This window comes from Coloeus monedula, assembly GCF_965178545.1.
Source record: "Coloeus monedula genome assembly, chromosome: W".
Taxonomy (NCBI): domain Eukaryota; kingdom Metazoa; phylum Chordata; class Aves; order Passeriformes; family Corvidae; genus Coloeus; species Coloeus monedula.
This window is the reverse complement of record NC_138821.1, coordinates 15,148,418-15,220,506: the sequence shown is the minus strand read 5'-3', so window position 1 is coordinate 15,220,506 and position 72,089 is coordinate 15,148,418. Positions and strand designations below refer to the sequence as shown.

The 72,089-nt window shown below is 43.1% G+C and overlaps 1 protein-coding gene across 1 annotated transcript; it reads left to right on the top strand.

Moving 5' to 3' along the window:
* Positions 1 to 24,888: 24,888 nt before the first annotated feature.
* On the top strand, positions 24,889 to 68,683 carry LOC309584660 (polyadenylate-binding protein-interacting protein 1-like). The gene is made up of 11 exons (XM_082300823.1): positions 24,889 to 25,203; positions 27,869 to 28,038; positions 33,508 to 33,696; positions 37,156 to 37,268; positions 38,500 to 38,611; positions 39,889 to 40,014; positions 62,974 to 63,080; positions 63,454 to 63,571; positions 63,699 to 63,753; positions 64,311 to 64,404; positions 68,379 to 68,683. Exons 1-11 carry the CDS (start codon positions 24,975 to 24,977, stop codon positions 68,470 to 68,472), a joined length of 1,407 nt encoding a protein of 468 aa, XP_082156949.1. The 5' UTR covers positions 24,889 to 24,974; the 3' UTR covers positions 68,473 to 68,683.
* The last annotated feature ends 3,406 nt before the right edge of the window (positions 68,684 to 72,089 follow it).

The window sequence follows — 72,089 nt, the reverse complement described above, 5'->3', positions numbered from 1 at the left end:
AGAGAAAGACTAGCCCAGAGAAAAAGAGAAAGAGAAGCCCAACAAGGATGGTTCGAGTCGTGGTTTAACCAGTCTCCATGGCTGACCACCCTTGTTTCCACTCTAATAGGCCCCCTCACTATGTTACTCCTAACGCTGATTTTCGGGCCTTGCATACTAAACAAAGTGGTGTCATTTGTTAAAAGCCGGCTAGAAAAGGTTAACATTCTGTTTGTTGACCGCCAGCAATTGCTCTAGAGCGCATTTATTTTCTGAATGTTATATCACTTTTTATAACTTGTTATGTAGGTTTTTACTAGTTCTTGAAATTTTATACCATTTATACTTTGCATGTTTTTTAATCAGTCATGGGGGGAGGAATGTGGATAATTTAGGACAGAGGGGGGGGAAATGTAGGAGATTAGGGACAGGCGTTCGGAAGATATCGCGTTGTGCGGGACAGGTAAAGCCCCTCCCCTCTACAGGTAATACTTGACCAGAAGGAAGTGACGCGGTAAACCCAGGTTAACCCTGTGTAACCCATGAATAAATGCCATTTGCCATCTACCAAATTGGTGTATGCGAGCTGATGGCCCGAACGACCTGAGGTGGTCGTCGTACCGTTCCTGAACCAGGTCGCTACGCCTCCTTAGAGGCAACAATTGGGGAATTTGGCATATACAGGAACTGGTGAGTGACCCAGTGTTTTCCCAATTTAAATTTTAAAGGTTGGGGAAAAGGCCTTGTTTCACTTACTCCTGTAGCTCCAATCACATCGACAGTGTCTTGACTCAGTTTACCTTTTAAAGTATTTAACACAGAATATGTTATTAACTCAACAACCACCCATTTCTGGTATCGCTTCAGCTTTTCCATCTGTTCTGGGACATTGGGATCCCAGCCAGGGTTTGCTAGGGGATAGATGTCATTAACTGACCCTTGGAGACTCCCAATTGCAATTTGAGTTTCTATAGCAGATATAGCAGCCTTGATGACCATTTCTCTCTCTGTTTTATCCAATAATTCATCTAGCATAACATTTAGATCACCCCAATCTGGGTTTTGGGATTTTATGGCCATTTCTACACGCATAGCTACTTTCTCTGGGTTGTCCCTGTACTTCCCAATTGAGTTTTTCCACTGCTGTAATTCGCCGAGGGAAAACAGTGTCTTTATATAAATGACTCCTTGATTTCCCACAGCCTGTCTCAGAGATGCTTCTAATGCAAGTTCTTCCTCTCCCCCTTTATCTATTTTGGACCTTATGTGTTTAGCAATGGGGCTGACTGCTTTCATAGCTTCTCGGGCTATCCTTACCCTTCTTCTACCACCCTCCCCGTGAGAACCATCTGTATCGGTGTCTTGGGGTGACCTTATGATGTGTATCCTGTATCGCTGCCTATGCCCAGAAATTAATTTTTGTGCCTTTCTATGCCTCTAAACTGAGCTTGAGAGGGGGAAGGAAAAAACTGAGCAAAACTTTTTCAAAGCAGTTTGCAGCTTGTTCAAGGTCACACACAGATAGCAATTTGTTTCCCAGCTGCGGCAAGGGAGGGAGGAAGCATCCGGCTTGCTGTGCCCAGGACAGGTTTTTTTTTTTTTTTTTGGCCAGTGGTTCAGCTGCTTTGTTCTCCGGAGAGAGACTGAGAGTTGAATTTTTCCTTCCCTGGAATTTCGGATTTTCTCCCTTTTCTACTGGACTGCTTGATTGCTGTAACATCAGAGCACATCGGGAGGACTTTCCACTGGGCACAAAGGGCCTGGCCCTGGGCCAAGCGCCAGTGTCGAGGAGACCAAAGGGAGGACTCTAACGCTTTCCCAGGTTTTTCCTCCACAGCGAAAGATTTTATTATTTAGCATTATTTTCCTTTCCCGTGTGTTTGTTAAATAAATAGTTTTATCTTCACTTTCCTTCGAGGAAAATTTATTTTTTGCTGAACCTGGTGGGGGAGGGGTGGTTGTGCCTTCCCTCAGAGGATATATTTCTAAATTTGGCCAAACCGGAACAATCGGAATCATCCCATTCGCTTTTAATTGTAATTGATTCATTGGTTTTAAAGATTGTTCCAGCCGAAAGTTGATCAGGAACTGTCTCGCTTTTTGCGGCAGTGGAGGGGTAGGGAGGCAGGGGCTGCAAGCAGCTTCTCCCGTCCCTAGCTCTGCAAGAGCCGCCTGGGTCGGGGCCATCCTGTCTGCCCTCAGCTTTAACATTGGCCGCACCGCAGGGTGGGGAGAGCGAGCGGCTCCTCCTGTCTCTGGCTCAGAAACTTGCAGTTCTCTGTATTGGGGAATGGCACCGCAATTGCCCGTGTCCATTTCTGCCTTCACTTCCGTGTTCGGGGTACTCGGGGAAAGGTGGCCAGCCCGCCCCTTCCCCTCCCCCTTCCCCTCCCCCTTCCCCTTCTCTGCCTTTGGAAAAGCCAGGGGGCGGTGGCATACCTGCCCCTTCTCCGCCTCTGGGGCGGTCAGGGGGTGGTGGCATACCCGCATCTCTCCCACCTCCGTGCCCGCCCTCCGCCCCTGACGAGGCTGCAGGAGGGGAGGCCCTGCGCCGCACCGCTGGCTTGGAGCTGGCCGCTCGCTCCCTCCCCCGCCCCCGCTCGGACAGCGGCGGCGGCGGCGGCGGCAGAGGCAGCGGAGCCACTTCCCCTCCACCTCCCATCCCCGACCCCGCCTGTGCGGGCTGCCCCGGCGGTTGAACAGGGTGGGGAGACTCCCCCCCACCCCCATCGCGCAAAGCTGGGCCCATCATATCTAGATCTGTCATATCGATTTCTCTGTCTGTATTAGTATACGAGCTAGCTTGTTGCGGCTTTTTCTTTCCCTTTCTCCTGTTCAATGTCATTTTCATATTACTTTTGTCTACTACATATGCTTCTTTCCTGTTCAGATACATAGTAAAAAGTTCTGCATATCTTAGTTCATCAAACCTACGTAATGATCTCAATTCTACCATCAGGTCAGTAATGATGTTACTTTCCAAACTCCCATAGCGAGGCCAATTTCCTTGACTTAATTTTAAAGTTGGCCAAACCCTTGTGGACAGTCTGATCAATTCTCAGGTGTCCAAAGTAGTTTTTCACCCTGTCAGCTATCTCCAGTGTTTTATTATCAATTCCAATGGGCTGTTAGGAGGGATTTTTTCATTTTCATCTGGAAAAACACCACCCATGTTTGCTCACAGACAGAAAAACTCTGCCAGAGGGAAGGTCTTAACTCTGGAATTCAGCCTGCAATCTGGCCTCGGAATTCCGACTTCCCAGGCAGTTTATCTAGGTTACTACTCAAACACTTCAAAACAGCACTTTAAAATACTAAAAAGCAACTAGTTTCAGCAAGCAGTAAATGCGCGTGCGCGCGAAAATCTGGTCTCAACGGGATTCGAACCCACAACTTCCCGAGGTCCCAACCAACCAACCAACCTCTGAGCCACTCCTGCAGCTGTGTAAGGTGCAGCCTCTGGGCTCCTGTGGACTTCACGGAGGGCGTCCCCTCCTTTCCACAGTTCGCAGGGGAAAAGTTTAAGGTTTCCCCTTTCGTGAGCTTCTCTTCCCCCAACCTTTCCAACCCCCTCGGAGATTTCCTTCCCTAGTGCTAGCACAATCTCGGTAATATCGTTCCCCTTTTCACTCACCTCTTCCTGTGCTTCTGCCTTTCTGTGTTGGGTCCTAAAGTCCCGGTCACAGTCTTAGATTGTGCCTCCGGCCCCTCTGTAATTTGCCGGCAAAGAGAGGGGCAACGCAAGATGTGTTCCAACCCAAGACTGCGAGTTTCAAGGTCTTTAGGGTCCCTTCGTGGTTGCCAGCAACTGATGCCTTTTCCTGGTCTTAAAATCAAGAGTCATACACAGTTAGAAGGGGAAAAGGTGTTGGGGAGGATGAAAGTTTGGTAAGAAAGTTTCACAGGTATGTAGGCTTGGCAGAAAGATCTCTGAATGTAGAAACTGGGGATGAGGTAGAAATGAAAGCAAGTTATGATAGAGAGTAAAAGATGTTTGGCTGAAACACTGATCGCTGAGTAACTGAGAAGGCAAAGGTTGGAGATGAGTTGGAAGGAGATTTTTAGGAATAGGACAAAGGTATGTGACTACAAACAAAGACATGTTTTTCACCAAGTAAATAAGTCTCAAGAAGAGCATAAGTAAATAGAAAACATGTCTTTACCAAAAAGAGAGATATGGCAGGCAAACAAGAAACGTTGATATAGGAAGAAGAAAAGAGGTCTGAGAATTTTCCATTGTAAGCTTAAATTGTAACTTACTCTTGTGACTGGATAATAATGACTATAATATGGTAATGGTAGTAGTTATGATAGGCTATAGGCAAATGTAAAGGTATTGTGTATGGTGCTTATTGGTTGTTATGTATTAAGATACTCTGCAAAGAAAAGTATAAAATGCTTTGTAACTTGAACAGAAGGTGGCTTCAGGTATGCCTACAGCTGGAGCTGGCAGCTGTAGGGCTGGCTCTGGGTACCCACTCCCTGAAATGCTGTAACTTCGCCTATGCAATAAACAGCTTTCAAGAGAGCCGCCTGAAGTCCAGACATCCTTCGTGAAACTTTCTCCTATAAATTGGCGCCCAGCGTTATAGAGGGGCAAAAAGGGATTTTTCCTCATATAGGAGACTTCTCGGTGAACGTGTAGTCAGTCGCTGAAACGAAGTGACCCGAGTAGCTGCAAACGAGACGCTTGAAATGAAAGCGTGTGCAGCTGCTAACGAGAGGAGACGCCTGAAACAAAGGCGTGTGGAGGCTGGACGGACACTGCGATGGGTCAGCGCCTGGACCGGACCTCAACGAGAGAAACCTGCCGCGACGGGTCGACAAAGGTGAGTACCGAGTAATCGAGTCATGGGTCAGCATGTGTCTGCCCAACAGAAGGATGTCTATCAGCACCTAAAACCTCTAATTAAGTCCAGTCCAACTAAATTGGCAAAAAAAGAACTGAAAGATCTCATAGCATGGACCGTGACCCATGTCCCAATTGCTGACTCTAAAGCAGTCTACACCAGAGACTTTTGGGACTCAGTGGGAATCAAATTATTTAATGCCATATCACGCCGGGACAAGAGAACCGCAAAACTCATCCCGGCTTGTACAGCGTTAGTGGAAATACTCGCTGAGCGCCCCCCACCGCCGCGCAGCTCCGCCCCGCCCCCTCGCCCGCCGCCTCTTCCCCTGCCGCCGCCGAATTCTGCCGCGCTGGAGCCACGGAGCCAGTCCCCCGCGGCCCCGCCGCCTCCTCGCCCGCCACCACGGAGATCGGCTGTGCCATCGCCGCCCCCGCCGGGCACCATCCCCGCGCCGCAGACACCCCCGCCGGGGTCCTCCTCCACCGTGCAGCTGTATCCCACCACCACGCAGCCGTATCTCTCCGCGCAGCTCAGCCTCGCCTCACAAGCCGCAAACAGGGGGGGAACGGGGGGGGGGGGAAATGATGTAGCTCCAGTGGCAGGGGAGACGGAGAGCCGCTCTGCCGGAGCTGATGCTTTAAATCTAACACAAGGAAACCCTGAAAAACAGCCAGATTTGTTTGCAATGAGCCCCAGAGTCTCGCCAGCGAGCGGCGGGGATCTTGCAACCCAGAAAGAGAAAACGAGTTCTGAGAGTTTGTCAGCGCTACTTTCTGAATTAAAAAATCCTCCAAAGTGCTCAGATTATTCTCAATTAACAGATTGGCATGAAATAAGACGCCAAATCTGTAAAGATGAAAGTCTTAGTCTATTAGCTAAGCCTGTGATAGCTAGCCAACAGCCTAGCAGTCCTAAAACGTGGGCTCCCATCCCCACTCTCGAAATTAAAGAGCTAAGAAGGGCTGTAAGATATAGTGGTATTTGCTCACCGTATCTTAAACAACTGCTAAAAAGTACCCTAAAAAGAACACATCAAACTTTAAAACGCATTTTAGATCAACAGAAAGGGGGAGAAGCCCAGGCTACACCTCAAAGAAGGTTGAATAAAGCCTTGTATGTTTATAATTTCTTGAACAGCTCTGCAGAAGAGCCTGACCCCCCCATTTACAGACATTTCTTGAACAAAAAAGCAAAATTGAAAGAACACCCCCCAGTTTTAATTAAGAATTCAGAATCAGGAAAAAATAGGAGCACCATATAATCTTATAACATGGGGAAAAGGGTTTGCATGTGTTTCTACAGGTGAAGGAATCAAGTGGATTCCAGCAAAGAACGTGAAGCCGTACCACGCATCAAAGCCTGTTGTCGGTTCCACTTCAGCCAGTGACCCCGCGAGTGGAAGCCAAGAAGCAGGCACCCAAATGTGAACTATGCAGAACCACTGAGGGAAGATCGTCTGCCAGATACGGCTCAAGAAAAGAATGGAGTTTTATTATTATTTGTGCAGATGCATGTTGCTTTTACCCTTTTGTTTTTGTTTTTGCAGTGAAGCTTTACCTGTAAATCAACCAAAGACAAATGTTTGGGTTACTTTAGCCAAGTCCGCAGGCTCCGACACCATCTGTTTATCCAACACGAGCCCTGACAAACCTTTCTTGTTTAGTTGAGTGCCTTTCCCAGAAGGTTTTGGTAATGTTACTTTTGATAAATACTGTCCATATGATGATCAAATTTCTCCAACTCCCAGCCTGAGACACCAAACTTATATTGATAATTTTAAAGTTGATAAATCTGACTTCAAGAATTAGAAATTTTAGGCACAATAAAGAAGTAAGTGCCACTTCTATGATCAGTGACTTGCTGACAGATGAAGAGGCTGTCAAACATGCCACTTTACAAAACAGAGCTGCCCTTGACTGTCTTTTACTAGTACATGGGCATGGCTGTGAAAATTGTGAAAGATTGTGTTGTATGAACTTATCTGATCATTCTGCTTCTATTCATAAGCAGTTGCAAAACTTAAGAGATTTAGCTAACCAAATTACAACAGATGAACCATCTTGGCTAGACAGTTTGTTTGATGGTTGGAGCTTTGCACCTTGGCTGAAGGAACTTTATAAAATAAGCTTAATTATTTTAGTAGTGATAATTGTGGTTATAGTAGTAGTACCCTGTGTACTTCAATGCATGCAGAAAGTAATGAATAAGACAATTCCTAGTGTTTTAATAGTTCAACATAAAGGGGGAGATAGGGAGGATGAAAGTTTGGTAAGAAAGTTTCACAGGTATGTAGGCTTGGCAGAAAGATCTCTGAATGTAGAAACTGGGGATGAGGTAGAAATGAAAGCAAGTTATGATAGAGAGTAAAAGATGTTTGGCTGAAACACTGATCGCTGAGTAACTGAGAAGGCAAAGGTTGGAGATGAGTTGGAAGGAGATTTTTAGGAATAGGACAAAGGTATGTGACTACAAACAAAGACATGTTTTTCACCAAGTAAATAAGTCTCAAGAAGAGCATAAGTAAATAGAAAACATGTCTTTACCAAAAAGAGAGATATGGCAGGCAAACAAGAAACGTCGATGTAGGAAGAAGAAAAGAGGTCTGAGAATTTTCCATTGTAAGCTTAAATTGTAACTTACTCTTGTGACTGGATAATAATGACTATAATATGGTAATGGTAGTAGTTATGATAGGCTATAGGCAAATGTAAAGGTATTGTGTATGGTGCTTATTGGTTGTTATGTATTAAGATACTCTGCAAAGAAAAGTATAAAATGCTTTGTAACTTGAACAGAAGGTGGCTTCAGGTATGCCTACAGCTGGAGCTGGCAGCTGTAGGGCTGGCTCTGGGTACCCACTCCCTGAAATGCTGTAACTTTGCCTATGCAATAAACAGCTTGCAAGAGAGCCGTCTGAAGTCCAGACATCCTTCATGAAACTTTCTCCTATAAAAAGGGATTTTACCTTGGTATTTAAGGATCCTTAGGTGCACACGTCCAGGTCATATGCATCAAAATGCACCCTGCCGAATTATGCCCCAAAAGACCGGGTATAACATTATAGGTTTTACTAATTAGCATATCTATCAAAGATTCCCCAATGAGAGGCTCAAGTGAGGCCCCCTCCCCAAGGAGCCTTCCCCTGGATGGTCCTATCTTAGTTTACAGAATGTGTTCTAGAGAGGATCTTGGGGGCTGAGGCACACTGATCCCTAACTACGAAGCTTATAAAATGTTTAGTCTCTCAGCTTGACAAACAAGTCCAAGAGAATGTAGGCAAAAAGCACTAGGAATACAGAAGTTATAAAAAAGGTATAACAGAGGTATAAAAGAAAAGGCAAAAAATCTTCATGGCATCATAGTAACACATAAATCTAACAACCTGGCTGCCTGGCCTCCTGAGGCTGCTAAAGTGAATTCTAAAAAATGTTGATTGAGACTATGGGACCCTGTTGGACACTCCTTACCTCCTTTTCTTCCAAAAATAGTTGCATTATTCCCTGGCCACCAAGCTATTGGATCTTCAAGAATACCACCTCCTTGTCACCTACATCTCTCCTCATCCAAATAGTGGGTGATATTTGCCTTTGCTATCACATTAGTCAGATTATCATATTGAATCACCACTGACAGATTTATAGGGATAATTCCCCAAGGAATACGTTCCCCTGCTGTATCGGGGATAGGGAGGCAGGTTATAATGCTGGACAGATTGCACTTCTTACCAAACCCTTGGATTAAAGCCAATATTAAATTTTCTTCAACACCCCCACCTAAAGATAAAAAGATTCCCATAAACATTAGTCTATACATTTTGCTGGTCCCTTACAGATGTCTTCAAAATTTTCAGCCACAGGGGTCCAGTGTTTTCCACTGTCTAGTCTGAGTTGGGAGCCCTCTTAATTCAAGTGCAATGTATCCAGGAGTTAATTCCTTTCACCTTCACTGCCCTTCTTGTAGTCAACAGAACTAGATAAAGTCCTTTCCACTGCTCCTTAAGTGGTTCATATTTTCAGGCCTTGATGTATATGTGATCCCCAGGCTGAAAGGAACAAACTGGGGTGTCTAGGGCAAGATGTTCTGAGAAAATGATAAACCTTTTTAGTTCATTCAAGGATTTCCCTACTGAAATTAAATATTGTTCTATTTCCTGACACAGATCCGTGCCGTAAATCAAATCTCTCCTGATGGGAGAGAATTTTAAAAGTCCTTGCCAGGAGTTAGTTCGAGAGACAGACAGAGACTTTCAGCCTTCATTACTGCTGCTAGATAGTTGTTTATTAAGTCTTATCAGAGAAACAGAGTCACTAGCATGGCCCAGACGCAGCACAGAGCAGAGAATGCAGGAGAAAGCATAATTATCAAGATTTACACAGCCTTTTAAAGATAATTTAACCAATGGTTACTAAAAATGTATATTATTTTCACTTTCCTACCAATTATTCAGTAACACAGCCAGGAACTGCGGAATTTTTTGTCCAATCATCCCAAATTACTTTTACTGCAGAATATGGAGTAGTAGAAGAAGAAGAAGGTTTGGAGAACGACAACAATCCTCCATTTTGATGTTTTTTGCTCTTATCTATTTACTACAAAGAGAAGCCCAAAACTTCTAAATTTTTCACCCTGTGACAATCTTACATAGTAGTCTATTACAGCTGGTGATGGGGTCCGTGGCTGCGACCCAGGAAGATATGACCGGTCCGGGGAGATGGTCCCAAAAGGAATCACCTGCCCGAGGTCTGGTATCTTCCTCTCAGCTGCTGGCAGAGGAGCCCTTGGAGAAGCTATCAGCTCTTTAGTGATTATCAGCTCGTGATTTCAGCTCAGCTCTGCAGGGCTGCCTCTAGGCCAAACCAGACCGGAGAGAGAGACGAGAAGACCCGTATGGCTGGTTCCGCACGAAGGTAGCTTTATTGGTGGTTCCCTCCGGCGAAGGGAAGGCCAGTGACGAGCTCTCCTCCACAGAGGCGAACTGGTCTTCTTTTATAGGGATACAGGGGATCAGCAAGGGGACCAATGGGTTACAGAGGGTCTGGGATAGACCAATGGGTTACAGAAAGATCTGCATAGGGTCTCCCAAAGGATTGTGGGTCTACTTTTCCTCACCATGACTCAAAAGTCCTTTCCTTTCTAGGGAGTCCTGCTGGGCGATTGCGAAATCTCTTATCTCAGCAGACATCCCTCCAGGGCAGTGGCTGGGCATATCCCACAGTAGTCTATCACCTAATTCACACCATTGTATTTTCTAGTTCTTGTCTGATCGTTGGCAATTTTTTCCATGGACGAAGGTCAAAACAGTGTTGTTCAGGGGAGTAAAAACCCTTCAAATCAGGCAGAGAAATATTCTCGGTACTCTGGGTTCCTACAATTTCCTGATTCCAAATTTGTTCCTCGGACCCAGGGAAGGTTGTAACAGAATACGATCTCCCAAACATCAACTCATACGGGCTCACCTTCAGGTTAGTTTGGGGCTGTACTCTAATTCGTAACAAGGCTAGTGGTAAAACCTGTGGCCATTTCAAGAAAGTTTCCTGACACATTTTGCTAATTGGTCTCTTTAAAGTTTGATTCATTTGCTCAAGCCTTTCGCTAGATAGTGGTCTCCATGCAGTATGTAAATCCCGACTTATACCAAACTGTGTCCTAAGTTGCTGTAACACTTCAGATATAAAACGGGGTCCCCTATCAGATAACATTCCTATAGGCACTCCAAACCTGAGTATGATCTCTTTGAGGAGTTCCTTGGTGACTTCCCTGGCCTTGTTGGTGCAGCAGGGAAAAGCTTCTGGCCACCCAGAAAAGGTATTACTAATACTAGGAGATACCTGTATCCTTGTTGGCGTGGTAGCTCAGAAAAACCAATTTGCCAGTATTCCCCAGGAGTGTTTCCTCTTTTAGTAATCCCCATAGGCAGTCTTTTTGAATTCAAAGGATTATTTTTAAGACATATCAGGCATTTTTCTGTAATAGACCTGACAATTTTTGTCATACGAACACCGAGTATCTGAGTCCATAGACTTGTCATCATAGCGTCGATTCCCCAGTGGGTTTGCTGGTGTTTCTCGTTTACAATTTGTAACATCAGTTGTGGTGGAACTATGACCTGGTTATTGGGAGTTCTCGGCCATCCACCGTTTTTATTCTGGGCTTTTAGATAAGTAGCTAATTTTAAATCTGCTTGACTATATCCAGGGCTACCTTCTGGAAGTGAAATAGCTTTCTCAGGTATTAATGCTAGGATGCCTTATTGTGCAACCTCTCGCGCAGCTTTATCTACAAGTCTATTTCCTACATGAATTTGGGAATCCCCACACTGGTGTACCTTGCACTGTAGTACGGCCACTTTGGGCAGTTGGATAGCATCAAGAAGGGACAATATTTCTTGTTTATATTTAGTGGGAGATTCTTGTGCTGTTAATAGGCCTCTTTCCTTCCATATATCTCCATGGGCATGAACAATGCTAAAAGCATATTTCGAGTTGATCCATGTTTACTCCTTTTCCTGCTGCCAATTCCAGGTCTCTTCATAGTGCTATGAGCTCTGCCTTTTGTGCTGAGGTGGCCACAGGCAGCAGTGCAGCTTCTATTATTTTGGTTGACATGACTATGGCATAGCTGGCTCTTCGTTTTCTATCTTGCACCAATCTACTTCCATCTGTAAAGAACTCTGTCTCTGGATCTTCAATGGGTGTGTTTTGTAGGCCTGGTCGCCTTGCATAAACTTGCTCAATTGTCTGTAAGCAATCATGGGTTAGTTGTTCACCCCCTTGCATCGGGGTTTTCAGGAATTAGGCTGGATTTACCACTGTGGTTACTTTCAACTCCACATCTTCTTGCTCCATTAAAATAGTCTGATATTTCAGCATACAACTCTGGGAAAGCCAATGCCCCCCTTTTTGGCCTAATACAGTAGTTAGGGCATGCAAGGTGTGTACTGCTATCTTTTGTCCCAAAGTCAATTTCCTGGCCTCTTGGATGAGAATCGTTGCTGCTATGTCTCCCAGGCATCTGGGCCATCCCTGGCTGACATTGTCAGGTTGTTTTGAAAAGTACCCCACAGGCCTCTTGAAGTCTCCTACCTTTGTGCCAGAACTCCGAGGGCAAGGTGCTGTCATTCGTGCACAAAAAGCTCAAAGGGCTTTGTTAAGTCTGGAAGTCCTAAGGCAGGTGCAGACATCAGGGCCAGCTTTAAGTTACAGAACACATGTTCACACTCAGGAGTCCAAATCAAAGGTTGTTGCAGGGCCTCCTTTAAAAGCTCATACAGTGGTTTGACCAAAAGTCCATAATTTGAGACCCACAATCTGCACGATCCAGCCATACCTAAGAACATTCTTAAATCTCAGTCAGTTGTAGGTTGGGGTACCTGGCAGATGGCTTCTTTTCTGTCCGTTCCCAACATCCGCTGTCCTGGTACTATTTCAAATCCTTGGTAGGTAACTTGCTGCTTCATGGTCTGAGCTTTTTCCCAAGACAATTTGTAGCCTCCTTGGCCTAGGAAATTTAGAAGACTGATAGTTAATTCCATACACTTTTCATTAGTTTCAGTTGCTAGTTAGATGTCATCAATGTACTGCAGGACCAACCCTTAGGGGTTCTCCTTTTTCCAGACCTCTAATTCTTTTGCCAGTTGTAGCGGGTTGAGTTCGAAACCGGGCAGAAACACCAATTAAATGTAGTGGTTTTGGTTCAAAATATTCATTACTTACTTGTTTTCCTTCTGTGAGATAAGAATTAGGAGAAAAGCAAAGCAGGCACAAACCTTAAACAGTTGCAGTACAATGAAAGAGTTTTATTACTAATAGAATTAAAAGTAAAGAGACAATAACAAAACAAAATTAAAGCAAATCCCCCCCCCCCCCCCCCCTCCAGCCAGCACTTCTCTCCTTTTACCTAGCTCACACAAGGGATAACAAAACATGGGATGTTAGTCAGTGTTCCAGTTCTTGAAAAGTCTCTCTCTTATGCTTAAGGGAAAAAAGGGTTTTTCCTTCAGTTGCACGTGGTTCCCAAACTGCCACCAACAGCAGATCCGCCCGGAAACAAACAATCTGCTGTGTGTAAAACATCTCTCCCATGAAAAATCTCACAGTTCCTTCACACTGCAAAACATGGGCCATCACATGGGGTTATTCATCTTTTTAAGGATAAGTTCTTTTGGCCTGCACACAAAGGCTCTTCTTCGCCACAAGTCTCTAACAGCCTCTTGCTACTATAAAGCCTGGCATCGGCATTCTTCACAATCTTCACAGGCACACGAAGATACTCCATCCCCCCATGTTCTTCAAATGGATTAAAGAGACAAACAGTTTGTGGTATTACAATTTCTTACCACGGCATGCAAGAAGGTTTCTTTTAAGCTGCCCGCCAGAATCGCGGCCCCGCCCTCTTTTCTCCCAGTCGCCATTTCCAGCTCCGTCCCATGTGACTCACTTCTCTTTCTCTCTGACTGACACCGCCATGCTGAAGAGTGTTCTTGTTCAGCCTTTACGGTGGGGAAAGCCTCGCTCCCTTTGTGCTGCTGGCTGCGTGGTGTCTTCTTCAGTTCAGCACGAAGTGTGCTGGCTGCAGACAGGAGGCTCTGCCGGCTCCCGTTGACTCCGCCGGCCCCGCGTGGAGAGGAGAGGGACCCGCCGGTCCCCAGAAGCCGCGCTGGATGGGTTTAGCTGTGAGCAGTCCGTGGCTGGTTTTAGCTGCCTGCGGCTCTGGGACAGTCCCCCCCAGCCACCCAGGGTCCGTGCCACAGCGTTGGGAAAGGGAGAAGGGGGCAGTGGCCCCGGCCCGGCCCGGCGGGGCCGGGAGGCTCCGGAGCCCCCACCTCCCAGCAGGCGAGCTCCGACAAAAGGGGAAGTCCCGCCTTTCTGTGCGGTTTAAATATGTAAATTGTGAGAAGCGTAATTGGTCTCAAAGACTGTCCATCAACTCAGGGTCAACCCAATACACCAGTTTATAGGAGAAAGTTTCATGAAGGATGTCTGGACTTCAGACGGCTCTCTTGAAAGCTGTTTATTGCATAGGCGAAGTAACAGCATTTCAGGGAGTGGGTACCCAGAGCCAGCCCTACAGCTGTCAGCTCCAGCTTGTAGGCATACCTGAAGCCGCCTTCTGTTCAAGTTACAAAGCATTTTATACTTTTCTTTGCAGAGTATCTTAATACATAACAACCAATAAGCACCATACACAATACCTTTACATTTGCCTATAGCCTATCATAGCTACTACCATCACCATATTATAGTCATTATTATCCAGTCACAAGAGTAAGTAAGTAAGTTACAATTTAAGCTTACAATGGAAAATTCTCAGACCTCTCTTTTCTTCCTACATCAACATTTCTTGTATGCCTGCGATATCTCTCTTTTTGGTAAAAACATGTTTTCTATTTACTTATGCTCTTCTTGAGACTTATTTACTTGGTGAAAAACATGTCTTTGTTTGTAGTCACATACCTTTGTCCTGTTCATAAAAATCTCCTTCCAACTCATCTCCAACCTTTGCCTTCTCAGTTATTCAGTGGTCAGTGTTTCAGCAAAACATCTTTTACTCTCTATCAAAACTTGCTTTCATTTCTCTCATCCTCAGTTTCTACATTCAGAGATCTTTCTGCCAAGCCTACATACCTGTGAAACTTTCTTACCAAACTTTCATCCTCCCCAACACCAGTTGGTTCCCAAAAATCGTTGGACTATTTCTTAATCCTTGCGGTAACACAGTCCAGGTAAGCTGAGTCTTCTGGCCAGTTTTAGGATCTTCCCATTCAAAGGCAAAAATGCCCTGACTTTGCTTATCGAGAGGTATGCAAAAGAAGGCATCCTTCAGATCTATTACTGTAAACCATTGGTGATATTCTGTAAGGGCTCTTAACAGGGTATAAGGATTGGCTACAACAGGGTGGATATCCTGAACTATTTGATTGATCACTCGTAGGTCTTGTACCAGCCTGTATTTATTCATCCCAGGCTTTTTAACTGGCAAAATAGGAGTGGTATATTCTGACTCACATTTTATCAATAATCCAAATTCCCTGAAATTTTTTATTAGACTCTTGATTCCCCTTCTAGCTTCTAATTTTAAAGGATATTGTTTCTGCCTTACTGGCTTTGATCCAGGTTTTAGGGTAATGCTTACAGGCTGAGATTGTTGGGAATGGCCTGGAGTTCCACTGGCCCAAACCAAGGCTGTTACTGCATTTTCTACTGCTTCCAGTATTCCTCCAGAAGTGTCTGGTTCTGGTGTTCCCTGGAACGTAAAAGTCCTTGCCTCGATGGCTTTAGTCTTGGATACCAATAAATGTATTTCTCCATCTTTAAATATAATCTGAGTCTCCAATTTACCTAACAGGTCACTTCCCAAAAGAGGAACCAGACACTGACATATAAAAGTTGGTGTGTTAACTTTGTTGGCTTAAATTTACAATCTTGCCTACAACTTTTCCACACAAATGGCTTTCTTGTGGAAAATCACATATGCACAGTGTGGTATTGTGAAGGATGCAGGATGTTTTGTCCACTAAATATCAAGTAGCAGGAAACCAGCTGCCTATACCCAGATAAGAGCCAGAGACAAATATGTGCTTGCCTAATCCCTATCTGTACTTGCTTAATCAGCTTTTAGTTCCAGGACTTTGAGCATAATGACCATACAAGGAAGGGGCAACCAAAAGACACCAGAGGATGACTACTAACCTTCATTCTGCGACCACCAGGAGGAAAAAAAAAGACCCCCTAGCAACAAGTCACACATGCGCAGAATACCATGAAAAAGACACGTTAACAGGAAAAGAGACTGTATAAGAAGGAACTGGAACTGGCGAAAAGTGCGGCAGTTGGTGGAGCGGAGACTCCCCTGCCGCCCAGCGCTGTACTTGCTTTTGCCTTGCTTGCTTGCTGTTAATAAATAAAATTGTAATTAGCAGATTGAGTCCCGGAATTCATTACAAATTGGTGCCGTGACTCGGATGCAACTTGTACGGCGGGGTAACGGCTCTACCGGGGAGGCGCCCCGCCCATCTGTCGGCAGCCCTGGTGGTCCCGATCCCTACCTCAGTTGCACCGACGAACCTAAATTCAAGGCATTAGGCAAAGGAAGCCGGCAGACCCTGTAAATTTTGTGCACAAAGGTCTGGACGAAGACGCAGGACGCGTGAGTATCTGTGCGGAAGGATCCGTTCGGTCTGGGTCGGGTATCCTGGAGTGCTGCGAGTGTGTGCATGAGAGGGGAACCGGCAGCTCGGATTCTCCAAGCGAGTGTGGACCCTCAGTAGTGCGGTTCTCATTGCCCGCGAGGGCGTGAGCCACGAACCAGGGAAGCGAGTGAATCTGCATCACAGACGCGCTTGAGGGCACTCCAGAAGATGGGACAGGGGAAAAGCAAGCCCTCCGTACCCATAAAACTTCCCCCGGTGCCTAGAGATAGCCCACTGGGGTTTATGTTAGATAATTGGAGACATTACCCTAGCACAGGGGGTAAGGATAAAGCTAAAATGATTCATTATTGTATAGAAATATGGGGCGGGAAGGAAATTTCCCAGGGTGTTTTCTGGCCTATATTTGGATCATCTGAAGGATGCGTAAAACAGAAACTTAACACCTGGGTGAATACAAAAACTCCTTTTAGTCAGGAAGAGAGTGATTATGCTGGCGTTTGGGCAGCAACACCTGAGGATGAAGTCCTCCTGTTTCCCCTTAAGGAAGGAAAGCGAAAGAAAGATAAGAATAAGGAAGAAGACATCCCTTTGATCCCTCCCCCCTATGTACTCCCTCAGGATCCCCAACCCCCAAATGCGCCTCTAAGGGAGCCCCAGGGGGTGGGAGATAACCCCGAGCCCCAAGAGGAAGAACAGGGACCTATGACTAGGGGCCGGGCCAGACAACATAACTTATACCCATTAAGGGAAATGCCCATGGGAGGCCCGGGTCCTCAACCCGCAATAGGATTCATCTCAGTACCCCTTAGTTCTAGTGATGTACGGTAATTCAAGAAGGAGATGGGGAACCTCCTGGAAGATCCACTGGGGGTGGCAGAAAGGTTAGACCAGTTTTTGGGGCCCAGTATATACACTTGGGGTGAATTACAGGCCGTATTAAATATTCTTTTTACGGCCGAAGAAAAGAATATGATTAGGAGGGCAGGAATGCGAATATGGGACGCACAACATGCGCAAGGACCATTAGCAGATACTAAGTGGCCTCTGCAGGATCCCAATTGGAATCACCAGCAGCAGGCAGACCGAGGTCACATGCAGGATCTGAGAATAATCATAATACAAGGAATTAGAGAAGCAGTGCCTAGGGGGCAGAATATTAACAAAGCATTCAATGAAAAAAAAAAAAAAGGAAGAGACACCCACAGAGTGGTTAGAGCGCCTGAGAAAGAATCTGCAGATGTACTCAGGTTTAGACCCCGAAACACAACTAGGACAGGCATTGTTAAAGACACAGTTTGTGGCTAAATCATGGGAAGACATTAGGAAAAAGCTGGAAAAGCTAGAAAATTGGCAAGATAGAGGTTTAGATGAATTGTTGAGAGAAGCACAAAAAGTGTATGTTAGAAGGGATGAAGAGAATCACAGGAAGCAAGTAAAAATGATGGTGGCGGCAGTTAGGGAGACAAGAGGAAACGATCCTCCCCCTCCTCGCAGACCGCGTCAAATGCCCCAGAGAAATGGGGGAGGGGACACACGAGTAGAGAAAAGGGATGTAAATGTGTGTTTTTATTGTGGAAATAGAGGGCACTTTAAGAAAAACTGCAGAAAAAGGCTGAAGGATGAGAGGATGTTTAAAGAAGATTAGAGGGGTCAGGGGCTCTATTTGCTGGGGGCACGGAAACATCAGGAGCCCTTGATAAAAATTAAGATAGGTCCTCAGCAGCAGGAATTTGAGTTTTTGGTGGACACTGGAGCGGAACGGTCCACAATACAAGTATTGCCCGCCGGGTGCAAAATTTCCCGGGATACTGCCCAAGTGGTTGGGGCAAAAGGGGAACCCTTTGAGGTCCCCATTATAAAGAATGTATTAGTAGAAACAGGATCTAAAATGGGAATAGGGAGCCTCTTATTAGTTCCAGAAGCTGATTATAATTTGTTAGGAAGGGACTTAATTATAGAGATAGGCATTAATGTAGAAGTAGTGAATAAAGAATTAAAAGTTAGACTTTGTCCCTTGAGAGTGGAGGATGAAGAGAAGATTAATCCAGAAGTATGGTACACCCCAGAGAGTGTGGGAAGACTCGAAATACCTCCCTTCTCGGTAACCATTAAAGATCCTGAGGTGCCGATAAGGGTCAAACAATACCCCATTTCTCCAGAGGGAAAAAGGGGATTAAAACCCGAAGTTGACAGGCTACTGAGTAAAGGTCTTTTAAAACCTTGTATGTCCCCTTTTAACACCCCTATCTTGCCAGTAAGAAAGGCAGATGGGTCATACAGACTAGTTCACGATCTAAGGGAAATAAATAAAAGAACAGTAGCGCGCTTCCCAGTAGTGGCCAACCCTTATACCTTATTGAGCAGATTAGGTCCCGAAAATTGGTATTATAGTGTAATTGATCTTAAAGATGCATTTTGGGCATGCCCCCTAGACGAAAAAAGTAGGGACTATTTTGCCTTTGAGTGGGAAGACCCAGTAACACATAGGAGACAGCAATTAAGATGGACAGTGCTCCCCCAGGGATTTACAGAGTCTCCGAACTTATTTGGACAAGCCTTAGAGCAAATCCTGCAAGAATATCAGACTAGAGAAGGCGTGGTCCTCATTCAGTATGTAGATGACCTTTTAATTGCAGGAGGAGCAGAGGACAAAGTACGAGCAGAAAGCATCAGACTATTGAATTTTCTCAGTGTTAAAGGACTAAAAGTATCTAAGGCAAAATTACAATTTGTGGAAGAGGAAGTGAGATATTTAGGCCATTATCTGAGTAAAGGAGAAAAGAAAATAGACCCTGAGAGAGTAAAAGGGATTCTGTCCATACCACCCCCTAAGAACAAAAGACAAGTGAGGCAGTTACTGGGTCTAGTGGGGTATTGTAGACAGTGGATTGAGAACTATAGTAACAAGGTTAAGTTCTTATATGATAAGTTAAGCCAAGAGGGTTTAATAAAGTGGAGCGAGGAGGATGACCAACATCTAAGAGTACTGCAGCATGATCTAGTCAATGCCCCTGTCCTGAGCCTACCAGATTTAAAAAGACCTTTCTATCTATTTATAAATGCTGACAATGGAATGGCCCATGGAGTACTAACCCAAGAATGGGCTGGAAAAAAGAAACCTGTGGGGTACTTATCAAAATTGTTAGATCCTGTCAGTAAAGGGTGGCCCACATGCCTGCAGGCAATAGTAGCTTGTGCTCTCCTGGTAGAAGAGGCTAACAAGATTACCCTCAATGGAGAACTAAGGGTATTATCCCCTCATAATATTAGGGGAATTCTACAACAAAAAGCAGACAAATGGATAACCGATGCCAGACTCTTAAAGTATGAAGGGATCCTATTAGACTCCCCGAAATTAACCCTGGAGGTAACAACGCTACAAAATCCTGCTCAGTTTTTGTATGGAGAGCCCGATGAAGCTAAATTGGCCCATGATTGCCTGTTAACCATAGAAGAGCAAACTAAAATAAGACCAGATCTTGAAGAGGAAGAATTAGAAGAAGGGGATAGATTGTTTGTAGATGGATCATCTCGAGTAATCAATGGAAAAAGAGTATCCGGTTATGCAATAATAGGAGGGGAAGAGTTTAAGGTGATAGAATCAGGACCATTGAATAGATCCTGGTCCGCACAAGCCTGTGAGCTTTATGCCGTGTTACGAGCACTGCAATTATTAAAAAATAAGTTAGGAACAATATACACTGATTCTAAGTATGCCTATGGGGCTGTGCACACTTTTGGGAAAATATGGGAAGAACGGGGACTAATAAATTCCCAAGGAAAGGACTTAGTCCATCAAGATCTAATAAAACAAGTGTTACAGGCTTTGAGGGGGCCAAGAAGAATCGCTGTTGTACATCTAAAAGGACACCAGAGAGGGCTGGACTTCAAAAGCGGGGAAATAATGCAGCAGATCAGGAAGCAAAAAGGGCCGCACTATTAGCATTACGACCTACTCCCAAAGAGGATCCAGCAGCTGAGAGAAGGAAGTGCCATACTTGCGGGGGAAATCTACAGGACCCTCCTTGCTATGCTTGTTGGGACAATTGGGATATGGATGCTATAGAATGCGCCTGTGAGACACCAGGGGCTAAGCATTGTCTTTTCCACAGTAAAATTTGGCAGATTTATAGTTTTACAGCCCAAGAGAAAGAAAAGATGCAGAAAATGGGATTGAGGGAAAATTCGAAGGGGGAATGGAGACTCCCAGAAGATGACAGGATCGTACTACCAAAATCATTAGCCATGGAAATTATGAAGAGAATGCATAGCAAAACACATTGGGGAGCACAGGCATTGGTAGACCAGTTTGCCATTAAGTATATGTGTATCGGAGCAAATGAGCTAGCAAAACAAATAGTGAGGGGATGTGTTATTTGCCTAAAGGTAAATAAGACGAACCTAAGGAAATCCCTAATGGGGGGACGGCCTACAGCATATAGGCCATTCGCCAACATTCAGTTAGACTTCACTGAGTTGCCAAAAACCAGAAGATATAAGTACCTACTGGTAATAGTGGACCATTTAACCCATTATGTAGAGGCATTCCCGACTGCAAGAGCAACGGCGCAAGTTGTAATTAAAACCTTGTTAGAACATATTATCCCAAGATACGGGATAATAGAAACCATTGATTCAGACAGAGGACCACATTTTGTGTCAAGAGTGATCAAAGAAATCATGACAGTAATGGGGATAAAATGGGACTACCACACTCCCTGGCACCCCCAAAGCTCGGGGAGAGTGGAAAGAATGAATGGGGAAATCAAGAAGCAACTGACAAAACTTATGATGGAAACCAAATTGTCATGGGTAAAGTGTCTACCTCTAGCATTATTGAACATTCGAACCCAACCTAGGTCAGACATGGGAATATCTCCTTTCGAAATGTTGTACGGAATGCCCTATAATATGGAAGAGCCTCAAGACCACCCAAGCCTAAGAGATCAGAATATAAATATGTATATCACAAGTTTAATGAAGTATAGAGAGAATCTGTGGAAAAAGGGAATGCTAGCCCAGAGACCCCCATTAGACCTGAAACTACACCGGGTACAACCAGGAGATTGGGTGATGATAAAATCCTGGAAGGAAGCAACCCTACTCCCTCTGTGGGAAGGTCCTTATCTTGTATTACTTACCACAGAGACTGCAGTTAGAACAGCAGAAAAAGGATGGACGCATGCTAGCAGAATCAAAGGACCGGTGACGGGCCCGACCCCCGAGTGGCAGGTGACCAGCCGCCCCGGAGACCTGACATTAAAGATTCAGAAGAAAAATCATTCATGAGCAAACATCGGGTAGAATATGCACCAGAACCATATTATATTGAGGAAGGACTAATTCTAGCGCGGATGTTAAAATAAAGTGTGGGGACCCCAAGTGTCACTGTTATCCGTTTATATGCTACATCTGTAAAGTATGCGGGGACAAGTAGTGGAGTCACTGTAGGCGAAGGGTTCCCCCTAGAGGGGTTTGTATTCCTTGCTGGATGCTCCAGCGGGACTTAACTGATTAGATCCTAAAGTATAAAGTGATGCATGAAGGATTAATAAAAAAGGAATCTAAAGAATAGTGGAAGATCCTTGCATACGGGATTGAGCCAAAATATTATTGCTATCATCCTAATGAGCCAATCCCCTTTATAGTTGAAATTATTCATTGCACCTGTCGTACCCACCTGAAGGGAATCCGGTGTGATACACCTCAGGTTAAGAACTGTAACTGGGACTCCTATGTTAAGAGGCAAAAAGAGCGACAGAATTGCCCCCAGGGGTCTCCTGAAGAATACTCTTGCTGCCGAGAAGATGGTACCCCTCGTGGCTCGAAGCAACCGAGTCGACAAGCGAGGCAGAAGAGTAGAAGGCTGTGGAGGAAAGAACCCCCAGAATGGGATAATAAAACTACGCTCATGGAAATGCCTCAAAAGTAAGATTAAGAGCGAGGATCCCTGGAGGGAGGGCAGGTCGCAGTGTGTAAATTGGAGGAATCCTCAAACATACTTTTGTACTCCCCACGCCTTTAGTGATGCTCGTTGCTTGACCCGGCATATTACCCTTCTTGTGCTTACATTGTATTTAAATGAAGCTAGCGCAACAGAATCCCTATCACACCAACCATTTAAATGGTCATTAATACGGTGGGAGGATCAGAAGGTTATACAAACAGTAACTACGCCAAGTAACCCAAGCTTTAGTTGTCAACTCTGTGATCTTATACAAGTAAAACCATGCCTGAACAAAAAAGGATTTTATTTCTGCTCAGCATCTAACCCAGGGAAAACCTATTGTAACTGGCCTGGACACTACTACTGTGCATACTGGGGCTGTGAAACAGTCGCCTTTGGGTTTTCCCCTGGAGGAGGAAAAGACAAATATATCAAGGTCGGGTGGAGGCCCAGCGGGTGTCAGCCCCCAGAGGTAGGGTCAGACACAGGAATAAAGCAGGGTGGAAATTGTCACGGAATTCAGATAAATGTGACCAATAAAATGGATTCCGGATGGGCAACAGGAAAAACCTGGGGAGCCAGATTATGGGAATCCGGTACAGATCGAGGTGGGCACTTTCTAATAAAAAGGGAAGAGATACCACCGAGTGCTGAAGCCATAGGCCCCAACGTAGTTATTAACCCCCCTATAAAAATTCAGTCCCAGGGTAATCGAGCGGCAGAGGAAGACCACACTGCTCAAACACCGACTATTTATAATCAAACTGAATCAGACCAAAAAGAATTGAGGGAATACAGCACCTTATGGAAAGTAATGCAAGCCAGCTTTGGCATTTTAAATAAGACCAGCCCAGAACTGACAGAAGGATGTTGGCTATGCTATAATATCAGGCCTCCCTTTTATGAGGCTGTCGGAATAATGGGTAAACCACAAAGACTCAACGAGAGCAACCCAAAACAGTGCTCTTGGAAAAAGAACAAAGTGAGTGAGCAGGGGATAACACTCTCCCAGGTATCAGGACAAGGACGATGTGTAGGTACTGTTCCCGAAAAGAAAAAACATTTATGCAACATCACAGTGAAAAATCCAAAGCAGAGACAGCCAGCAGCATGGTTAATCCCGGCCGCCAATACCAGATGGGTCTGCCAAAGCATAGGAATAACTCCTTGTTTGTCCCTTGAAGTTTTTAATCATACTCATGACTATTGTGTTCAGGTAACCATCATACCTAGAATCACTTACCACCCTAAAGACTATGTTTTCAAGCAACATATCACCCCTGAACACCACTTGATGAAGAGAGAACCTTTCACCGCCCTAACCATAGCAACCCTCTTAACAGTAGGAGGAGTGGGAGCTGGAACAGGAATAACCTCACTAATTAACCAGCAAAAAGAGTTTAAAGCACTAAGGATCTCTGTAGATGAAGATTTAAGAAAAATAGAGCAAGCAATTGACGGATTAGTCAAGTCAGTCAGGTCACTGTCAGAAGTGGTCCTACAAAATCGCAGGGGACTAGACTTACTGTTTTTACAACAAGGGGGTCTTTGCGTAGCACTCAAAGAAGAGTGCTGCTACTATGCCGATCACACCGGGGTGGTAATAATCACCATGAACGAATTAAGAAAACAGCTAGAACAAAGGAAACGAGACAGGGAAACACACCAAAGCTGGTATGAAAACTGGTTTAATCATTCCCCCTGGCTGACTATATTGCTTTCAACCATTGCAGGACCATTAATTTTGTTAGTGCTTGGACTCACCTTTGGACCATGTATATTTAATAAACTAATTTCTATAATAAGAAGCCGCTTAGAAGCGGCACACATTATGCTTGTTAGAGCTAAGTATAAACGAATACTTGAAGAAGAAAACTTAGAAACATTAGAACTGGCTAAACAAGAATTACAAAGATTCAGTGAACAAAAATGAATAAAGAAGAGAAATGGGGGATTGTGAAGGATGCAAGATGTTTTGTCCACTAAATATCAAGTAGCAGGAAACCAGCTGCCTATACCCAGATAAGAGCCAGAGACAAATATGTGCTTGCCTAATCCCTATCTGTACTTGCTTAATCAGCTTTTAGTTCCAGGACCTTGAGCATAATGACCATACAAGGAAGGGGCAACCAAAAGACACCAGAGGATGACTACTAACCTTCATTCTGCGACCACCAGGAGGAAAAAAAAAGACCCCCTAGCAACAAGTCACACATGCGCAGAATACCATGAAAAAGACACGTTAACAGGAAAAGAGACTGTATAAGAAGGAACTGGAACTGGCGAAAAGTGCGGCAGTTGGTGGAGCGGAGACTCCCCTGCCGCCCAGCGCTGTATTTGCTTTTGCCTTGCTTGCTTGCTGTTAATAAATAAAATTGTAATTAGCAGATTGAGTCTCGGAATTCATTACAGTATGATGCTTTTTTAAAGCAGACACCTGTAGCTACAGGTTTCCTAGCATGTGCAGCTGCAATCTTAGTCCTGTTATGGTCACAGTATGCCATTAGTTCCTGTAGAAAACAATTACAAGAAAATATTGTCTTTTTGAAAATACCATTTCCAATATTTTGTGATTTTTGAGGGAGGTGTAACTGAAATACATCCCGAGGCCTCAGAACCAGTACTGACACAAACAAACCCCAAACTTGTTTGTAGTTGGAAGTCGAGCCCGTGTTGGGGGAGAAGAGGGGGAAGCTGACTCATCAATTCTGAACAGCCGAGCTGATGGGGACAACTCTCACAAACACCACGCCTGACCCACACCTACGGGCGACAATGGCGCCGGGTGGGCCGGAGTCTCGGCCGCCTGGCGGGCCGTGGTCCTCCCCCTCCCGGTGGCGGGTGGTGCTAGGCCTCGGTGCCACCGAGGTTGCTATGGCGACGGGTGTTGAGAGGTCGCGAGGGGGCGCTGTGAGCCGGCCTGGGTCGCGACCATCGTGGCGGTGTGTGTGGGGGTGAAACTGAAAGTGAAGTGCTCGGGCCGCAGCGAAGCGAGATTGAGTCGCTGGCTCCTTCCCATGAGCGCCTGAGCCACCCCGACCCGAATATGTCGGATAGTTTCGACCGAGCTCCAGGTGCTGGCCGGGGCCAGGGTCGAGGAGGCGCTGCTCTCAGCGGCGCGGACGCGTCGGAGAGCTGTGGTGGGGCCTGTCTTGGGGGTAGTGGTTCCCACAGTTCAGTCTCGGCCGAAAAGCAGGATAAAACGGGAGGCCTCTTGCTGCAGCAGGAACCGTTGCGACCTCCGAAGACAGCGCCGCTGAGCACCGGAAACGCAGGTACTGGCCGCCGTGCAGCGGCCCCTTTCCCGCCCTTCCAGAAGCCCCCGGTGCCGAAGGTATCGAGGAGTGGCCCCCTAAAGTCCGCTGTGCTCCCCTTCTTTGTGCACAGTGCCCTGCTCCTGCTTCGCTTGCTGCTCCGGCACCCCCCATCCCCATTCCCGTCGTCGTCCCACTGAGAGTGGAGCCCTGGGGCTTCCCCCACACACCTTCCTTCGGCCTAGCCACGGGGACACGTACTTTCTCCCACCCCACGCACCTAGGGGCTTAGAGGCCACCGCATGGAGATGAGCCGCGTAGGGGCCTGGCAACTGCACTTTTCCTTAGATGAGCAGTCATGTTTCTGGGCTATGACCTGTGCCCAAGTAAAGGTATGATGTACCGTTGCAGCCTGTTTGCAACGTTTCTCTGTCCCTCCCTCCCTTTCTGTGCCCACACATCTGTATGTATGTGTTTTAGCCATTTGTTCATCTGGCTGCAGATGTTCTCATTCTTCCTCTTACAGAAGAATTCTCTAACTCTGGACTAAAGGTTTGACAAAAAAATAAACCCAACCCAACAGTAGCATAAAGCATTATTTGTTGGTTACCTTTTTCAGGCAGATCAAGATTATGTTTTCAATAAATTTAGGAGCTAATCTATAAACATGGATTTGGAAAATGTGGTTTAAAAAACACCGTTTCACTGGTTTATTTTTTAAAATTGTGTACAAAAATGATAGTTAAGTGTCTTTAAGGATTATGTTAAAAAAGTGATTTCTTCCATTTATTGACCTTTAAAGTCTTGCCTTTACATATAAAATCTATTAGAAAAACCCAAAAGCAGCAAGAATATCCTAAGAAAATTTACTAGTTTCTCAGGTTAGGTCTTAGAAAACATGTTTTCATGGGGAAAAAGAGGGCTCTTTCACCCTTTTTTTGGTCACCTTCACATGAACATTGATTGTGTTCACTTTCTGTCATGTAGAAACGTGCCTAGAGTTTGCTCTAGTGAAAGCTTTATCCATATTAAATATATATATATTTGAAGTATAGGATGATAGAATGGTTTGGGTTGGAAGGGACCTTAAAGACCATTTAGTTCCACCCTCCTGTCATGGGCTGGGACACCTTCCACTAGACCAGGTTGCTCCAAGCCCCATCCAACCTGGCCTTGAACACTTCCAGGGATGGGGCAGCCACAGCTTTTCTGGGCAACCTGTGCCAGGGCCTCACCACCCTCACAGGAAAGAATTTATTCCTGATAGCCAATCTAAACCTACTCTTTTAGTTTGAAGCCATTCCCCCTTATCCTATCACTCCATGACCTTGTAAAAACTCACCCCCTGGCTTTTTTGTAGGCCCCCACCAGGTACTAAAAGGCCACCATAAGGTCTCCCCAGAGCCTTCTGTTCTCCAGACTGAACAATCCCAACTCTCTCAACCCATCTCCATAGCAGAGGTGCTTCTGCCCTCTGATCATCTTCATGGCCCTCCTCTGGACTTGCTCCAGCAGGTCCACATCTTTGTTGTATTGGAGACCCCAGAACTGGATGCAATACTCCAGGCGTGGTCTCACAAGAGCAGCACAGAGGGGCAGAATCACCTCCCTCGCCCTGCTGGTCACACCTTTTTTGATACAGCCCAGGACAGGGTTGGCTTTCTGGGCTGCAAGTGCACATTACCAGCTCATGTTGAGCTTTTTGTCAACCAACACCCCCAAGTCTTTCTCCCCAGGGCTGCTCTCAACCCATTCTCTGCCCAGTCTGTACTTGTGCTTGGGATTGCCCCGACCCAGGTGCAGGACCTTGCACTTGGCCTTGTTGACCTTCATGAGGTTCCCACAAGCCCATCTCTCAAGCCTCTCCAGGTCCCTCTGGATGGCATCCTTTCCCTCCAGCATGTTGACTGCACCACGCAGCTCTGTGTCATCAGCAAACTTACTGAGGGTGCCCTTGATGCCACTGTCCATATCACCAACAAAGATGTTAAACAACCCTGATCCCAATACCGACCCTTGGGGAATGTCACTTGTCACCAGTCTCCACTTGGACAATGAGCCATTGACCACAACTCTTTGAGTGTGACTATCCAGCCAGTTCTTTATCCACCAAGTGGTCCATCTGTCAAATCTATGTCTGCAGTTTAGAGACAAGGATTTTGTGTGGGACAGTGTCAAATGCTTTGCACAAATCCAGGTAGATGATACCAGCTGCTCTTCCCTCATCCACCCAGATGGCTGTAACCCCCATCGTAGAAAGCCACCAAATTTGTCAGGTAGGACATACCTATAGAAGCTTTTCTTGTTGCCTTTGACATCCCTGGCCAATTTTAATTCTCTCAGGGCTTTTGCTCTCCTAACCTGATCCCTGGCTGCTTGGACAATGTCCTCCTCTCAGGCTACCTGTCCCTTCTTCTACCCTCTGTAGGCTTCCTTTTTGTGTTTGAGTTTGTCCAGGAGCTCCTTGTTCATCCATGCAGGTGTCTTCTGGTATTTTTGCTTGACTTCCTCTTTATTGGGATGCATCCCTCCTGAGCTTGGAGGAAAGTATATTTATATTATAAGTAAAAGTATATTTAAAGTCCAAAAAGTGATGTATTGTGTGTGTACTCTGTGCGAATACATACTAATTTAGTGGTTTCTAAGAAAAACCATTAACAAAAAACATTTATTAAAAACTTTTCAGAACACCTGCAACAGGCAAGAATTCCATCTGGATCACAAGAAAAAGTTTCAGTTCCTGATTCTGGACCGGAAATGGCTGAATCTCAGGTGGCTGTGGCTCCTTTAGTAACATCAAAGTTGTCTGTTAAAGCACCTGAGTTTTATCCGTCAGGATATAACCAGAACTTTGCAGTGAGTGTTTGTCTTCTCTTCTTAGTATATGCCAATTTACTTATATTCAATTTAACAATGTTTCTTGTGCTCTTGTGTATCAGATAACTTGAATGCTGCATTTGCTGAAGAGATTTCAAAAATTTGGATGATAACCTCCAGACACAGTCAGAATGTTGGGATAAGTGAATGTTATACTGAGAGCCTTTAGTATTTTGCTTGAAGTTTGCTCCAGATAACTACATTCCTTATTGATTACACCCAACATCAGCGTAAGCCGTCTTTTTCACAACTGCCTCTGTTATAGTTACATCTGCACTGCATTTTCATTAAAAACTTAGCTGCACTTTTATTCAGATTGCATGGGTTTTTGAAGCAAGTGTGGGAGAAAGCTTGAACTTTAGCTTTTCTAAGCATAGCCTTTACCTTTCCTAAATTTACTGTGCCATGGGTATGATTTGCCATGACTGCCTAACTTTATGTACCATCATATGTCTTTTAATTCCTTCAGGGATATTGTATCACCAGAGGGCAAAAAAGTAGGTTTGGGCTCATTCCTAGCAGCATACCTAATATGAAATACATTTGCAGCCAGGCTAAGGGTAATCTCCGATCTGTATTGTACATTCATCACATAATAAAAGTTGGTACTTATTTTCTACTCTCCTTGTCTTCCATATTGTTGCTACAGTAATTCTACTCTAGGGAAGATCTATGTGAATTCTTGGAATATCTTTTTGTTATGCAGGCAGATAAACTGGTACTGGTATAAGTAGGTGGGAACTATTGCTTTTACAAATACAATCAAATGATAATAAACAATTATACTGAAACAAATATATTTTGAATACCTTAGGGGAAAATACTTGATTTGAATACTAAACATGGTGGTTTGGAATTTTGAAGGGTTTTTCTCTCACCAGTAAAATCAATGTTATCTGGATGTTACCAGCTTTGGCAGCTTACTGGATAAAATCACCATCCTGAATAATAAAAGCCCATAGTCATATACAACCATTGACAAATGCCAGTACAAACATGCTTCTGTGAATGGATAATCTAGGAGGAAAAAATACTACTTTGCCCCAGTACATGTTACATGGTTTCTATGAATAAAGAAAAAATGCCATTTGGGATGGCATGAGTGTGCATATGTATAATTACAAAGTTTTGAGTCCAGCAATGTTGCTTTTCAGCTGCTTTGCAAAAACACACAGGCATGTTGTAGGAATGTTATGAATACAAGTGACTCATCTGTTAACAAAAATAAGTCTTAAAATGGTAGCAAAACCTAGAACATTTATTTGGAAGTATGTTGTAGGAACCCATATCTAATCAGAGTATACTAGGGATAGAATAGTGATGTTTCAGACTTGTTAGTCCTTCACTATTACCAAGTTTGGGGATTTTTTTGTTTGTTAGTTTTTGTTGTTGTTTTTTTGAGGTTTGTTTTTGGTTTTTTTTTTACTTTAATGGCTGAATTAATTTTATAAACTGGGTCTACCTGCAATAAAAATAAGGAATTTAGCACACTTTACTATTACACAGATTTTTCACCATGGGTTTTAAAATTTGAAACAAAGCAATTTTGAGAAACTTTAGTTTTTCTTACTTACAAGTTATACTTAGCTTTCATTTATAATGTTCCCTGAAATTTTTAGATCTGAAAACTCATGTTGTTTTTTGCTATTTATTAAACATTTATTATTTTAGAAATAATGTGTTGGTTGATTCCTTGTTTGATTGTACATTACTGTAATTACTATGTGTGTCATTATAACATTTGATTGTTAGATTATTTAATCTCCAGTTAGTTCTGATACTCAGAATTATTAGCTACCTGTGAAGATACTTTAAGGGCTACAGCATCCAAGGCATACTAGATTTTTCAGAAAAATTTTACCAGGACTTTGGGGAGGAAAGATCTCTGTGGGATTCTCTCTTTGCATACAGCTGTCCATCCCATTGGAAATTGTGAGTATCTGCAGTAGAACTGGTAACTAGATTTGGGTTTGGATTGCCAGTAGGAAATGTCAGACTTGTTCTCTGACATGGGTATATGAGAATAATATGACTGTTACTCTATCAGAAGGGCATAATGATCTCAATTCATAGTTTTAGAAGTGAGATTTGTATTATCTTAGGTGGAATTTCCCCTCCACTTCCTTTTTTTTTTCTTCAACTAATTTCCAAAAGGAGGCTAAGCAGCCTCACTGGTGGAGTTTATACTTTTAGTCATACATTAAGGTGCCAACTAAATCACCTATTCATGTCATATGAGGTATGTACCTGCAACAGTCTTTATACCTAATTTTGCAATAACTATTGTATACTTGCTGAGTAGGTATAATCTGAAGATAAAAAACCAAAACTTGTTCCTAAGAAGTCTCAAGAAATCAAATCAATAATAAATTATTGATGACTAAGTTCCTAAGTGGAAATGTTATGAATACTTTTCAGGTATAGGAAAGTGGTAATTAGCACATGTACTGAAACAGAGCCAGAGAGCAAATTTGGCTCGTGGATCTTTTCCATAGACTTTCTGGTTTTATCTTTATGTAACTTGGAGGAATTTCAGTACCTACTTAGCCTTTTCATTATGTCTTTAAACTCATGAACTGATTCTTAGTAGAAGAGAAGCAAATCTATTATCTTAAAGTTAGTGACTCTTTTATTTGTTGTGAATAATCCAGGATCCCATCTGATAGCTATCAAACATAAAGGAGAAGGATTAGAAGTGTTGGCTTGACTGAGAAATCATTTAGATTATTAGAAAATTTCTAGTCAACTTTCATGACTTTGAATTGTAAATTTATAATGAGTGTGTGAACTTATAGCCTCCTGTTAGCTAGCTGCTGCTTAAAAATAACCAAGAGGAATTTCTTTTACTTTCCCTTAGTTGATACAGTACATGGTTCTATCTCCTTTGTTAAAGGTTAAAATCTGCCAGTGAGAAACATGAGTGGTTTATGTCTAGAAGTTACTGGACTAAATCTAATTAGTTTTTAAAGTATTGAGTGTTCCAAATTTAGCAATATACAGCATATAATAAAGTTTAAATTATTATTTTTTCCTCTCCCATTTGTTCTGTTCCCTGGCATAGTTAATAAAACCTAGACTGCCTTTGAAGTTGCATAATTAGTATAGGTAGATGAATGTGGTGCTGAGTTTAGCCTCTGTGGTTAGCCTTTTAATTACAAAATGGGAAGGATTTTCAGCAATGTGTATCTGTCTTTCTCCACGGTTCATATCCAGAGCTTTTATCTTTCACAGATCCATGTTGTTTTGCAGTAGAGGAGAGAATGAGGTATTTTGAAGACAGAAAGTAAAGGATATCCCCTTGTTAAGGGAGGGATGGTGGGGAGAGGGAGAATGTAATTATAAACCTTATCAGTGTATTTATGTCCACAAAGTAAAGAAAAAGTGGTTATCATTTTTAGCTTGATTTTTCATTAGAGTAGATATATTTAAATCTTTTTCACATTAAATAGTAGATCAGCTGAGAATTCTGATATCTTGTATGTTACCCTTATGTCTTGAATCACTAATTATGTCAGCTCTTTAGCAGTCCCTCTTCAGGTTCCTGCTTGCTCTTCTGAGATCTCATGAGATACTTTTCACAATCTTTTGTACAGTATGAAAAGGTGAATTATTGGTACTATGTTATTACTAGTTACATCACAAAGTATATTGCTTCCTATTCTATTCCTCTCATATACTAGCATTGTAATTATCCAGGACAGCATTGACTTTAGAGACTGTTACATGCATTCATTTCTGAATGGACAAAATTAGTGGGTTGCTCCTGGTTGAATGCCAGGCACCCACCAAAGCCTCTCTCTCCCTCCCCTCCGCAGCTGGACAGGGGAGAGAAAATATAACAAGTGTTCATGAGTTGAGGTAAGGATCAGGAGGTGATCACTCACCAAATACTGTCATGAGCAAAACAGGCTTGAATTAGAGATATGAATTTCATTTATTACTAACAAAAATCAGAGCAGGATAATGAGAAGTAAAATAAGACCTTAAAAACACCTTCCCCCCCTTTCCCAGCTCTACCTTCTCTCCCCCCAGCGACACAGGGAGACGGGAATGGGGGTTATGGTCAGTTCATCACCCATTGTTCCTGCCACTGCTCTAGGAGAGGAGTCAGAGTCTTTCTCTTGCTCCAGCGTGGAGTTCCTCCCATGGGAGACAGTTCTCCATGAACTTCTCCAATGTGAGTCCACCCCACAGGCAACAGCTCTCCCAAACTGCTCCACCGTGGGTCACTCTTACACAGGGTCAGTCCTTCAAGGACAGGCTGCTCCAGTGTGGGTCCCCCAGAGGGTCACAAGTCCTACCAGGAAACCTACTCCAGTGTGGGCTCCTCTCTCCATGGGTCTGTAAGTCCCTTCCAGCACAAGCATCTCACAGGATCACAGCCTCCTCTCAGGCATCCCCTGCTTCGGCATGGGCTCTTCCAGGAGCTGCAGATGGATCTCCGCATCCCTGTGGCCCTCTCTGGGCTGCAGGGGCACAGCTGCCTCACCATGGTCTTCACCACGGGCTGCAGGGGAATCTCAGCTCCAGTGCCTGGAGCACCTCCTGCCCCTCCTGCACTGACCTTGGTGTCTGCAGAGTTGTTCCTCTCACATATCACTCTGCTCTGCTCTGGCCCCAATTACATTTGCGCAATAACTTTTTTTTCTTCTTAACTATGTTATCCCTGAGGCATCACTGCCATCTCTGACTGACCCAGCCTTGGCCAGTGGTGGGTCCGTCGTGAAGCTGGCTGGCGTTGGCTCTGCCAGACATGGGGGAAGCTTCCAGCAGCTTCTCACAGAAGCTACCCCTACAGTTCCCCCCGCTACCAAAACCTGGCCACACAAACCAAATAGAGCGGCTTTCTGTTCCATCAGCAAGAGCATAAACATTGATAAAGTATGCATTATTTCCTGGCTATATTTTATACATGGGAACATTACACTGTATTGTATTTCTGGAATTTCTCCCCCTCCTGCATATTTTGGAGCATTTTGCACTCTAGGTCAGCTCAAAATATTTTGTTTCCAATTTTCAATTATTTTTTCTTCTACAGTTCATATAGCTGTAGCACAGTTTGTATGTGCATCAGGAAAGGCTGTTGAGCCTCAGTTTGGTAATTTTATTCTTAGCAGGTATACTTATGTGTTAGTTTGTTAGTTAATCTTACAGTCAATTTGGCAAACTAATTTCTTTTTAATCTGTCTTTTGATGTGTTTTGCTGGGAGACCTTAATCTCTATAAAAACATGTTACCTAGTTCTCGACTACTAGAGTTTTTTGATGCAGAGGTCTATATTTGCTAAAATGTTTAAGTGAAATGTGTAATAAAGATCACTATCAAGTATGCAGAGCATCAGAATTTACTCAAGACTAAGGGCTATATGGTTATTTCTGGAGATAGTAACTGTGACAACTTTATTTAAGGTTCCTTTTAAATAGCTGGTATATTCTTTCACTGCTATAGGATTCTTCCTTTGAAGATGGATATGATGGCTATCTGACTCTGGCAGAATATGTACAAGACTTTCTAAATCACCTCGCCGAGCAACCAGGTTGTTTTGAAACTGAAATAGAGCAGTTTGCCGAAACAGTGAATGGCTGCGTCACTGCAGATGAAACTTTGCAAGAACTTGTTGAACTCGTATATCAACAGGTAGCCTGTGTATTCTGTCTTAACATGGATGTTATGCCTCTGTTACCTAGTGTGCAAGATATGCATACTAGTATTATTTGTTATATGATTGTGCCTATGTAGTATTTTAAAGGTTTGAATTTTTCTTTTTAGACTGAAATGTATAGGGAAAGATTTTTCTCAATAAACTGTAATGATAGCTCAAGTGAGGTATACTTGGCTGGTTGATAAATTTCCCTAACTTATTCTGTTTCCTTTGTTGTGTATTTGAATCTTTCAGGTCACATACTAGAGTTGAAATTACATCAGTTCATTAAAGAAGTTATATTTTAATTGCTGGATTTACATAGCAGAGACTCTCAGTTGTACATTTTTATTCTATCCTACAAAAAATATTGTTCATAATAGATATTTTTTTGTTCTTTTGTATTTAAAAAAATTATACCTACTTTGGGAAATGCTCTTTTTACTGACAGGCTTTGTTCTTCATTTGGTATGATAACTATTTCAGAACATCATAATTAGAAAAAAGGAAAGCTAGTCTGCTGATAACTAGGTCTAGTCCCATTGATGGTCGTGGAAATGAGGACAGAGACCTTGAGCTGAACTCTGTACTAATTGGGGGAGCCATTGGAAAAAACAGCTTAATCTGTGTTTCTTAGCAAATGAGCTGCTGCTACTGTCTTCTGGGCTTGCTGCAGAAAATGAAGTCACACTTCTGCTTGCTATTTATTACATTAGTTATCTCCCATTTTCCTGAGTTGCTTTCAAATTTTACATTGAAGAATGTAAACTATGCACCTTTTAAGTGCAGATACTTGCAGATTTTTTTTCTGTGAAATAATCTGGGGTATGTGGAACCTGCATGATTGTCACACATAGTACAGAACTGTAGAGTCTTAAGTTTCTTACTATAATACAGAATTGATACACATTTAATTCAGAACAGTTTAGTTAGACATTAAGATTACTTGTGCTGTGTTTGGCAGCATCATTTTTTCATCCTTTATTTGGACACATGGAGAAAAGTTAATAAAAGTTGAAAATATCCATATAACTTTATTTGAAGAAACTTGATAGATGTTTAATACATTTACTCTTGTTTAATATAAGTATTTTAATGTTGCCTCTTTTTCTGTCCCCCTATTTAAAACAAGTCTGATGTTAGGGTTGGATGTGCCTTCCTTAACTGAGAAGCATTGAGTGTTATCAGTCTGAAAGATAATTTTTTCTGAAAAATAAAACTTCACTCAGTGCAAAATGCTGTCCTAGTATCCAAAAGCACATGATTTCAACTTCATTGTATGTCAGGATATGACAGTGTTTGAGTGTCAGTCAACTATGCTTATTCTTCTGTCTTGAGCCTCTGCTCAAGTATTAGTTTTTACTCGTCCTGGTTTATCACAAAACTTCATTTAAATATGCTGAAGTGTGTTTATAAGCATCTGTGTCAGTGATGTTTGAGCAGATCTACAGATGGTAGGTTTGTGAAGGAAAAAAGGCTAAAATAAAAGAAACTGAAATCCTGTACAATCTTCCCTTCATCTGGGTATCAAGTATCTTAGCCTGTCTGTAAGACTTAATTATATACTTCCCCCCGTTCTTCCTAATCCATTTATGTCTTGACAGAGTGAAGTGCCAGTTCGCTTGTTTTCCAAAGAACCCTTTGACTTCATAGCTTAAGTCTTGACTATTGTGTAGTTAATATGGTGTACTGTTGCTGTTACAGCAAGTAAAATTTCTCAAGATGTGTATTGGTAGGCTAGCCTTCATGCTTAGATTTTGACTTTTTTGGAGTTGGAAATAAACTGGGATTACAAAGCAACAATAATTCTGGGAAGACATTATTGTACTATAATGACTGGTTAGTAAGATATGAGATGTATTTATTTATTTATTTATTTTATTTATGTCTCTGTGTGCTATGCCAGGTCAGAATACCCCAAATGGCATTGTTTCAGTATTTGATGCAACCACAAATACAGACCAACTAATTGGGAAGATAATGGTTTAAAAAAATACAGAACACAGATGACATTTGAAGTAGTTGGTGGTTTTGACTGTGTGATGGTTTGTTTTGTTGGGATTTTGTTGGTTTGTTTTATGTGTTTTGTGGTGGTTTGGGGGGTTTTGCCTTATAAAAAGGGGACCACCTCTTCTAGTCCAAGCAACTGATTGAACTAAAGTACCAAAAAGCTCGTTAGCTATTTCACATGCCTCTTACTGGAAACTAAAGTTGATTTGACTTTCTTAATTACTTAAATTTGTTGTATCTTTCAAAGATATCTCAGTTCTTTCCAGCAGTGTAATGCACATAGTAGAGTTATGTTTAGTGCATATTTTCCTCTGCCTGTAGAAGGTAAGTAGCTATAATGCATTGACAGGAAAATGGCAAGATGCTTTTTCAAACATATTAGAAGCAGAAGGATGCAAACACTTTTATAGCACCGATAGATGTAAAAAGAATGTTCAAAGATGATAAAGCCAAGGGAGAAGTTTAATGAATTCTTATTATCCATGGGTTTTTTTTTTTGGCAGAGCTGATCAAATTACTTAGACCAGAGCCTCTTTTCACTGAAGCTATATCTGAGAAATAATATCAAATTCAAGTCTTGTTAGAAGAGAGCTCAGAACAAATGAGCAGTAATAAATTGCCAAAATAAGGGAATGTTCTGCTTTAAGTTCTAAGAGAGGTTGAATGTAAACACTAATGGATTCCAAATTACTTTTACCACCTCTTGTAATTTTCAAGTATCAGTTTCAAAGCAAAATATTTTTCAGACAGTGTATAACTTATGCTGTGTAATTTCATTGCCACCACCTATTTTTAGATTATTAAAGTGTAAATATTCAAAGTAACAGGACTTGTTTTAGAGAAAAGGACTTATCAAGAACTATTAACTGTAAGGATAGTTTTAATATCTGAATCAGAAGTTTGCTATTCTGCAGTTTTCTGGAGCATGTACAGGAGTAAGTATTTATCTTTATTTACCATGTTCTTGTACTCTTTCCCTGAGCATTCCTTATTGCCAAAAATAAAAATCTAGGATAAATAGCTCTTAGACTGAATGAAGGTGATGTATTTATTTTAACACAGTTTGGTCCTTAAAAAAAAGTCATAATGTCCAATCTTGGTTTTGGTTGGTTTTTTTTAATAAGCAGTTTGAAAGTGACTTTCAGATACTCTTTGGTGTAGGTCACAATGGAGAAGTAGAATTGAGGACAAATGGCACAATGCTGGTTATTTTCTTAAAGCCACAAAATCAGTATAATGAACTTCAAAGTGCTGAAATGCATATACCAAAGTGTTTATGAGATAAAAAAATTAACATGAGAAATAGTAATTATTAATCTTCTGTTCTTCAATTGTCTAGTCAACTGTTGTTAAAGACAAATTTTTAAAAATCTCTTAAAGATATTTCCTGATAACCTAATCATGACTTCTATGAATAATTTATTTTTCCACTTTTATTTTGGAAGGCGACATCTGTCCCAAATTTTTCCTACATGGGAGCACGGTTATGTAACTATCTATCTCACCATCTAACCATTAGTCCACAAAGTAGGAGCTTTCGGCAGCTGTTACTTCAAAGGTCAGTATCAGTGTGTCATTTTAAGCCTGTTACTTTCTCAGGTTGTCTTCCTTTTTTGTATATAACTCTTAACATAGTGTGCATATTTAAAATAGAAATTTAGATTGAGGATTATTAAAGCATAGGTACATACTAGATATCTAACACATATATTTTTAAATTTTTAATATGAAAATAGGACTCCAAGTTCTGTAGGCTCCTTTCAGTTGAGTATATTGTACTGATACCAAGTTATAGGATAAATTTGAAAGGTATGCAACTTTAAACGTATACGAAATGCATGTATATGTACTGTCTTTGACTCTTGCCAGGGCTTATTTCATTGTGTTTTTTCTTTAATTACTCTTCTGGCTGGAGTTGCCGTGAAAGGTTTATTTGTTGGTTTGCTAACCGACTTTACACCTATGATGCATAAAATCCAGAAGGATAAATTTCTTCAATTTTCAGTTACTACAGAATTTGAGGGATTAAGGTATAATAATGATTAGACTTCACAGTTGACAAAAATGCAACATTTTTTAAATTGATGTATTTCCTTTTAAATCTTACTGTATGACACTTGAAGGAATAGTGCTCTTTAATACTTCAGAATTCTTTAGAAATTAGTCTTTTTCTTTAAGGACTTTTGTCTTCCTAAGCTCCAGACTTGCTTCTTAAAGTTTCCCTTAGTCCACCTATGTTTAGGAGTAAAGGCATGATAAACTTAAAAGAACACAGTTGTTGAATATTAAAAAATTACCTCACTGTGATGTTATCTTAATCCTCACTGTTTGCATTTATATCTAAATTTTGCTTCTGTCACTTAAAATGGTAGGATAAAGAATTTATCAAATAAGTATAAAGGCATCTAAAACAATGTAGGCAGCTCCCTGAAAGGGGGAAAACATCTTTCAGAGTACACCTATTTTATTTCTGTTGATGTTTGTCTGCCCATGTTAAACTTCCTGGAGCCATATTCTAATATATAAACTGTGTAACTGTCTTTTAATTTTTACATGTTGCAATTTGTCCTATTTCGTTTTGCTTTCTCAGATATCTCAGTGCTCACCTAGAACAAAAATCTGCATTCTTTGTGAAGTCCTCTCACTTCCTTCACAAATCAAACTTCCTACTGTTCAGCATTTAATAGTTATAATGCAGTGAATAAGTTCTTAGCATTCTATTAAATAAGTAGCATATTGCATATGTTGGGTTGTCTATAGATTATATGATTTTTTTAAAATGTTTTCAGGTGTCAAACAGAGTATGAAAACAGAGATGAAGCTGCCAAAGGAGATGAGACTGCTCGAAAACAATTTCATGCCTTTGTGTTGTTCTTAGCTGAACTTTACCTTAACCTAGAGGTAAGAAGAAAGTTGTATGTCATTCATATTCATTAATTTTTGTTGTGTTTAGGTAAACACTAAAATGGAATATCATTTGAGGTGTGGGTTTTTTGAGTTTGTTTTTCTAAAGGGAAAGGGGAATAAAGTAAAAGAACTTTAGAACAGTTTAATTCCAATGTGTCCAAGAAACAGATAAATGAAAAAGGACAAGATCATCAGAAGAGAAATGTATAAAGATTAAAAAAAAGTGTAAGAATACATAAAAAGAACCAGCCATAAACCACCTTCGGAATGAAGCTTTTGGTATTTTCTTTTGTCTAGTAAACCCACCAGATTACTACACTTAAACAACATAGAAAATGTTACAACCTAGCAGAAGCAGATTAGTATCGGTAACCCATGTAATTCAGTATTCAGCCACTAATAGGAGCTATTATCAAATGCTTGAGGAAGGCATGGGAATCTTCAAAATTAACAATTAAAAATGCAGACCTTGAAAGATATTTCTTCTGAAGGTTGAGTCCTTGGCTTATGCATGAAGCATGAAATTTTGTATTTAGATCAGGTTTTTTTGTTTCTGATATGTACAAAAAATGTATGTACACATAAAAATTCTTTGACTCTTATACCCGTGAGTTCAGTAAGTTCACTGACTGCTGTAGTGTCGTTAAACTATATTTTTCACTGCTTTATTTCAAAGGTTTGATTTAAGCAGACACTACTAAAATGCTTTGCTGGCATGAGGAAAGAAAACTCTGACTCTTCCATTTGTATTCATAAGTGGGCCATGAAATCTAATTTTCACTTGCTAGAAGTGAAAAGGAAGCTTTCCAAAGGATTTGGGGGAGGGGAAGTTGCCCAATTGGGAGTACCATTTATTTTTAAAGCATTTTTTCTAATTTTTAAATATATAAAGAATGCCTTCTAGAAGTAAGGTACTCTACAGCTGCAGAGAATGCATAAGGTAGGATGGGAAAAGAGCATGGGATTTGAGAATTTGGGATGATGTGGATCACTTGCCAGGCATTTTGCAGCTTTTCTTAGCAATTTATCAGCAAAGAAACAAAATGCTAGGCAGGCATTGTTATGTATATGTCAGAATTGCAAGGATACTACTCTATATTCTAGAAATAGTTACGGTATTTGACATGTTCTTTCAACTGAAGAGCTCAACTATGTTAATCACAAACCAAATCATAGAGCATTTTAGAGAGAAAATGTGACTAAATTAATTTCTAAAACTTAAGTCTTTTAAAATGTAGTTGGGTTTTGGGTTTTTTAAATATATTTTGCAGATTAAAGGAACAAAGGGACAGGTTACACGAGCAGAAATTCTTCAAGAAGGTCTTCGAGAATTACTAAATGTGCTCTTCTCTAATCCTGTGGATAATAATTTGATGTGTGCAGTGAAACTGCTGAAGGTGAGTAACGCAGTACTTGTGCTTGAGGCATGAGCTCTGGCGAGCCCCCGGTCAAAGAGAGTCCAGTTGTGTTACTTCTGTGCGTCGCTGAAGCGACTTTGTCATCAAGAAAGGTGCTGCTGGCTGGGCTAGCTAGCTGGCTTCTCAGCAGAGGAAACACAGCAGGAGCCGATGGTATCGACTCAAGTTAGCTTGGAGACAAAGGAAGAGAGAGGCTGTTCTGGTCTGACACCTAACAGGTTTATTGTTAGAAGCTTAGCAACCCAAACAAGCTAAACAAGCTCGGAAGGGATGGAATGCAATGGGATGCTCCCCCCGAGGCTTGTCCTCAGTTTTATAGGCAATTTGAAAACCGCGGCAAAAGGGGAAAACAACCAATGAGTTACAAGGCAGGGGGAGGATACAATTTAACAAGAACCACTGGGGGAAACCGAGAGGCAGGAGTTATAACAAAGAACCAATGAACAACCGAGTAACCAAGAATTTTCCCGAACCAGGGGAGGCGGCTTGTACCCGGGCATAGCCCAGGAGGGGTGCGGCTTAGTCTTCTGGGCCGCCCATCAACCCCCCCTCTGAGTCTGCCTCTCCGGGAAACTCGATCCAGGGGATGGGCTGGGATTGATTGGCATCTCGCTGCCCCAGCCCCGACGTGGGCTGGGCCACAGCAACATCTCCCCCTTCTTTATTACCTTGAAATGAGGGGGAAGGCTTAAGGGATTTCAAAACCAAACACTTAAAAATGGGAAGGGCTAATAAAATTAACAACACTATAAACAAAACCCAAACAATGTCCTTGATAATGGAGAGAATACGGCTGCTGAAGCTCCTGGTGGACGAAGAGAGACTGGAGGCCCAAAAGATGTTTTTAAACCAGTTGCTGCCCTCTGCGCGCAGGTTGTCAACTTGGGCACGAATTTCCTTAATTTTGGCATGGATGGACTTGCTCTTTGACAAAAAGTCTATACAGCAGAGTCCTTCAAACTCATTGCAACTGTGGCCGTGGGCGAGGAGAAGGAAATCAATGGCAGCTTGATTTTGTAATGTCGCCTGCTTTGTTTTTTCTTCCTCAGCTAAAAGCTGGCTGAGGACGGAGGACGTGGCTTGGGCGCTTTTCCCTAGCCAGCAAGAAATCTGCTCAAGTTCTCCAAGGGCCTTAGCTGCCGCCACCCACAGCATGAAAATTGACATGATAACTCTTTTAGGATGAGGCCAATTAGTGACCGAATTATCACAATCATCAGGGATTTTGTAAATTGACCCAGCCTGATTAGCCGGATTTTGCCACTTGAGAAGTTGAGCCCTGTCTGGGGTGAGAGTGGTCAAATGCTCCAGAGTGCAGGGGCCTCCTGTGAGAAATGGTGGGATTCCATTCCACGCCCAGTCCGCACAGATTAAGAATAAACCCTCCGGCAGCACCTTGCTGTGACCGATGGGGTTGGAAACCGACAGAGCCATATTGTGACACTAACTCTGGGTTTTATAGATTCTGTTAAAAGGGCTGACTGGGAATTGGTGTTCTGGCTTGCTATAGCGTGAGTTAAAACAAAAGGCTGCCCCAGCAGACCCCTGAAGATGTAATTCTCGGGGTTCCTGTATGGCTACCGGAAGTTTCCGCATCCACCAGCCCCAGCAGTGGGGCTGGAGGATGTGGGTGTCATGGGTGTAGGCAACAAACTCCTCAGCGTACAAGGGAATACCAACAAGGCAGGAAGACAGTGGGTCCTTCGCCCCATCCGTGCCCAAGCATATCCCCATCTGGTTGAGGGCTTGGGCAAGCGATACCCACACGCTGTTTTGTGGCTGTGGTATGATCCATGCCTTGCCTCGTTGGTGGTGGCACAGGAGGAGCTGCAGCAGCAGGCGGGACAGCAGCAGGTAGGAGGTCATCACGCAGTCAAGAGTGGTAACTTTAGGAAAAGTATAACACCAATATGATTAACACAAATAAAATTAACTTAAATAACAATGGCTCCCTTAGATTCCCCCTCTTTCAAAACACAATGAGGGGTCATTTTTGGAAGGGAGACACATTTTAAGGAGACTGGGAAGTGGAGGGTTTGTTTTTCAGGCCTGGAGGAGGAGTCTTTTTTCCAGGTGGCTTGGTTTTTCTTCTTTTCCAGGCTGTGGCAGCTTCTTTCCTTTGCTTGGCATCCGCAGGTGGTCTCAAAAAAGGTTTGATCCACTTCCCAGGGATCCATCTTGGACCTTCTGGGGTGGAAACACACCCGTAGCCTGTACCTCGGGTGACTAGGGGGTACGGGCCACGTATTTGTAAATATCAGGGTCTTTTATTAGGACCTCAGGTCTCTCAGTCAATTTATGTTTGGCAGAGTTTGTGAAGTGTCTCATGATGGGAGGATCAGGTTCCTCATAGGAACAGTTTAAAAAGTTCAAAGTGAACAACGCTTTGGAAAGTCTTATGATGGGGGCAGCGATCTCATTGCCTCCTTTTTGTTGTTCTAACAGTCTTTTTAGTGTTTGATGTTTCCGTCCCATGATGGCTTGGCCTGTGGGTGAGTGAGGGATGCCAGTGATGTGATCCATACCCCACTCACTCATGAATGTTTTCATCTCTGCAGAGGTGTATGCTGGGCCATTGTCAGTTTTTATTTTATTTGGTGTCCCCAACACAGCAAAGGCCTGTACTAGGTGGTTGATAACATCTTTGGCCCTCTCTCCACGGTGGGCTGAGGCAAAGGTCGTGCCAGAAAAGGTATCCACAGAAACATGAATATATTTCTGGAGGCCAAACTGGGGAAAGTGGTTGACATCTGTTTTCCATACCTTGCAACTGCCTAGGTCTCGGGGGTTAACCCCTTGACCTAATGATGGAAGCTGATGTTTTTGGCAGTTGGGGCATGTCGCCACAAAGGCTTTCGCCTGGTCTCTAGTGAGGTGGAACATTCAAATGAGAGCTGGAGCATTTTGATGGAACATTGCATGGCTCAGCTGGGCTTGCTGGAATCTGTTAGGCAGATTCGATGACTCGATGGGCATAGCTAGGGCATCTGCTCTCCTGTTCCCTTCGGCAATAAATCCTGGCAGGTCAGTGTGTGATCTCACATGCATGACATAGAATGGTTGCTTTTGGTGGGAGATCAGTTGGATCAATTTCGAAAGCAAGTTATGAATTTTTGGGTTTGCAACCTCCTTTAGTAAGGCTCTCTCTGCCCTGGAAACTACACCTGCTACATAGGCTGAATCAGTTATCAAATAAAATGGTTCACTGAACCGCTCAAATGTTCTGACCACGGCTGCAAGTTCTGCCACTTGTGGGGATCCTTCAACTACCTGCATATCAGACTCCCACTTCTGAGTGCGAGAATCCTTCCAAGTGATGACAGACTTGCGGGAATGACCGGAGCCCTCTGAAAAGATTTTCAAGGCATTTAATGGTTTTCTGCTTTGAATTTCTTTTGGAATCAGTTTGAAGACTGAAGTAAGTGGTCTGTGTTTTGGATGGTGTATAGAAATTTTGCCTGTGTAGCTGTCTAGGGCGAATTGGAGGTGCTCATTGTTTTGAAGGAGGTTATCAAGTGAATCGGTTGCCAATGGTAAATAGATACATGTAAAGTCACACCCTGCAAGGGTGCGGAGGCGGGATCTATCTTTCATCACCGGCTGAGCCATGAGCTCCTGTGGCGTTGTGATACTTTTGGACAGTTGGTGCAAGAGGAAAACCCACTCGATGATTAACAGGGGATCACTCTGCACCTCGTCCCATTGAAATATCAGCCCGTGAAGGTATGGCATTTCCCCTAATACAATAAATTGAAAAGGCAGACCTGGGGTGCAGTGTTGTGCCTGCCAGGACGACAGCGCTTCCTGTACCTTACAGATGGACTGTCTCGCCTCCTCTGTTTCATGCCTAGGTGATGTGAGGTTATCTTTCCCTCGCAGAAGGTTGAACAGAGGAGCGAGATCTTCTGTCGTCAGACCTAGGAGCAGCCCACCCAATTTATGGACCCGCAGAGCTGATGGAGTTCCTGCAAGGTCTTGGGAATATCCATAATTTTGACTTGTTGGGGAACCACAGTCTGTTCATGGATTTTCAGTCCAAGGTATTTAAATGGAGAGGTTTTCTGGACCTTTTCGGCCTGGATTTCAAATCCATTGGCCTCTAAGGCTTCGATTACCTTCCCCAATGTCCAGTCTAAATAGGGTTGGTTAGGAGCACACACCAAAATATCATCCATATAGTGGAGCAATATTGCCTTTGCTGCTAACTTTCTGATGGGGGACAGAATGTGAGCTACATACCACCAGCAGATGGTGGGTGAGTTTTTCATGTGGCAGAACTCGCCACTGGTAGCGCTGCATGGGAGCCTTTCGGTTGATGGAAGGTACCGAGAAGGCAAACCAGGGTGCATCGTCTGGTTGGAGAGGGATCTGGAAGAAACAGTCTTTAATATCGATGACTGCTAACTTCCACTGCCTGGGGAGCATGGAGGGTAAAGGCATTCTGGGCTGCAGGGGTCCCATGTCCTCTATGACTGCATTTATTTTCTGCAAGTCCTGTAGGAGGCACCACTTGTCTTTCCCCGGCTTTTTGATTACAAACACTGGGGAATTCCAAGCACTATTAGATGGTTCGATATTTCCTTTTTTCAATTGCTCCTCCACGAGTGTGGTGAGAGCCTTTGTCTTTTTTCAAAGGCCACTGATCCATCCAGATATGTTTGTCAGAGATCCAATTTAATTTCTGGAAGGGGAGCTCCACAGTGAACTTACTAAAAATTTTGGGGTTGAGATGGAATTTCGACTTGAGCCACCCACTGGGACATGAGATCTCTGCCCCACAATGTAAATCCAGAGTCAATTACAAAAGGACAGACTGATGCTATCTGTCCCTCCGGACCCTCAGTTTGGACAACTGCCTTGCTTCTCTGGACAGATATAGATCCCCCCACACCCGTCACGATTCCTTCTGCCAGCTGCAGCTCCCAGTGTGACGTGCAATCATGGGAAGAAATGACTGTCACGTCTGCTCCCGTGTCCATCATTCCTGCCAGGCTGATGTCGGAGCCTTGGCAAGACAGTTTGCAATTAAGCATGGGTTTGTTGTTCCCAACTACCTCAGCCCAGAAGACAGAGGGGTTGTAGTCCTGTGGCGGACTGCTGGGCATGAGAATAGCTTGGGCTACAACCTGGTTAGCAGCAGGAAAATAGGGAGGATTAACACACTGGATATTGACAGTAAAGAACCCTTGTGGCCCCACTTGAACAATTTCTGGTGTAACACAAATGTCAACTGGTGAATGTACATCATCTTTTAACACAAACAATATACAGTCTTTCAGGTTCTCGCAACTCACGACGATTCTCTGGAGTGTTACTCAGTCCATTTGAGTTGCAGTGGTCCTTGTAACCATTTTTCTGGTGGCAGTTTCTTGATTAATTCCCCCGTGTGGCCCTGCCAATCCATGCGGTCCTGTCAGTTTTTTGGATGCATCCCATCAGTGGCAGGCGATGTCATTTGCCGTGGGGAGACAGCTCAGGAACCCTGATTAATTGGAGCCAGAGCTCTGCAGTTTTGGGCCAAGTGCCCTTGTTTGCCACACCTGTGACAGACCCAATTAGCATTTCTATTGCTTTGAGGTGCTGTTGCATCAGCAGCAGCTGCAGTTCTTATTAAATTCCCTCCTACCCCCACCCCCCGTTTATAATTTAGCTGATTAATAGGCACTAAAGTCGTGCAAGCACGAATCATTTGACTTAGGGTTGGTGGAGGTTCAAAATGAAGACCCAAAATCACTCTTTTACAAGCATCGTTGGCACTAGTCTTTGCAATTTGCATTATAATATGCTCTTTTCGGATCTTCCACTTGTCTTTCCACCATGAGCCTCAGTTTATCCACAAAATCAATAAATGGCTCATTCTGCAGTTGCTGAATCTCAGTATAATTCAATTGAGGTGCTAATTTAGGGGGCATCATTAAGAACACTTGCTGTGCTGCTTGCTTTACAACATTCAGGACCGGCTCTGGTGTATTTTGAGCCTGGTTCTGGGGCTTGGCTAATAACCCCTCACCAGTAAGGTGATTGTGAAAAACGAGGTTCACTCTCCTGTTAGAATTTAAAGAGTTTAATATAAAGACAATAAGAGACACATAAAATAAAGCAAAGGGATAACGGCCAGGTGCCTTGGCGCTCTGCCAAGAGCACACTTGATGCCCGAGGTGAGTCCTTTTTATACTATTTTTACTGTCTGTTCTCTATTCATATTAAAACTTTTCCTGGAGCTGTCCTGCATGGCCACTCCTTGGTTCCGCCTTTTTAGAGCATGCGTAGTCTTCTGCCTTGCGGTTTTATTTCTTTTGATTCTTGGGGTTGGGCCCGCTAGGTAAGAGTCGATGGTAGGGTGGATCTCTTAATTCTCCAGACAGTCAGGGCTGATTGCAGCTTTGGGCCTCTTTGCCCCCCCGGGCAGAGCGGTGATAAGGGCTCTTGGACTCTCCTGGCCTCCTGTTCTCCGGGCGGAGTAGCCTTTGGGCCCTTTTGTTCTCTGGACAAAGTGTTGATTAGCAGCTTCTCCGGCCTCATCCTCTGTTTGCTTGGAGGTTATCTTACTTGCTCACACTTGCTGACATTCTTGCTAAAACGAGAGAAAACTACATCCACACAGCAAAAAGCATTTCTAACATTATATAATATCTACCTTTATACTTTGCGAGAAGCCAATATTATATGTTTATAACAATCCCCCCTTTTTCTATTTTATCAATCATTTGGCTTGAGCAATAATTCTTTTTTCTTGGCTTCTAATCTCTGTTCATTCTTTTCACAGATCAATTTGGCTTCTTCGAGAGGGTCTTTTATATCACTTTGTCTTTTTAATACCATAATTTTTTGTGCTGTTCCAGACATAGCCAACTTTGGGTCAGTAGGCATTGCCACAACTTGCATGCCTTGAACTACGCTGGTGATTAGCCGAATAAAGCAGGGGATCAAGCAAGGGAGAAATATTAGACCAGCTGTAGCACATAAGAGGAAGAAACCTAGCTTCTTCCACCATTCTTTCCCCAATATGCCATCCCACCAGTTAGCAGTCATCATTGATTCCCATTTTTGGACCGGTACATGGGCTATTTTTCTGAGATTGTTTGCGATATCTAGAATGGCATCCTCATTGTCATCAATTTTTAAACAACATTCCGATGTATTGAACTTCCCGCACACACCCCCTTCTTCAGCCAGTAAATAGTTTAAAGCCAGCCTATTTTGATATATTGCAGCTCTCGTTTGGCGTTGCTGGCTGACTATTAATTCCATAGCCCCAGCTGTTTCATTGGTTATGATTTCTACAAGAGCTTGGAGTCTGATGATATGATTCAGCATGTAAATTGGGGTTCGATATCCCCAACTTCCATCTTGTACCCAGGTAACTAGCCCATATGTTTCTAATATTCGTTCAGGGGGCCATTCCTCATCTTTCCATTTTTGGATTCCTCCAATTAAATCTCTTTTATTTCTTTTGAAGTCTTCATAGACAGGTATTCCTAATTGATCTCCCTCTGGTTCTGGTAAAAGGAAAAACCCTGGTTGAATGATTCCTAGTGTACAACTCCCTTTCCAATGTGAAGGGAGTCTTGGGTATGCCCTTTTCCCACATATCCAAAATAAGCCATCTGGTGCTTTCCAATAATCACCTTCTTGTTGATCTATATTCTCCCAAAATTTGGATATTTCTGGGATTCCAAAATAAGGATTTTTCCTTGTGTCATTACACTGAAAGAGTCCAATTTCATGATCATATACACAGTCTTTTCCTTTTTTCTGAGCCCAATACCAAGTTGGTTTTTCTGGGACCCACCACGTTGAAGTTTTGTTGCTCACTTTATACCTTTTACAGGGAGTGTTTCCTACTTCATTAAGAAAGTTTTTCCCAGTTCACCAGAGGCATTCTTCCCCTATCACTGTTGAACTTAAAATCCACCCCTCAGGTCGGTTGCCCCCTCTTATATTTGTCCGGTTCCATTTAAGGAGTTCTACCGGGCCTACGCTGCTACCTTTCCATGGCCATTCTTCTGTCATCAGAGCTCCTCCACAGACCCAACAGTTGGTTATGTTAAGTTCTTTACCTATCCTCTCCCCCAGTTCCACAAACAGGTTTTTTCCTAACCTTGGGGTGTTTTCCTCTTTTAACTGTTGTTTAAGCTTTGCATACAGGTCCTGACGTGAGGTGAATATAGGGCGAGGTTGCTGTGCTGGCTTTGTATTTTTACTTACCACTTGTTCTTTTACCAAATCTTGGACTGTTCCCCTGGTGGCAGCTGTGAAGCAAATCTATTTTTCTTCTTTTGGACAATTACTTCCTAGTCTGTTTCCACTTGTTCCTAAATTTTCTGTAATCCAATATTTTTTCCCTTTATGCATGCAAATACCTAATTTGGACGAGTCATAACAGTGACTGTTGATATGGGTATGAGTAATAGGAAAGAAACCCCAGTGTCTTTCCATGTAAAGCTTTCGATAGCATTTGTAACATGGTCTTGCCAGTGTCCCGAAAGGGACCAGGATAAGTGACAAAAGAAGGAATAACAGAGGTCCAGCATGGCTTATACTCCCACCTCCCTTGCCTATGAGGTTGCAACCCATAGCAGGTGTATTGGATCTTCTCGGTGGCGAGTACAGTGGCCAACCCGGTCTTGCCCTCTATTTCCTTGTCACTTCCTTTGTAGCTTTTAGGCAAATTTCTTTTGTCACCTTTTTAACTGTAGTATCTTATTGTATCTTAGGTATTTTCCCATTCAACAGGCACTAGCAATTCCCATCTGCAAAGCAAAGTTATTGCTTTTGTTGCTTATGATTTTGTCTGGATAGGGGGGTTGATTTTGTGCTTGACACCTTTTACAACTAGGGTGTCGATGGTGTGAAATGCCAATTTCCCTCCAGATTAATTACTTATATTTGATCTGGCTGGCATGCCCCGTATTAGAATGATTCAAACAGGGTATATGATGTGGCACTGATGGAAGTTGTGATTCTCCCCCTTCTCAATACAAATCACAGGCTAGAATCAGAACATGAGAGTTCCCTGTTTGATACAGTCCCAACCCTTCCTGTTTGAAGTAAGAATATTCTTCTTCAAGATGTCCCAGAATTTGTCCAGGGGCCACTGATATAAATTTGGCTTTTACTTCTCAGTTAGGTGTGATTCTTTGCATATCCCTTGGATTATTTAGATTGTTCTAGTTCATTGCCACTTGGCCTCCGTTTAAGAATCAATTTGGTATCACCTGGTTTGGATATTACAGTCCACTCTTCAGGTTCTTTTACAGGTCCTTTGATTCTGCTGGCATGGATCCACCCTCGTTCCTTGGTCCGGATTGCGGCCTCAGTCGTCAGCAGTACCTGAAAAGGACCCTCCCATTGTGGAGTCAAAGATTGTTCTTTCCATGTTTTTACCAGTACTCATTCCCCTGGGTGGATATTATGAATTTTGAACTCCAAAGTTGTGGTTTGAGGGATCATTCCTTTCAGCCGCAAATTTTCAAGTGTTCTGGCAATTGTGGTGACATATTTTTTGACACTTGCTTCTCCTACTTCATAAGTGGCTGTTTCATGTTGAGTGGTAAGGAAGGGTAATCCGAACATCATCTCATAAGGAGATACTCCCAGATCTGACCTGGGCTGTGTTCGGACTCTCAACAGAGCCAAAGGTAAACATTTTACCCATGACATTTGAGTTTCAATCATTAATTTTGTTAAGGTTTTTTTCAAAGTCTGGTTCATTCTTTCTATTCGGCCTGAACTTTGTGGGTGCCAGGGGGTATGTAATTCCTATTTTATCCCCAAGGCTTGAGTTATTTGTTGTAAGACTTTGGATGAAAAATGTGTTCCTCTATCTGAGTCTATTTTATTAACCATTCCATATCTGGGAATAATTTGTTCCAGAAGGGTTTTGCATACTACGTTAGCTGTAGCTCTGGTAGCAGGAACTGCTTCTACCCAATGAGTCAGATGGTCTACTATTACTAATAGGAACTTCCATCTTTGTACTTGAGGAAGTTCAGTGAAATCTACTTGGATACTTTGGAATGGTCGCAGAGCTAACTCGCGGCCTCCTAATGTTGTTTTTCTCATTATTTTCCTATTTACTTTTTGGCAAGTTATACAGTTCCCAGTTATTCGTTTTACTACCCCAAAGATTCCAATACACCCATAATTTCTTAAAAAATGATCACACAAAGCTTGAGTGCCCCAATGAGTTTTTTGATGCATATCTTCTAATATTCTCTTAGTGAGTGGCTTATTAAGTAACTGTCTCCCATCAGGGAGTTTCCATTTTCCAGATTGATCTTGTTCTCCCCCTATCTTAAATAATTCTTTTTCTTCTTCTTTACTAAATTTGGGGATTTCCAATTCTCCCCTTTCTGGGGTCAGGATTAACATAATTCGTTTAGTCCCATTTTCTGCTGCATCTTTGGCTTCTTGGTCTGCTAGATTATTCCCTCTTATTTCTGGGGTCATCCCTTTTTGGTGTCCTCTGATATGCACTACAGCTATTTCTTCAGGCAATTTTAATGCCTCCAACACTTCTGAAATCAGGCCTTCATGTACCAGTTCCTTCCCCTTTGAATTTAGTAAACCCCTTTCTTCCCAGATCTTTCCAAAGGTATGTATTACCCCAAAGGCATACTTTGAATCAGTATACATGGTCCCCTTTTTGTGTGCTAAATGCTCCAGTGCTCTCTTTAGAGCGTATAATTCACAAGATTGCGCCAACCAATTTGAAGGTAGTTTTCCTTTTTCGATGGTCTATATATTTATCCCATCGACTAAGGCATATCCTGACATTCTTTTTCCTTGCAAGCATCTGGATGAACCATCCACATATATTCTTTCCCCTTCTAAGAGGGCTTGTTCTTCTAGATCTTCCCGAACTTTTGTTTGGTATTGAATAATTTCCAAGCAATCATGTGCCAGGTCATCTTTTGGTTCTCCATAGAGGAATTGGGCCGGATTGAGGCTTTTGCTTGTTTCTATAGTTAGATCATTACTGTCAATTAGAATTGCTTCATATTTTAATATCCTGGAGTCTGTTAACCATTTTTCAGCTTTTTGATTTAGCACATTTCGGACCGCATGGGGTGTGTATACAATCAGTTTACTTCCAAAGGTGAGCTTACGGCTCTCCTCCACCAAAATAGCAGTAGCTGCTATGGCTTGAATGCATACTGGCCAGCCACGGCTTACTGGGTCCAATAGTTTAGATAAATAAGCTATTGGTCTTCTCACCCCTCCCCATTCCTGGACTAATACACCATGAGCTACTGCATTTTCTGCATTCACATATAAATGAAAGGGTTTTTCTAGTGAGGGTAAGCTTAGGGCTGGTACCGAGGCTAGTTTCAACTTCAGTTTTTCTAATTTATTATCATCATCTTTGGTCCATTGTATATTGTCTCCCCCTGTTAATTTTTCATATAAAAATTTTACTGCTTGTGTATATCCTTCAATCCATAGTCTGCAATATCCCAGTAGCCCTAGCAGTCTCCTAACCTCCTTTTTTGAAGAGGGAGGAGGGAGGGATAAAATCCCTGTAATTCTTTCAGGACTTAGTTTTCGGCTACCTTTGCTCATCAGGTGGCCGAGATATTTTACTTCTGATTCCACAAACTGAAATTTCCTTTTTGATGCCCTTAGTCCCTTTTCCCCAAGAAAATTTAGAAGCTTTATAGTAGCTTCTTTAACTTTAATTTCATCTTCTCCTGATATTAGAAGATCATCTACATATTGGATAATTTGTATTCCTGGGGGAGTGGGGAAGGTTTGTAATATTTCTCCCAAGGCTTGCCCAAATAAATTTGGGGCCTCAGAATACCCCTGTGGCAGTTTAGTCCACCTCAATTGGTTCTTTTTCCCTGTGTTTGGATCTTCCCATTCAAAGGCAAAAATATTCCGGCTTTCCTCTGCCAGTGGGCAGGCCCAAAAGGCATCTTTAAGATCCACCACACTAAACCACTGATGTTGAGGTGGAATTTTACTTAAAAGAGTGTAGGGATTAGGAACCATAGGGTAGCAGGCCCGTGTTCTTTTGTTTACTTCTCTTAAATCTTGCACTAATCTATAATTTCCATTAGATTTCTTTACTGGGAGAATAGGAGTATTATGAGGGGATTTACAAGGTTCTAGTGTCCCATCCTTTATTAATTCTTCTATTACTGGTTTTAAGCCTTTTTTCCCTTCTAAAGATATAGGGTACTGACGTACACGAATGGGACATTCTTCTTTTTCAATTGTGACCCTTATGGGGTCAATATCTAGTCCACCCCTATTCCCTTCCCCAGCCCAAACTTCTCTGTTAATTTTTCTTTCATCTTCTTGGCTAAGTTTTAACACTTTGGCCGTCATTTTCCCTTCTTCTGGTATGACTCCAATCCCCAGTTGGATTTGTAAATCCCTTCCTAATAAATTGCTGCCAGCCCCAGGAACTAACAAAACATCCCCTATCCCTATTTTTGTTTCCCCTTCAATAACCACATCTTTAATGACAGGGACCTTAAATCCTTCCCCCTTTGCTCCCGTTACTTTTACCATATCATTACTTACATCACACCCTTTTGGAATATTCATCACACAAGTCCTTTCTGCCCCAGTGTCAACTATAAATTCTAATACTTCCTCTTGGGGGCCTACTTTTAAAGTTATCAAAGGCTCCAGATGGTATTTGTCCCCCAAAAAATAGAGCCCATGACTTCCCTATTTTTCTTCTGTGTGTGTCTCTTGAAATATTTTCAGATCCCTCCTCAGGTGGGGGCATTCCCTTTTGTAATGCCCCTCTTCCTTGCATTAGAAACAGGCATCCCTGGGTTGTTCTTGGAAACTTGACTGTGCTGAGGTTTTATTTTTCTCCTTTACACCATTTCTGAATCTTGAACGTTTAGGAGTGTTACCTAAAGGCTTTTGATTTACATTTTTTTGGAAGGTACTCTCTCGCATAGTGGCTGTCGTGATCTTTGCTTCCACTTTGGCTTTTTCTTCATCCCTCCAGACATATATCTTTTGAGCTTCCCTTACTAGGTCTTGTAATGGTTTCTCATACCAGTCTTCTATTTTTTCTAATTTTTTCCTAATATCTGGCCAGGCATGTGTGACAAAGTTAACTCTTAGCAGGGCTTGCCCTGCTAGGGACTCCGGGTCTATCCCAGAATATTGTTTCATATTCTTTCGGAGCCTCTCCAGCCACTCAATTGGGGTTTCTTCCTTCCCTTGCTGCCCCTCAAAGGCCTTTCTGACATTTTGTCCTCGGGGTGCCCCTTCCTTTATTCCCTTGATTGTCAAATTACGATAATCATTCATATGTCCCCTCCCAGCTTCCTCATTTTGGTGCCAGTTAGGAGGTGTAATGGGCATTTTCTGATCCCCGGGTGGACCTTGTTGGTTTTCTCTTTCCCAAATTTTTATTCCAGCAATTCTAATAATTTCTCTTTCTTCTTGGGAGAATATTATTTTCATTATTGATTGCATTTCTTCCCAAGTGAAAATGTTGGGACCTAGGAACTGGTCCAACTGTTCAGCTGTACCTATGGGATCTTCTAATAATCCTTTAATTTCTTTTTTGAAATTCCTAACCTCTGTAGAGGTTAGAGGAGCATTCACAAAGCCGGTTCCCCCTCCTCCCATAGGTACTTCTCTTAATGGAAATAAATGAATTTCTCGGCTTCCCTCTGTTTGTTTAGCAATGGAGGGATTGTTGGGCTGCCTCTGAGCCTTAATGGCACCTCTTGTATTCTGGTATGGTGCTCCTTCGTTAAGAAGAGGGTTTATTTGGGAAGAAAGCACCAAACTCCCCTGGGGAAGAGGGGCAGATTCAGAGTCTGGCGCTGAAGCTGAATATTCTGTGGTGCAGAGAGTGGGGGTGGGGTGTGGCAGTGAAGCCAAATATTCCGGAGCGCAGGAGGTGGGGGCCGGCACTAAAGCCGGGCTTCTCAAGGCAGGAGAGGTGGGGGCTGAAGCCAGGACGTGTGACGTTCCTCTTGATTCAATTGAGGCTGCTGGGATTCCCGGGAAGGGTGGGATCCCCGGCATGGGCGGGGGCAGGGCTCCCCCCCCCCGGCTCCATTGGGGCGGGAGGGCTGCCGGGGGAAAGGCCCCCGGTGCGGGCGAAGGGGGGGCTGCCGGGGGAAAGGCCCCCAGAGCCAGGGAGAGGAGGGCAGGTTCTGGTGCTGGCGGCGGGGGAAGCCCCAGAGCTGGGAGGGGGGGTGCAGCTTCTGTTGCTGGAGGAGGGGGCAATACTTCTAAAGGGTCCCACCCTCTTTTCTCTTCTGTTTGCTTTTCCTCTGGGGTTTCTGATATTTTAAAGACTTTGGTTCCCAGAGGTTTTGTAATTCCTGTCCAGCAAGAAGCATATTCTCTCTCCTCAGGGTGAGATGACTCTTTTGAATTTACAAATACATTTAGAGCCTGGCAAATCCATGCCTCATCAGACCCATATTTTGGCCAGTACACATGATCAGATCTGATTTCCTTTTTTACCCACTCTTTCATGCAGAATTGAATCATTTTTACTTTATCTTTTCCTTTTGTAGAAGGATCAGTTTCCCAGTTCGCAAGTTTGACCCCAAGGGGACTGTCTTGGGGTATATCCTCTGGCACCTTTTTATAATTGGAACTTAATTTACTAGGTTGTTGTCCCATTTTTCCAGGGGTTCTCTATTCCAACGTACTCAAAATACCAATTTATCCCCCCCTTTGAAATACTAATTCATTCCTTTAAAACACCAATCTTCACTGCTGTAAAATACTACCCACCCTTTCACAGTACAAAAACCAAAAAAATTTATTATAGCCCACCTTCCCCAAAAACAAAGTTAACTTCTAATTACACAGTCTTTCATTCACACATTCACTCCTTTTTAATATTTGTTCACTCATTCCTACTCACAACAGAATAATAAGGTACCTCTTTCAAGTCACTTGTTAGTATCCACCCATGGGTATGAAGTAATCCTTAGGATTCTGGGTGCTCTTGGATTTCCCTCAACCCATCACTGCTAGCATTTAACCCCAACTTCTCTTGGGGTACTTTTAGACCCTGGGTGCTCTTGGAGTTTTCCTCAACCCAGCATATGGGGGGAGGTAGCTCCCACTTTGCAACCCCTTCCCTGGGACCCCGTCCCAGTCACCCCTGGGAGATCCTTTCACTCCTCTTATCTCTCGCTTCGTCTCCTCGCTGGCCGCTGTTCTCACGAACAAGACGGAACCGCAGCACTCAGAGACTGCCACACTCGCTTCGCAGATCTGGGGCAACCAGTCCGTGTCTCATTCACACACACTCATCACCTGTAACCACCCCCTTTTTGTTTGGACAATACTTACCAGTCCTGTTTCTTTTCCAGTGTCCGTGGGATTTTTGTCGAGAGCGCTCTCTTTCATTTGCTTTATTTTTGTGTCTTTCTTGTCCTCTGGGTGTTGCCCTGCTGCCACCAAACCGCGCCAGAGGATGCTAAGCAAGGGTCCTGCCAATTTGGGCAGGAGGCGCTTTACCCTTTGCTTCTTGAATCCTCCCACGCTTTTCAGAGGCGAGGTGTAGATCCGGGACGAGCCCCCAATTGTGAAAAACGAGGTTCACTCTCCTGTTAGAATTTAAAGAGTTTAATATAAAAACAATAAGAGACACATTGTCTTGGTTTTGAAAGACAGGTGTCTGCTAAGGAAGGCAGAAGCCCCCCTTGAAGTGGCAGATATAACCCCTTTTCCCTCTGAGTTATTATATTTTGAAATCAAGGGCCTTTAGGCAAAGATGTGGGAAATAGGAATAACAGTTCTTTACTATATATATATATATGTATATGTATATAACCAGTCAAACAAAACAACAACAACTATGGCAGTAACAGCACACACAAACCCAGTCCCAGCCTTCTCGGCTGTCAGGCTATTTCCCCTCGGGTGCAGTTCCGCTCGCAGCCGGCAGGGGCGCTGGCGGCTCCCGGTGAGCAGGGCAGGTGCGATGGTTCCCCCGCGGCTGCAGGGGGCGCTCCGGAGCGAGCTCGGAAAACACGCGGCACCCGTGCCCTGGGATCCCGGGAAGGGAAGGAACAAAGGCTTCACAAACCCCTGGGCAGCCGATCCCGGACTCTCAGGGACAGCGGGCTAGAGCGGCGGGCTAGAGCGGCAGGGATGAACGCAAATCCCGGGTGGCAGGCGAGATGTATCCAGATGGGAGAACCCCCACGGATGCCCAGGCAGGCAGGGCGAGCAGGGCTACAGCGTAGCGAAAACTCGAAGCAGCAGCAGTGGAGCACGGCAGCCACAGCTCGGCCTCCAGCAGGGCAGGGAAAACGGCTTTTGGGGTCCCGGCGTTGTTTCCAGCAGGAAGAGAAGAACGGCCAAAAAGAAAGAAGCAGCAGCTCCTTTCTCTGCAGCTTCTCTCTCCGGACGCTCAGAGCGAACTGACCCACACCCAGGTGTAGACAAAAGGAGTAGCCAGGCCCGCCCCACTCCCTTTTTTTTTTTGTCTTTCTTAAGTACAGCTATTTGTCCCCTAGCAACATGCATATGGGAGAAAATTCCTTTAACAGAAAAAAAACCTAAGACTAAACTAAAACCCCAACACACATAAAATAAAGCAAAGGGATAACGGCCAGTTGCCTTGGTGCTCTGCCAAGAGCATACCTGATGCTCGAGGTGAGTCCTTTTTATACCATTTTTACTGTCTGTTCTCTATTCATATTAAAACTTTTCCTGGAGCTGTCCTGCATAGCCACTCCTTGGTTCCGCCTTTTTAGAGCATGCGTATTCTTCTGCCTTGCGGTTTTATTTCTTTTGATTCTTGGGGTTGGGCCCGCTAGGTAAAAGTCGATGGTAGGGTGGATCTCTTAATTCTCCAGACAGTCAGGGCTGATTGCAGCTTTGGGCCTCTTTGCCCCCCGGGCAGAGCGGTGATAAGGGCTCTCGGACTCTCCTGGCCTCCTGTTCTCCGGGCGGAGTAGCCTTTGGGCCCTTTTGTTCTCTGGACAAAGTGTTGATTAGCAGCTTCTCGGGCCTCATGCTCTGCTCGCTTGGAGGTTATCTTACTTGCTCACACTTGCTAACATTCTTGCTAAAAAGAGAGAAAACTACATCCACACAGCAAAAAGCATTTCTAACATTATATAATATCTATCTTTATACTTTGCGAGAAGCCAATACTATAATATATATTTATAACAGTGATCCATAGAAACCCCTGCTTTGTTTGGATCCTGCAGTTAAATTGGGATGACCGCTCTCAGTTGCTTTTTCCAACCTTCTTCCCACATTTGAAACTCGGATGGGGAAAGTAAGCAGGAGAAAATGCTTTTGAGGTCATGCGGTACTATCCCTGTAGCGCTGAGAGTTATTCTCAGGAGGTTCTTAAAATACTAACTCTCCCTCCCAGATTCTTTCTGGACTTTGCAAAGCTCTTTCAGCCCTGCAGAATCAAAAGGCTTCCATGTGGGATTATTGCCAGTTCGATCATATGTTACAGGAGCCCCAAAGGGGTAGGAGTGGGCTGAGGGGACTGCCGGACCCGATTTCAAGATGGCGCTGGTTCCGGTTTCTACCGCGTCAGAACTGGAAGAGGGGGCGTGGGAACCAGGAAGTCCTCCACAGTGGGCGGGGTTGGAGGACCAGGAGGAGTGGTCACAGGATGGGCGGGGATTCCTGACACAGGGGGCAGTACCCGACGTGTGGGAGGAGCCCGATGATGTCATGTCTGGGGGTGGGGATAGGAAAGGGTTGGGGGTAGGAGGGCAAAAGGGACTGTGGGAAGAAGAGGGGGGAGGGGTGAACTGTGCCATGCGGTCAGTGCCATTGTTCAGCCACGTGGAGTCGGGGGGCGATAATGGCAAACAGCATTTAGAACAGTTTTCTGGGCTTACAACTGGGGAAGAGGGTGAGGGATACGGAGTTTGGGAAGGGGTCAAGGCAGCCTGGCCAGGGCTATCTTGACAGGGTGGCTGAAAAGACCAAGAGGGGTCAGAGAGAAGGTAGTAACTCTGTGCCTCTGGGCATATCACCCCATTCGGTTTTTCCAACGAAGGGGAAGTGGGATGAGGAGCAGGAGGGGAGGAAGGAGGGATATGGGAAGAACTGCGAGGGGATTTGTGCTTTTCTTTTACTTTCTGATCCATTTTATGCAAGTCCCGAAGGACTAGAGCTATTGGAAAGAATTTTTCTTCAAAGGAGTCCCCTTTTCGCTTTAAATTAGTAATCTTATCCCCCACAGCCTGCCAGAAGGCAGGAGATTTTAAATTTGCGGGAGACACTTGAGGAAGGTAAAAGAAAAGCCAGCGAACAAACTGTTTTAACAGACCCTTTGAAAATTTAAAACCAGTAACTGAAAGGGATTTCACAACTTGGGAGAAAAACCTCTCTTTGGGGCTGAGAGAGTTTTGATCCCATCTCTCTCTCAACACTTCTTCCACCCGCCACCCGCAAAATGAAAAAAGAAACAAAATATCAGGGGCCGGGGATACTCACACAAGTTTCAGAAATCAGTTAAAAGGCATCCGGTCCCAAACTAAAAAGCACAGGTGGGGTTCTCCGAGGTACAGCTGCTCTCCAAAGTCAGTTCAGTGCAGAATCAGTGAGAGTTAGCAGCCTTCTCTCAGGGCACCACTCCTAAAACAGAGCGGACTGCACCGAGAGGCATCGGCAAGTCCAAAGTCGCTTCTTCTCGCTGTCCACCGACAGCCACAACGTCGCAGGGATCCACTCGTGTGAGCCGCATGCTTGGTGCGCCAACCTAATGCAGTACTTGTGCTCGAGGCAGAAGCTCTGGCGAGCCCCCGGTTAGAGAGAGTCCAGTTGCGTTACTTCTGTGCGTCGCTGAAGCGACTTTGGCATCAAGAAAGGTGCTGCTGGCTGGGCTAGCTAGCTGGCTTCTCAGCAGAGGAAACACAGCAGGAGCCGATGGTATCAACTCAAGTTAGCTTGGAGACAAAGGAAGAGAGAGGCTGTTCTGGTCTGACACCTAACAGGTTTATTGTTAGAAGTTTCGCAACCCGAACAAGCTTGGAAGGGATGGAATGTGATGGGATGCCCCCCCGAAGCTTGTCCTCAGTTTTATAGGCAATTTGAAAACCGCGGCGAAAGGGGAAAACAACCAATGAGTTACAAGGCAGGGGGAGGATACAATTTAACAAGAACCACTGAGGGAAACCGAGAGGCGGGAGTTATAACAGAGAACCAGTGAACAACCGAGTAACCAAGAATTTTCCCGAACCGGGGGAGGCGGCTTGTACCCGGGCATAGCCCGAGGGGGTGTGGCTTAGTCTTCTGAGCCGCCCATCGACCCACCCTCTTAGTCTGCCTCTTCGGGAAACTCGATCCAGGGGATGGGCTGGGATTGATTGGCATCTCGCTGCCCGAGCCCCACAGTGGGCTGGGTCACAGCAACAGGTGAGACAGTAGTTTTAAAAGAAAAAAAGTTGGGGTTTTATTTTTTTTTTTAATATATCATCATAGTCCTGAATGAAGAGGGAAACTCCAAGTATCTACAAATGTTGAAGTGTATCTATAGCTAGACTGGGCTACCTCATGAAACATTGGATTCACTACTGAAGCAATAGTGGTCTCCTGTTGTCCTTTCCATGTAATATAGTGGTGGATACAGGCTTTTCACCTATTTGCTTTGCAGTATATTTATTTTCAATTAAACCTTCTTGGGGTTGTTATCTAATTACCTAGGATCAATGCAGGACCACAATAGAAAACTAGGAATGTGAAACAAGTGCTTGCTTTTATCTTTGCATTTTATTCCTTTGTATCATCAGACACCATTCCAAGCATTTTTAGATCATGTAGTATTTATGCTGAGTAGATTAGGAACTGCTATTAAGTTTGACCATAGTGGCAAAATTATTTTTTGTAGTTTAACTCTTATCTCCTACTATGCAATTATTGGACAATGAATTAAGTACCTATTCTTAACAGAAAAGGCTTTTGTCCATAGCAGTTCTAGACTGTCTGCTGCTAAAGCTCTCAGCAACAGCTTCAGTCTCACAGATTTTATGTATTAAAACTCAAGTTGGCTTGGTCAGATAATTCTTGGCTCCTCTTTATACATACCCAGGTGAAATTCTCTGGCATATCTGTTTCTAGGTATGTTGACTGAAGTCTTTCTAAAGCTTACTAACCTATTGATATTATCAGGTAAGCCTGTGGCATCATCTGCAAAAATATGGTCTCTCTTTTCATAGCATGTATTTAAAGCAATTAAGATCTGACAAATGCTGATAGTCCTTTCAACAGGATTCAGAATGTTGCAATATTTTTGTGTCAGTGTGACACAAGTAATTGTATGGTCAAATGCAATCTCCATGTCCCACTGATACCCAACCTCAGAAAGATGATGAAATGTAATGCTTTTTTACAAGAAATCACTGCAATATTTAAAAAATGCATTTTGTTGTAATGTGATTGTTTCACAGTGTAATTAAATCACTGGAGGGTTGTTTCAAGATCGCATTTCAAGACTGAAGTGAGGGAAGTGGCTGTGAAATTCTGTTACAGCGGGGATTACTGTAACACGCATATATCAAACCAGGAGTCCCGTGGAAAAGAAATATATATGGACGGATTCTTGTTAGACGTTTCAGAGATGTTTATTTCTCCAGCCGCATGGCCAGGGCTCTGCCGAGGAACTCTTACAGTCTGGACCGAGTGTCCTTGCCCGTGCAGGGGAACACAAACCAACCAATGGGGAACGAGGCTGACCAGGGGCAGGGAAACCCCGTGCCTCCCCTCAGGGCCCCTCTCCCAGGGCTACATGGCAGGGGGAGGGGACCCCAACATCTCACCCGTTTATTTTTAACAAAAGAGATGTAAAACTTAACATTGAAAACAACAAGGACAGTTTCAAAACAAAACAAGCCACCCTCCTGAGTCTTTGAATGTCCAAACAGATTCTGTGGAACATCTTAAGGCTGACAGAAGGGAGACAGGACTCTGTGGGCATGCTTTGTGGGGAAACTGAGGCAGGAGAGGGTTTAATTTCTTCCCTCCCCCTTTTCATCCCCCACTTGGCATTGGAAAGGGATTTTTGGGGAAACAATTGGCAAAGGTATGGTTTTGTGAGGGAAACCATGGATAAAAAAACGGATTGGGAATACACTGGGGGTAATAGGATATAGGGTAAAAGGGAAAGGTGGGATTAGGAAAGGGAGACTGTAGGGGGGGCTTACAATGGAGATATTGTCTAACATGACTACGATTTTTTGCATATATACTGCCTTTTACAGGAACACCATCAGGCCCAGTGACCTGCGATGCTTGTAACCCTTTTCTACCTAGTACAATTTTGAACTCTACTACTACTCCATCTCCCAAGCTTGGGATGCATTTTTCAGGGTTATTCTTTTTAATAGCAGTTCTATGCACGAATATGTCTTGCTGGTTGTCACACCTTGTTATAAAACCATAATTTTGCTTAACATTATACCACTTTACTATTCTTAAAACCTTAGCTCCGATATTTTCCTTTTCCCGAGTGGCTGCTGTTTTCTGTCTCGCTGCGTTCTTGCTTTCTCTTTCACTCGCTCCCGTGCCAGAATTTCCAGAGCTGCTTGTGCCTGTGCGCTCTTCCCGGGGCTGCGCGGGCCGAGCCGGGCTGCGCCGCTCAGTTCTCCATGTGTCGCCTCCTCTGGTCACAGCTTCGCTGCCGATGCCAGGTGCTGCATCTTGGCCGACCCCCTGAGCGATGACCCTCCAGCACGCGTCTTGGCTGGGCGTGGCTCTGCTCCGCCGCCACCGCAGCCAGCCGCCGCCCGCCCGCCGCCCCTCTCGGTCGGGCATTCACGGGGCTTGCTCCACCATGCTCTGCGTGGGGCCGGGCAGGCTCCACTGGGTCGTCCCATTCCCGCCGCGCCTCACTCTGCCGCCAACACTGCGGCTCGTGTGGCTCTGCCCGTGCCTGGGAACTGCCTCGCTGCTGCTCGCAGAGGGCTCGGTCCACGTGGCCGAGGCCGCACGGTCCCTGAGGCATGCTTCCCTTCGCCAGGACACAGCTGACATTGCTCAACAGTCTCGGTAATTAAATAATATTCACGAAAATATTCTTCCATCAGCACATATTTTGACTCGAAAATTAACTGTGTCCAAACGGTGTTCCAAAAGTCTTTGGTAAGAATTAAATCCCAAGAAACATAGAAAAAGTTCTTAAACAACCATGAAAGGAAATGTTTCAGTTCTTTTTGAGCTTGAATCAAGCTAAAATTTACAAATCGTTGTTCAAGAATCATTTTAAGTTTAAGATAAATGTCCATATGCAGCTCTGAGAGCCAAGAGTCTTCCCACGGTTCCTCCATAGTTTAGATATGGAATAGAAAAACAAAACCAAGAGGAGGAATCCAAAGTTTCTAGGGTTTACTCATACATATCAGTCGCTTAGGGATCGGGGATCATTCTGCCCGCATTACCCACCATTTGTTACAGCGGGGATTACTGTAACACAATGCCCCAAACCAGGAGGCCCGTGGAAAAGAAATATATATGGACAGATTCTTGGTAGATGTTTCAGAGAGATGTTTATTTCTCCAGCCGCATGGCCGGAGCTCTGCCGAGGAACCCTCACAGTCTGGGTTGAGGGTCCTTTTGCCCGCGCCAGGAAACACCAACCAACCAATCGGGAACGAGGCTGACCAGGGGCTCGGGAAACCCCGTGTCTGTCCCCTCAGGGCCCCTCTCCCAGGGCTACATGGCGGGGGGAGGAGACCCCGACAAAATTCTAGGCAACATTGGACATAGAGTTACCATACTGTCTGTAGTCTAAAATAAACTATTTATGTGGTCATTAATCCATTCAACAAAAAGATTTAGGAGATTGGGACCTTCAACCCTCAGGTAGTCACATAGGGCATCTAAATGCTATGGATTGTTAAAGAAACTCTTCTGTTGACAGTTTCTTAAACTTTTATAATTCACTTTAAAAGAGGGAAAATATACTAGCAAAAAAAAAACCAACAAAACCTAATACCTTGTCTTTAGTTGACAGGCTCGGTTTTAGAAGATGCCTGGAAAGAAAAAGGAAAGAATGATATGGAGGAAATGATTCAGAGAATTGAAAATGTTGTATTGGATGCAAACTGTAGCAGGTGAGAAGATAAATTCGTTTGCAGTATTTTGCTTTTATATTAAACAGAACACCCTAAAAATCTTCAAGAATAATGACCATGTCTAAAATATTTCCTTAAAAACTCTCATTTACAAAAAGTAAGGTGATATGTTGGTCACTTTCATGTAGCACTTGTGGGGGGAGTAGTTCTTTCATTTTTGTTTTGTTTTTTATCTTTTACTAGAGATTAATGTTCCACTTAATGAGATTGTTGTGTATATTTGTTTTCTGTTTGTGTTTTCTGTTTGTTTGGTTTAAGTCCTTCTCCTCCCCTCCCCCATGAGCCAACCATTAGCCCAATTATTGTTTAGCACAAATCATTCTAACTTTTGTGCTGCTTTTGTTTATTTCAGAGATGTGAAACATATGCTTCTGAAAGTAGTGGAACTACGATCAAGTAACTGGGGTAGAGTTCATGAAACTTCTCCACATACAAAAGCTACTCCTGAAAATGACCCTAACTATTTTATGGTAAGAATGTACTGATATTTCAGTTCCTTAGTTTAATATGAATTTGATTCATAGACAATCACATTGCTAAAAGCTACGAACATCTGTCTCTGAACTCATATAACTTACTGTATAACTTTATTCTTAGAATGAACCAACATTTTACACTTCTGATGGTGTTCCTTTCACTGCAGCAGATCCGGGTATGTCCCCTGTTTTCTCAATCTTTAAAAAGTTGTAATTATGTCCTGTTGAAGTACATAAAAGTTGTTCTTAAAATATCTGAAACTCATACAACTTAACAGACAAAATTATGGCTTAACTCCTGGCTTTGTGTAACACATGCCTTATTCTGTGTTAAAAGAAGGTAAATGTTTGAAATGGAGAATGTGCAGTTGAGTTCATACAGTTCAGAAGAATTTGTGCCATAGTCCTCAGCACTTGGTTTCCCCAGGTCTTCTTTTGTTTGTCCATTGTTAGTAGCAAGAGGGTTTGTTTCTTTCTTTCATATAATCTGAGCACAACATGGCACAACATCATTTGAGGTAAAGACAACTGTGACTACCTTTGTTTCTTTGGGAAGGTAGGTATCATTCTTGGAGTTTGATTGATGTCCTGAGAAAAAACTGTAGTGGGAGTTTTTTCGATAATATATTTCATGCCATTTATGGTTTCATTAAATAGGCTATTTTCAAACCGTATAGATATATGTTAATTTAGAGGACTAATATATTACTGGGTCTCATTTTTACTATGGCAGATTACCAAGAAAAATACCAAGAACTGCTTGAAAGAGAGGATTTGTTTCCAGATTATGAAGAAAATGGCATGGCTTTATCAGGACCTGGAGATCAGTATGTTTTCTTTTTGAGTGATAGTTGTTGTGGGGTGGTTTTGGGCTTTTTTTTAACACTAGTTATTTTTACTGCAAATTTAGGAATCCAATCTTGTAAAAAATGAAATTAATAATTATTATTTAGTTTTACAATGGAAGTTATGTGTTTGTTCAGGTGATGCCTTAAAGTGGCTACCTGAAAATAGAGGCTAGACAAGAATAAGAGAATAAAAGTAGGTATTTATTTAAAGGGCCTTCAAAGGTACACCCTGGACAGTCAAAAGGCTACACCCAAGATGGACCCTAGGTCACAGGATCTTCACACTTTTATAAGTTTGGTCCATTTGCATATCAGGGTTAATTCTCCAATTATAACTTCACTTAATGATGTAATTACCCCGAGTTTGCCCCTCCTCTTCAAAGGCTTTAGTTTACACATTTTGGGGCCTAGGACAATCAAGGTGTCCTTGAAGAGCAAACCTAGAGAGGCTTTGTTATGTCTAACCAGCAGGCGAGAACGGTAGTTAACAGGCCACACGAAACTTCAGTTACACACTAGGCAGTACAGGATTTGAAAAATATAAACGTTAAAACCTAAGGCATCACAGGTATAAGTTGGTTTGTAATCACACAAGTTTGAAACATTTTATATTTATCCAACTGAGTAGGGCAATTAAACTTCATATATTTTTGCACATGTGCAAACATACTCTCTTCTGCATTTTAGAAAAAAATTTTCAAGCAAAATGATGCATCATACCTTCAGGTGTTGGTAGTGAGACAACCTGAATTCATTCTAGCTAGAGATAATTACAAAATTTTCAGTGTCTTTCAAAGGGAGAAGGTTGTTAAGGTTTTCTCTTCAGGATAAGTAGTATTCCTTCAATTAATGGTAAAAGGGGAAGCAGTAGATGGGAATATAGTCTCACTTTCTGACACCAGTTTATAAGAATTTGATAGGAAATCAGTGAAAGAAATACAGTCTAAAATAAATTGCTCTGAGCTCTGTACTGGTTGAAGGAGGACTTTCAGATCATGATTTGATACTCAAAAGCATTTTCAGTGTTGTGTTCATGTGTGATAAGAGTGCTAGTCTGGATCAATGTTTTTGTTAGTAAATTAGAAAATTTTTAGATGGTATCTAGCTGAGGGGAGTTACAGGAACTTTGAAAGCTAAATTAGTGATGTAATCAGAAATCAACAAGATCATACTGTGGAAAAAACTACCCTTGTGAACTGTTGTGTTTAGAACAAATTAAATGCAAAATGAATACAGACAGCAGTTAAACATAGCAAATCTAAAAAGTGGCATGTGAAAGACTGTCAGTCAATCTTCATGCAAGGTGACTGTGGAACCTTCTTTGAAGGCTTAAGAAAAGTTTAGACAAATCTATCCTGATCCTCTATCAGCTATTTCTCATGACTGACATCAGGGAGAAGGGTTCTTGAGTTTCTTCTCAAGTCTACACTTCTACAGGAAAGGAAGAACAAACAAAATAAATATATTAACTGCTTTAATGTGCATGCTGATTCCCTTGTTTGGAACTAAAGCACAGAAGGCAATAAACTGTGCACCTGAAACTAATGCATACTTTATGAGAGTCAATAGCTGTTGATTTCTTTAAGGCTGTTTAGAATTATACACACTATCATGTTCAAGCTACAACTCCATTGTCCTAGTTTATGGTGATGAAAACTCCAGTTGGACCTAGAGAAAACAGGGAACACTCAAGTTATTTCTCAGTATCTGTGAGGAGAAAAAAAAGCTTTTAAGTGATCCCTATCACTTCCCATCTTGATTTTTTTGAAACTCAGTCTCCACTCTGCACAATACTGATTATCATTAATGGGATACAGTCTTTTCTGTGACCTAAATGAGACAGATCTTTTCCGAAAGACTGGTTAACATGTAATAGAAGGTAATGCAGATACAAAAGGGAGGTGAAGTAAGGTTGCCTTCTTTCATATATCAGCAAATAGGAATACAGGTTTTCTCTATAAATATATTTTTCTGACTAGTGTGCAACCAAGACAGTTGATTCAGTATTTGAACTGTGTAGCGGGTTCAGTTCGTAAACCAGGCAGAAACACCAATTGAGTGTAGTGGTTCGGTTCGAAATATCCATTACTTATTTATTTTGCTTCTGTGAGATAAGAATTAGGAGAAAGCAAAGCAGGCACAAAACTTAAAAGAATATAAAGAAGTTCATTAACAGAACTAAAAGAAAGAAAAAAAAAGTCAGACTAAACCTTCAGAACACTTCTCCTCCCCCCACCTTTCTCCCTTCTCCCACTGACAACGTAAAAAGACAACCCTTGAGATTTTTTCAGTCAGTTTACCACCTCTATAATCTTTTTCAGTTCACTTAGGGAGAGGAGTCTCTCTTGCTCATGCTATGGAGACACCTCCACAAAGAAGTTCTCTCATGGCTTCAATGTCACAGCAAGACAGCCACCCGGGTTGGTTCTCTGCTCACATGTGAAAGTCCCTTCCCTCATCTTACAGCTTTCCCCACAACTGTTTTCGAGGGTTCAGTCTTGAGCTAATGGGGTACCATTTTAAGGATGAGCTGTTCAGAAGTAAAGGTTCTCTTCACCTATCTCTGGGAGCATCTTCATCTCTAGGAACAGAGGTCTTCTTCCCTGGGAGCAAGGGTCTTCATCACTTTCATCTCTCTCTGTTCAAGCTTCTCATCAAATCACAGCTACTTCAACATTTGCTTATTTCAGCACGAGTACTTTTGCTCACAATTGCAGTTTGAACACTCCACCCCCCATGCTTTCATGAAATTACAATGGGTACTCCGATGTATCATAGTCCATCACCACAGCTTTACAACAGAATTTCAGCTTCTAGGTTTGAAGCATCTCCTCTTTCTCCTCTCTCGGGGTTTCAGCTCTTCCTTCTTCACTGACTTTGGTGTGTTTATGGTGTTTTCTTCACGTGCCCTCACCCTTCCTTTTCTTTTGACTTGGGAGAGGATTGATGTCTGCAGGCTTCATCTGTTCTGGAGGAATCTTACAACACTAAAGGGGTTAATCTCACCTGGACCCCGCAGCTGGAATTTGCTTATCGCTGTTGGTCACATGATCTTTGCAGGGCAGCAGCCTCAGATGAATCTTTGGCTGCACTGGGTGAGGGCCGGCCTGGCTGAGCCACGCTGCCAGGCCACCTGCACGGAGCAGGGCTGCGGGTGGAACAGGGCCGCACGGTTCCAGGATGGCTGTCTCCTGCCTGGCCTGGGCTGCACTGAGGGGCTGCGCTGGGTGTCCAGTGAGCAGAAGTGGCTGAGATCTTAGCCAAGCCGCACCGTGGCCGACCCGGCCAGGCCGTGCCAAGCGGGGCCTGGCCCGGCCCCGCTGGGCCGTGCCGCAGGCCCCCCCAGTTACCTGTCCAAAAGCCAGAAGCAAGAGAGCTTTCCCGGGGTTTGTTCATTCTTAAATGTGGATCACAGAGGCGTGTCAAGCTTCTTAAGTGGCTTTAAAAAGTTGCCAATATTCAAACTAGCCAGTTGATTGGTTCTGTCAGGTCTAGAGGAAGCTGTAAGCACCTCTTTGCAAAAGAATCACTTCTGTGGCTGATGGAGCCCTCTTTAACTAAAAACCCAAACTATGCTAAACCATGACAAACTGGGACGTTAACCAACTAAAATTTTGCTAATATGATGCTAATAATATTTTTTGTAAATGCATCTGTGCAAATGTGTTATTACGTTTTTGAAAGCTTGTATTGCATTATTGCATTTTTTTGTCATCTTGGAAATATTTCTGTCTTTTAACCTGTGGGCAGCCTAAGATGATCTAAAATGGTGACAAATACTGTAGTAATTTGTACATATCTATGCTGCTTTGGGATTTTTGTTTGTTTTCCTAGTGCCCATAAGCTCTGTTTTATCCTTGACATCTCTGTAAATATTTCACCTATTTACTGTTTCTGAAAATCTGTACATAAACTTAACAGTTTTGGTGGGGGGTTTTGGTTTTGTTTTTTAGGTATTTTAATGACCTTGATAACAAGATGGATCCAGAAATTGAAGAAGCATATGAAAAATTCTGTCTAGAATCAGAACATAAGAGAAAACAGTGAGATGTTACACAATAACGTTAGTTTATTAAACCAGTTTAGGTATGGTTAGAGTACAGGGAGACAAAAAACATTTGTACCAAAATAAGGAAGTTCACTTTCTCCAAGTACTAAAGTTATTCAATTTCCATTTTGTTAAACAGAATCTGCCAAAACTTATAAACTTATGTCCTGTAACGTAGTGTTGTGTATATATCACAATTTATTTTATGGACAGGTATATGAACAATGTTTGGCTGCAATAAAATTGATTTTAAAAGTATCGTAATGGAAATGAAATTTTAATGGGGAGCTGTCCCATAGGATTACCCTCTTGGGGGAAAAAAGAGGAAGAATAAATCAATTTCAATTTAATTGCTTGCTTGGTTTAGTATACACTAGGACATATCCTTTTTACCATATACAGGATCTGGTATTTAACTTTTTTTCTGACTAAAGAGCACATGATCAATAACTTTTTTGGGTTTTTTTCTGTAGATCACAATCATGAAATCATGATAAGTGGTTTGTGAAGGGTTATTTTTGTGGGGAGTTTTGGTTTCCTTTTTCCTTTTCCTTCCTCTTCTAAAACACATATATGTGAGGTCTGGACTCTTTCCTAGAATAAACATGTTACATGTTGATATGTGAAAAACCAAGCAGTTTTGGAAGTCAGATTCTTTCAAGACCTTTGGTTCAGGTAAGCTTATTTTCAACTTTTACAAGCAAAAACTATCCTGTAATTTGCTGTGTTCTTCAAGACTACATGAATATATTTATGTTTTAACCCATGCTTCTCCACTAGTATGTGCAGTGCTTGATATATTTTTTGAAAGTATCTAACATGTCTAATCTTTCAGCAATCCTTGTCACTTTCTCCATTATTCTAGTTATTTTATATAGTTTAATTTTGTGTTTTGAGTAAACTCATATTTCATAAATGTTAACATTCTGAAGTCAACTGTGTCTTGGTTTGAAAGACAGGTATCTGCTAAGGAAGGCAGGAACCTCCCTTGGAATGGAAAATGTAACCCCCTTCCCTCCCAATTATTATAATTTTGAAATTAAGGAGCTTTCAGGCAAAGATATGAGAAATAGGAAAAACAGTTCTTTACTAATATATATAAAACAAGGTAAACAAACAACAATAACTATGTCAGCATCAGGAAAATTAATCCTCAAACACCAGAGGTTTATGTCCAAAAAGGAGACAGAGGAGTCCTGTTACTTTATTTAAATAAAGGGAGAGGTCATGGGCATTTCCCATGGGGTCTCTCAAATTTTTGGAGGATACAGCCTCCTTTTTATCCTAATTTCCCGGCAGCATTGCCCTCTCTCTTTCCCCATTGGCTGAGGTACTTGAGAGGTACAAACTTCCCAAATCGCTTAATACAAACCCCTTTCTAATGTGTAAACCACCCCCCCTATTCTTTTCCTTGTGTCTCTCTTCCTTTTCTCTAAATCCAAGGATTAGCAGTCTTGAGTGAGTAACAGTCTGTGTCAATTTAGTGGAATTCCTACGGAATTTATGGTTCCTCCCATTGCTTCTTTCACCTCTCAGTATCTGGCTTTATCTACCAGCAGACCCACAGTTTGTTTGTAAAGACACCTCCTTCTCATTCCTTTCACCAGTAACAACAAACAGAACCAGAAACCCAGTGACAGCCTTCTCGGCTGTCAGACACTTTCCCCTTTGGTGTAGTTATGGTCACAGCCGGCAGGGGCGCTGGCGGCTCCCGGTGGGCAGGGCAGGTGTAATGATTCCCCCCGCGGCTGCAGGGGGCACTGTGGCGCTAGCTTGGGGAGCACGTGGTAATGACAGCTTAGACAAGCCAGGAAGGGATGGAAGAAAGGCTTGCTTCACAAACCCCCAGGGGCAGCTGATCGCGGTGCCTCAGTGGGACCCTCGGGAGCAGCAAACTGGAACAGCAGGAATGAGCACAAAATCCCGGGTGGTAGACAAGATGTATCAAACTCCATAGCTGCAGTGGGAACCCCGAGACATCTCAGCAGGAAGGGGGTGTGTAGCTACAGTGTAGCGAAGACTCAGGGCAGGGGTAGGGCAGCGGCGGCCCAGCTCTGAGCAGGGCAGGGAAAGGCAGGCTCAGTATCCCAGGGTTTTCCCCTGAGGCACCCGAGCAGATGGTGAAAAAAAGTCCCACTTTTAGTGAGGTAGGGTGTTAAATAGGGTCCCAGTACAATGGCTGCTCCAGCAAGCAGAGCTCCACTCACGGTAGAAGGAAGGCAGCAGAAGGCAGAACCCCACAGTGGTGATGAATTCTCCCCACAGCAACTGCAGCTTCTCTCCCCTCCAAATGCTGAGAGCACAAGAGAGCTAGGGGCTCCACTCAACCCCTCTTTCCCAGTCCAAATCTCACGGCATCTCTGCCCTACACAAGAAAACCCCAGGTAAAAGAGTAGCCAGATGGACCCCTCCCCCGAGCTGTCTTTTGTCTAAGTATCCAGTCGTTATTGTCTCCTAGCAACACTATGGGGTAAAATTCCTTAAGAGAAAAAAGAAAACAAAAACAAAAGGAGAACTCCTAACACCCCAACAAACTGCTAGTTTTTTTAACCGATATAATCATGTTAGTCTTCCTAGGATATACCATTGTGAAAAACGAGGTTCACTCTCCTGTTAGAATTTAAAGAGTTTAATATAAAGACAATAAGAGACACATAAAATAAAGCAAAGGGATAACGGCCGGGTGCCTTGGCGCTCTGCCAAGAGCACACTTGATGCCCGAGGTGAGTCCTTTTTATACTATTTTTACTGTCTGTTCTCTATTCATATTAAAACTTTTCCTGGAGCTGTCCTGCATGGCCACTCCTTGGTTCCGCCTTTTTAGAGCATGCGTATTCTTCTGCCTTGCGGTTTTATTTCTTTTGATTCTTGGGGTTGGACCCGCTAGGTAAGAGTTGATGGTAGGGTGGATCTCTTAATTCTCCAGACAGTCAGGGCTGATTGCAGCTTTGGGCCTCTTTGCCCCCCGGGCAGAGCGGTGATAAGGGCTCTCGGACTCTCCTGGCCTCCTGTTCTCCGGGCGGAGTAGCCTTTAGGCCCTTTTGTTCTCTGGACAAAGTGTTGAGTAGCAGCTTCTCGGGCCTCATCCTCTGTTCGCTTGGAGGTTATCTTACTTGTTCACACTTTCTAACATTTTTGCTAAAACGAGAGAAAACTACATCCACACAGCAAAAAAACATTAACATTATATAATATCTACCTTTATACTTTGCGAGAAGCCAATATTATAATATATGTTTATAACACCATTGTAGTTGCTGCCAAATTCAGTTGTATTTCTTCCTATTACCTGTTATTGGTTAGACTGAGTAGAACCCCTAATCAAAAACAAATAGGAAATATTTCCCAAAAGGCTACTGTAAAGAACATGCGTTATAAATATGCATGTAAATTATTTTTACTCATTTGGTGAAATTACTTGTGTATCTGCTAATACAATGAGTACTGACTGTTCTCTGGGTGTTTATTTAACATACTCATTTAGGTTGAAGTTTTGGAAAAAAAAATTAACCAGCTTTGTTTCCTTTGGAATAGCTTTCACTATCTTGTGTTTTTGCTTTAAAAAAATTTTTTTTTTCATTTAAATATGCATTTATTCTGGTTGCAGAGAGGAGGT

Coding starts and splice junctions, on each gene's coding strand:
- LOC309584660 (XM_082300823.1), top strand. CDS start 24,975: ATGTCGGATAGTTTCGACCGAGCTCCAGGTGCTGGCCGGGGCCAGGGT. Junction 33,697..37,155: donor TTGAACTCGTATATCAACAG/GTAGCCTGTGTA, acceptor TTATTTTGGAAG/GCGACATCTGTCCCAAATTT. Junction 63,572..63,698: donor ATGACCCTAACTATTTTATG/GTAAGAATGTAC, acceptor CTTTATTCTTAG/AATGAACCAACATTTTACAC.